The following is a 62,333-nucleotide window of genomic DNA, read 5'->3' as shown; positions in this document are numbered from 1 at the left end:
AGATAGAAGAGACTAAATGGGCAGCTTCTGTCCGGAGGTGAGATGAGAAGGCAGAGAGGGTCAGGAAATGGTTGAATGGACATGGGGAATCAGGGGTGGAAAGGAGGAGTGTGCTGTCACAGTATGGGGAGAGCAAATAGAGTCACATAACAATGTATGTATAAATTTTTGAATGGGAAGAAATAAAAAAAAAGAAGTATCCACAAAAGAAATGGAGAAGGAACATCCAGTGAAATAGGTCATAAAGGTATACAAAAACCAAGACCAAACATGTTGTTTTCGAGCCGATTCCACCTCATGGTGACCCTATGTGTTACAGAGTAGACTGCTTTATAGTGTTTTCTTGGCTGTAATCTGTATCGAAGCAGATCACCAGTTTCTTTTGCAGTGTCACTGGGCAGGTTTGAACTACCAACGTTTAGGTAAGCATTCGAGCACAAACCATTTGCACCATGCAGAGAGCTCCATAGAGATTTAAGAGGCAGTTAATGAGTTAAAATATATTGTGATTTCTTTCCCCTAAGAGCACAGCTATAGCCTAAGCAGATCTGCCCCACCTAACTTGCAAACTTGTGAGCATACAAAATAAACGCTTGTTTTTACAAGCCACTGAGTTTTGGGGTGGCTTGTTATACAACATCATGGCAGCAATAGTTAATCATTATAACCACGTAAGAGCTCCAAGGATCACTTGTCCAACCCAAAGAGAAGGAGAGCCCCTCTACCTTGGCCAGAGCTGTCCTCATTTGATTTAGCTAAATTGTGTGACGTTTCTTGCATCTATATGATGTGCTACAAATTTGTTCCTGCCTCACTGTGTGTGTGTGTGTGTGTGTGTGTGTGTGTGTATTTAAGTACTTTCCAGCCGACACTCACAGCCAGGCTTGGGAATCACTGGATTAGATGACCTCTAAGGTTTCTTCCAGATCTAAAATTTCATGATTCTATATGATCCAGCTCACACCATTTGTTCACTGCTTCACATGAAGCTTCTTCATTCTAGCAGCATCTGCTTCAAGCCAAATGGAGGTCATTTTCTGCCCTGTGCTTGAGTATCATTACTTCTGAGGTCTTTTGCAACTAGCAAATGCAAGAGGCCTCCACCTTTCCAGAGAATTATATCACAGCCTTAAGATAAGGGGTAGGAGATGGAGACAGAGCAGGATGTGTTGTGAGTTATTGCATGGTGCAGGGAAAGGCAGTGAAGACAGTTGGTGCTGGAGGATACTTCCAGATCCCTAGATGTCCACATCAAATCACTGCTTGCAATTAATTGGGTGAGGGTCTGGAAAAAGGCCAAATCCAGTTAACAGTGCAAATTTGGAAATAAAAATGCCACAATCAAAATATCGGATAGATATTCATACTTAATAGGTACTAAATAGATTTGTCACTTGAATAGGAAACCTATGATAGAGGAAAAATAGAACAGGAATATTTGAAAGTGTCATCATCAAGGATGTCCCACTAACATCCTAGAAATTCTTAGACAGGGTCTGACCTTTAATATAGGTGGATATTAGGAAAATAATTGGGTGTTATCTCTTTTATGTTTTTAACAAGCTCCCTGTGACTTCTGGGGAGCACACAAAGCTAATGGGATATAAATTCCATCTTTTGGGGAAGTACTGAGTACTTTTAGAGTTGTAATTCATCATAATAAAGTGTCTACATAGAAAGCAAACCAGCATTCACATCAGTCCTGAAATAATTCTTTCAACCAAAAGAATTTAAAGATCACCTGATTAGAAAGGAATTTCTCTCTTTATCTTTAGATACTTTGGAATTCCTTCTTCTGTTACTATTTCCTCCTCTTTCTCTCCTGGAAGGCTGACCTGTTCCTACCTTATTCTTGTGAAATCATCTCGTCCTAAACCAAAACCACACCCATTGCCATCAAGTCTGTTTTGACCAATAGTGACTCTATAGGACAGAGTAGAACGGCCCCATAAGTTTTCCAAGGCTGTAATCTTTACAGAAGCAGACTGCCACATCTTTCTTCTGCAGAGCAGCTGGTGGTTTCGCACTTCCAATCTTTCAGTGAGCAGGAGCACTTGAACACTGCACCACCAGGGCTCCTTTTATCTCATCGTACTCCTAGGAAAAGAGAGTCGAGGTTTAAACCGCACATTCTGTTTCAATGTCCAACTACTGTGAAAGAAATATAATGATCCTTTTGTTGTTGTTGTTAGGTGCCATCTAGACCGTTCCGACTCATAGCGACCCTGTGTACAATAGAATGAAACACTGCCCTGTCCTGTGCCATCCTCACAATTGTTGTTATGCTTGAGCCCGTTGTTGCAGCCACTGTGTCAATCCATCTCGTTGAGTGTCTTCCTCTTTTTCACTGACCCTCTACTTTACCAGACATGATGTCTGTCATGGATTGAATATGTGTCAACTTGGCTAGGCCATGATTCCCAGTATTGTGTGATTGTCCATCATTTTGTCATCTGATGTGATTTTCTATGTGTTGTAAATCCTACCTCTATGATGTCAATGAGGCAGGATTAGAGGCAGTTGTTTTAATGAGGCTGGACTCAATCTACAAGAGTAGGTTGTGTCTTAAGTCAATCTCTTTTGAGATATAAAAGAGAGAAGCAAGCAGAGAGATAGCAGGACCTCCTACCACCAAGGATGAAACACCAGGAGGGGAGCACGTCCTTTGGACTTGGGGTCCCTGCTCTGAGAAGCTTCTAGACCATGGGAAGACTGATGACAAGGACCTTCCCCCAGAGACAACAGGGAGAAAAAGCCTTGCCCTGGAGCTGGCACCCTGAATTCGGACTTCTAGCTTCCTAGACTGTGACAGAATAAATTTCTCTTTGTTAAAGTCATCCACTTGTGGTATTTCTGTTATAGCAGCACTAGATAACTAACACAATGTCCTTCTCCAGGGACTTGTTCCTCCTAATAACATGTCCAAGTATGTGAGGAGCATCCTGACTGTACTTCTTCTAAGACAGATTCATTCCTTCTTCTGGCAATCCATGGTATATTCAATATTCTTCACCAACACCGTAATTCAAAGGCATCAGTTCTTCTTCGGTCTTCCTTATTTGTTGTCCAGCTTTCGCATGCATATGAGGCGATTGAAAATACCATGGCTTGGGTCAGGGGCACCTTAGCCTTCAAAGTGACATCTTGCTTTTTAAAACTTTAAAGACGTCTGTTGCAGTAGATTCACCCAATGCAATATGTTCCTCGACTTCTTGACTGCTTCTTCCATGGGCATTGATCGTAGATCCAAGTAAAATGAAATCCTTGAAAACTTCAATATTTTCTCAGCTGCTAACCAAAAGGTCAACAGTTCGAATCCACCAGCCACTCCTTGTAAACACTATGAGGCTGTTCTACTCTGTCCTATAGAGTTGCTATGGGTCGGAATCGACTTGACAGCAATGAGTTTGGTTTTGGTTTTATCATGGTGTTGCTTATTGGTCCAGTTGTGAGGACTTTTGTTTTCTTTATTTGAGGTGTAATCCATACTGAAGGCTGTAGTCTTTGATCTTCACCAAGTCCTCTTCACTTTCAGCAAGCAAGGTTGTATCTTCTGCATATTGCAAGTTGTTAATGAATTTTCCTTAAATGCTGATGCTGCGTTCTTCTTCATATAATCCATCTTATTGGATTATTTGCTCAGCATAAGATTGAATAAGTATGGTGAAAAGATACAACCCTGATTGAGCACACCTTTCCTGATTTTAAACCATGCAGTATACCTTTGTTCTGTTCAAACAACTGCCTCTAGGTCTACGTACATTTTCTGCATGAGCACATTTAAGTGTTCTGGAATTCCCATTCTTCGCAATGCTATCCATAATTTGCTATGATCCACACAGTCCAATGCCTTTGCATAGTAAGTAAAACACAGGTAAACATCTTCCTGGTATTCTCTGCTTTTAGGCAAGATCCATCTGACATCAGCAATGATATCCCTCATCCACATCCTCTTCGGAATCTAGCTTGAATTTCTAGCAGTTCCCTGTTGAAGTACTGCTGCAACCAATTTTGAATTATGTTCAGCAAAATTTTACTTGCATGTGACTTAATGATATTGTTTGATAATTTCTGCATTCTGTTAAATCACCTGTCCTTGGAATAGGCACAAATATGGATCTCTTCCAGTCAGTTGACCAGGTAGCTGTCTTCCAAATTTCTTGGCATATAAGAGTGAGCACCTCCAACACTGCATTCGTTTGTTGAAACATCTCAATTGGTATTCCATCAATTCCTGGAGTCTTGTTTTTCGCCAATGCCTTCAGTGAAGCTTGGACGTCTTCCTTCAGTACCATCAGTTCTTGATCATAAGCTGCCCCCTGAAATGGCTGAATGTCGACCAATTCTTTTTGGCACAGTGACTCTGTGTATTCCTTCCATCTTCTTTTGATGCTTCCCGCGTCGTTCAATATTTTGCCCGTAGAATCCTTCAATATTGCAACTTGAGGCTTGAATTTTCTCTTCAGTTCTTTCAGCTTGAGAAATGCCAAGGGTGTTATTCTCTTTTGGTTTTCTAACTCCTGATCTTTGCACATTTTATTATAATACTTTACTTTGTCTTCTTGAGCTGCCCTTTGAAATCTTCCATTCAGCTCTTTTACTTCATCATTTCCTCAATTTGATTTAGATACTCGACGTTCAAGAGCAAGTTTCAGAGTCTCTTCTCATATCCATTTTTGTTTTTCTTCCTTTCCTGACTTTTTAATGACTTTCTGCTTTCTTCATATATGATGTCCCTGATGTCATCCCACAATTTGTCTGGTCTTTGGTCATTAATGCTCAATTCTTCAAATCTGTTCTTGAGATGGTCCCTAAATTCAGGTGGGATATACTCAAGGTCACACTTTGGCTCTTGTGGACTTATTCTAATTTTCTTCAGCTTCAACTTGAACTTGCATATGAGCAATTGACGGTATGTTCCACGGTCGGCCCCTAGCCTTGTTCTGACGGTATTGAACTTCTCCATCATCTCTTTCCACAGGTAGAGTCAATTTGATTCCTGTGTATGCCATCTGGTGAAGTCTACGTGTAAAGTCGCTATTTATATTGTTGAAAAAAGATATTTGCAATGAATAAGTCACTGGTCTTGCAAAATTCTATCATGTGATCTCTGGAATCATTTCTATCACCAAGGCCATATTTTCCAACTACCGATCCTTCTTCTCTGTTTCCGATTTTTGTATTCCAATCACCAGTAATTATCAATGCATCTTGATTGCATATTTGATCAATTTCAGACTGCAGAAGTTGGTAAAAAACATTCAATTTCTTCGTCTTTAGCTTTAGTGGTTGGTGCCTAAATTTGAATAATAGCCGTATTAACTCATCTTCCTTGTAGGCATATGGCTATGATCCTATCACTGATAGCATCGTAGTTAAGGATAGATCTTGAAATATTCTTTCTGACATTGAATGTAATGCTATTCCTCTTCAATGTGTCATTCCCAGCATAGTAGACCATATGGTTGTCTGATTCAGAATGGCCAATAACAGTCCATTTCCGCTCACTAATGCCTAGGATATGGATCTTTATGCATTCCATTTCATTTTTGACAATTTCCAATTTTCCTAGATTCATACTTCATACATTCCACATTCCAGTTACTAATGGATCTTTGCAGCTGTCTCTTCTCATTTTGAGTCGTGCCACATCAGCAGATGAAGGTCCCAAAAGCTTAACTCCATCCACTTCATTAAGGTTGACTTTACTTTGAGGAGGCAGCTCTTCCCCAGTCATATTTTGAGTGCCTTCCAACCTGAGGGGTTCATCTTCTGGCACTATGTCAGACATTGTTCTACTGCTATTCATAAGGTTTTCACTGACCGATTTATTTTTTAGAAGTAGTTCACCAGGTCCTTCTTCCTAGTCTGTCTTAGTCCGGAAGTTCCGCTGAAACCTGTCCATCATGGTGACCCTGCTGGTACTTGAAATACCGGTGACATAGCTTCCAGCATCACAGCAACACGCAAGCCACCACAGTACAACAAACTGACCAACAAGTGGTGGTTGAAAAATATACCTGAACTTAAGTCTTTCTGGGAGACCATACGCTTACCCCAGTCTTGTGACATTTATTCATCAAAAATTTTTTAATGATTGCCTATGATTAGGTCCCTGGATGGCACAAATGGTTCTGCTGGAAACCAAAAGACTGGCAGTTCAAACCCACCCAGTGGCACCTCAGAAGAAACAGGCCTGGTGATCTGCTTCCATAAAAATTACAACCAAGAAAAACCCTATGGAGCAGTCCTACTCTTTAACACATGAGGTCTCCTAAGTCACAAATCAGCAACAGAAATAGAATCAACTACAAAGATTAGCTGCAGTGACAGGACTATAGTCATTTGACAATTAAACCTTTGTAAGGTTCACCAATCTCAGTTAAATAAATATATCAGTTAAATATATCAATTTCTATTAAATAAAATTATGGTAGATACAGACAATGGAAAGTATTTCCAACTCTGCAGCTACTAAAAAAATTATTTAGCTCACCTCCAAGATATATTGTTAAGTGAAAAATGATGCAATAGCATACTTAGTCTGCTACTATTTATGTGAAGGGAAAAAAGAAATATATGTTTCTGTTTATAAAAGCACAAAATAATTCTGAAAGAATTCACAGGAAATTATAACTGTGATTGCCTCAGAAGTGTGGCCAGGGGACAAGGCATGGATGGAGAGAAGCTTTTTTGTGACTGTACTTGAATTTATCATGTATATGCAATACCTATTCAACAAAAAAAGGAAAATAATAAGAAAGAAATGTAGCTGAGTCTCATTTTTAGTAGTCATCATAGTAGAGCACTGTGCTCTATGAGGTTAAGCTCAGGGTGTCAGACAGGTTAAGATTTGGATCCATGTGCTAACTGGGAGCCTTCATGTGGGTCCTTAACTTCACTGAACATCCATTCCCTTCTCTGTCAAATGGGGACAATGATAACTACCTTAAAGGATTGTCTCAAGGGTTAATAACAACAATGAATAGAAAAAAAACTAGGAGTAAGGCCTCTTTAAAGTTTTTAAAAGCAAAAATATCACTTTGATGAGTAAGGTGTGCCTGACCCAAGCCATGGTCTTTTCAATTCCCTCATATACAGGTGAAAGCTGGATAATGAAAAGGGAAGACAGAGAATTGACACATTTGAATTGTACTGTTGTTGAAGAATATGGAATATACCATGGACAACCAGAACAAACAAATCTGTCTTGGAACAAGTACAGCCACAATGCTCCTAAGAAGAGAGGATGGCAAGACTTCGTCTTGCTTACTTTGGATATGTCATCTGGAAAACCAATCACTAGAAAAGGATGTCACGTTTGGTAAAATGGAGAGTCAGCAAAAAAAGAAGGGAACCCTCCATGAGATGGATTGACACAATGGCTGCAACAACAGGCTCAAACATAGCAACGACTGAGAGGAGGATGGCACAGGACTGGGCAGTGTTTTGTTTTATTGTATATAAGTTTGCCATGAGTTGGAGCCAACTCGATAGCAACAACAACAAAGACACTCAGAAAATCATAGCCCTGGTCTCCTCCCTGCATGTAGGAAGGGGCCTGCTTTGGTTATATGACATCCTTCATAATTTATAAAGAGTTAACTGGTTACAACCTGTTCTTTTCCATCTTCAGTCACATCCACAGGCTGTAAAAAACCTTGGATAAGAAGCACCTCACTATACCGCAGGAGGGAGATCCAGGCTCCCCGTGCCTCAAAACCAAGATCCTGACTGAGTCATGCATTGCCTTGGAGGGGAAGGTGGGTTTGAAGAAAAAAACAAAAGAAAACAATCTTTTACTACTTGTCTTGGTACCTAAAATTTCACCATTAAATTTCTCTCCTTAATATTTTAGTGGCTAGTAAATCTCTACCAGCCTTAGTACAGATGATATTTAAGCCTCATCTGCTAACACTCTGTGAGGAATCAGTTTAAGCAATTAAAATATACCCAGCTCTGGTTGTTAACCAATGTCATAAAACAATATGTGTAAAACTGTTTAATGAGAAACTATTTGTTCTGTAAACCTTCACCTGAAGTACAATAAAAAAAAAAAAAAAAAAAATCCCCAGCTCCCCAAACACTACCACCCATAAAAGAGAGGACTGTGAACCAGCTTCTGTTGTTGTTTTGGTTGTTAGATGCTGTCCAGTTGGTTCCAACTCATAGCGACCCTATGTACAACAGAATGAAACGCTGCCCAGTCCTGAGCCATCTTCACAATTGTGGCTATGTTTGAGCCCATTGTTGCAGTCACTGTGTCAATTCTTCTCATTGAGAGTCTTCCTTTAGTCTAATCCAAACTACAACTTGACAGGATTTTAGAAAAAGTAACTTCTTTCTCAAGCCCTTTACTGCCATCTGCTGAAAAATTGTAGGTATTAACTATGCAGACTTCCCCTTCACTACAAGACAATGGCACCCCCAAGGAACTGGGCAACATACAGCTCTTACAACTGTGAGCAACTTCCCAAAACAAACTTCCCAGTGTTGCCCAGGGTTGGCACTACTTCTACAGTACAAGCACCATTAGTAAGTAGCTGTCATTTTCAGGCATGTGCTCCCGCACGGAATTCTTCCCTGCAAGGACAGTTTCTCTTGGGGACTCTTGCCCATTCATGGTTCTAGGCTGAATGTTGTTCCGTTTCCCCCAGAATCACTAGAATGGAATATCTGCTGGGCCTTGCAGACCATTTCAAAGACTCCTTCAGAGGTCCATGACCTCGCCAGGTGAAAGAGGTTTTAAGGAGTGTGAATTCATCTCTCCATCATTGCTAGAGCCAGCATCATAAGTTGTGACACTCAGGGGAGGCGGAATGGAATGTAGCATCACATGCGAGCTCTGTCGATAGGACACAGATCTGACTAGGTGCCATCAACGCAACTGGCCATTGGAAACTCTGTGGAGGTCTCAGATGCTGGGGAGTGGGGTGAGGGGAGGAGGGGGGAAAAGTCCTGTGGGGCTCACATAGCAGGCCAGCGCCTCGTCTCAGAAACAGAAATGAGGTTTGGCTTCATTCTTTTCAACCCACTGATTGCTTTATTTCAAATTACTCTAACTACTTAGCATGGTAAATTAAGTTGAAACCCCCAAAAGTTTGCGGAGGATGTCATCTAATCTGATTAAAAGGAATATTCCTGTCACAAGCTGGGGAGGAAATGGAAATTACTCTGAGTGCACTGCTATTAAATAATTTGCATAGACTTGCATATGCTGTACATCAGAAAAGCATATGCTCTTTAGATTTAATGAAATAATTTTCCCTCTCTAAAGACTGTTAGACTCTCTGTCCTTCCCTATCTGTCTTTTTCTCTTTCCATCTGTCTCTTTTTGAATATTAAGATTGTTTAATGGAAAGGGTACATAGCTATGCACAAATTACATGAAATATGCTAATAATCTTCCTGCTGGCAGGGCTAGGAGGTCCTGAAACTGCATTGACAAACCTCCCTCATGCCCTCCCCCTTTTCAACCTCCCCTAATTAAAGGCTCCTTTTATAGCCCTTAAAAGGTTCAACTTGATTCAGTTGGGGCCGCCATTGATGGAGGACAGTGCTTAAAACCAGTCCTTTGGCTCTACTTCCCAAATGGTGTTTTCCTAACCCTAAGGAACAGCATCTAAATCAAAATGAAAGGAAAAATCTCCATCAAACTCATGTCATCCATATCTTTTGAGGCTATGACACTGCATTTGTGTACACATGTACAATGATCATCCTTGAAAGATTTCTGTGCCTGCTCTGCTTTTTAAAGTTCCAAACCCTTGACAAATGTTGGCTGCTGTTTAAACGTCACCCCTATTTTATCAATGGAGACAAAGGAGCCTAGCTAGAAGAACATGATGAGTTAGTGGCAGGCGTGAGGCGGGATGAGGGGGAGTGGATGAAATCTATTTTGTATTCTCTATGGATATTCACTAGGGGTTTTTTTTTTTTGGTAATATTTTAGCAGATCTCATGTTTAGTTGTAATGTAGCCAACAGAGGAATTCTAGTGAATTCCCCAACAAAATTACATTAGTATCAAATGTGATCGTTATAAACACTATCCAGATGTTGGGGATGGACTGGATATAACTCTTTAAGCCCCAAATTACAGTATAATAAATGCAAGCATGGGGATCTGCCAATACATCTGAACTTCAAGTCGGAAACCAGGTCTGACCTTAATTTAACTCTATGAGAAAATAAGAGTTTCCCTCACTTGTATAGTTAGGATGCATCCAAAGACATCCAAGTGCTATATCGTCACAAGCTTTATCACTTACCTGAAGCTTGATCATAACACAACCTGAAGTCAAGCCAATCTTAATGCAAGCATTTTATTAACACATTTAGAAAGGAAATGGAATTGCAACGAGAAATCACTACTGAGGTGATGAAACAAATCTGTGAAACGCAATTCAATATAATATTAAAATCATATTTGTCCTTGGTAAATCTCAGGGAGTTAAGATACTATAATAAATAGTAAAACATTTTACTATGTAAGTCAGGGATGCAAAGTAGCATAGGCCTGTAGAGAAAGATAAAATTTAGTTAAGAAAATACTTGGTCCTCTGCCCCTGAAGATTTTTGGTTTTTTTCTATTATAAGCTAGGTATAAACTTAAAACTCAAAATCAGTATTGAATATATCCCAACTAGAATGTCTGTGGTAAAAAGGGAGGATAAACATTAATAGTGAATATAGCTTTTATATATTCTAGTGTCCCAAAAATAAAAACTCCCCAGCACTTTTAGAAAGCTGGAATCAATAGACTAAGCAATTTGTTAAGTAGTAAACCATTGATTTACTGTTTGAAAATTACCTAGGGCAATAGGTAAAAATCTGCATGATATTACTATTGTGTGTTGCTGGAAGAAACAGAAAGTAAAACGAAACTCTTTAAGGAGTGCCAAATATGCATCAGGTCCTTTAAGAAATATTTGTTCTTTATCTGATTTTAATGTCGAATGTACCAAACCATAGAATGGCTTCCTCCCTTGATAAATTTAAAACATAGTGCCAAAGAAATGAGATATACGAGCCAAAAAATCCAGATGTTAAATAGGCAAGCAAAATAATAGATGTCACAAATCAGTACAAGTAAGCATTGAGGGGCTCTGTATACCTCCCACTACCAATTTTCTGAACAAAAAAGCTATTTTTCGTCATCGAAAGCATTGCAAAACACATGAAATCCATTAACCAAAAAATGTGAAACCTATGTCATGATTATAATTATTTACCAAGAGTATTTTTAAAGTCACATAGTGTCTTAGTTATCTAGTGCTGCTATAACAGAAATACCAAAAGTGGGTGGCTTTAACAAACAGAAATTTATTTTCTTAGAGTTAGGAGGTTAGAAGTCCGAATTCAGAGCACTGGCTCTAGGGGAAGGCTTTCTCTCTCTGTCGGCTCTGGAGGAAGGTCTTTGTCTCTTTGATTTTCTGCTCCTGGGCGATCTTCATGTGGCTTGGCATCTATCTTCCTCTGTGTCTGCTTCTCTCACTTGCTTGTTTCATCTCTTTTACAAAGGGATTGACTTAAAACACACCCTACACTAATCCTATTCATTAACATAACAAAGACAACCCATTCCCAGACGGGATTATAACCACAGACATAAAACCTGATGCCGTCAAATGGATTCTGACTCATAGCAACCCTACAGGACAGAGTAGAAACTGCCCCATAGAGTTTCCAAGCAGCGGCTGGTGGATTCAAACTGCCAACCTTTTGGTTAGCAGCCAAGTTCTTAACCACTGTGCCGCCAGGGCTCCATTCACAGGCATAGAGGTTAGAATTTACAACACATATTTTGGGGGGACACAACTCAATCCACAACACACAATTTTTTTGCAAATAGAAATAAAAATCTATCATTGTCACATCCATATAGCCTGTGAGCCTTCCTTCCGCTCCTTTCCAACCACCTCCTCTAGTATTTTCATCACTCACTATATGACCTTGATTTCTGTCATATACCAGACAAGGGGTACAGACTAAAAAGGAGTTTGGAGAAGGGAGGTTTTCTGATAATGGGGAACTTGGATGAACTTGCACCTTGGGTCTTAAGTTATTCTCAGGGGAAAAGGCAGTGGTGGCCAAAGTGCCCAGCAGTGGTAGACCTGGAGTGTGCAGGGAGAAGAGAATAAATACTGAGTGTGGCTAGCGCAGGTTCAGAGGCCTATCGACAATAACAAGTGCCCAGGGGCAATCTCTCAGTTTGTGCCTCTCCCCCCGTCCTCCGCAGGCCTCGTGAATGGGCTGGGGGGGTGATTCATTGGCCTCATCTGGCATCTCCTTGGACTTGTGCCCAGAGGTAAATGCCCCGCTCTAACCCCCTGGCGACGCCTCTTCTCAGTTTTGCCAGAGGCAGCTCTTCTCCCAGGGCTAAGTAACTGTGTATAGACCACAGGGAGTGTCTGCCCCACCTCAAGGCAATAATTCAATATAAGACAAAACAAACACTGTACAGACAAAATATCTTCAGGGCGAGGGTACCAATTTTTCACTACTGGTATAAGACATCAATGTGTAGTTAGATCTACAACAAGTATTTATTATGGGGCATCTACTTCTAAGCAAATCTTATCAGCAGCTGGAGGCAGAACTTGGAGAGGGAGAAAAGAAGACATGTAACCACCACCACCACCACCATTTACAGTAAGCTTATCGTGGGCTAGACACAGAAAGTGTTTTACATGTACAGTCATGCATCGCTTAACGTCCACGATATGGTCTGTGAAATAGGATCTTACATGATTTGGAGATTGTGTGAACACCATATCATAGTCTGGTCCTGCTTTTTCTTTAATTATCTCGAACAGGCTTTGTGCCTTAGCTGCAACGGTCAATGCGCGGTGAGGGATTCACTTTTGTATTTCGTTCTCAAGCCACATTAGCAATTTCTCAGTATCTGATATAGGTCCCTCTCACATTTTCATTAGCCTTGTAGCTTTCAGCGGAGCCGATCCTTTAACAGCTTGAAGAATTTTTTCTTTGTTTTTGAGGATCGTCGTGATTGTTGAACGCGACATGCCTAAATCGCGAGCAATATGGCATTCACTGACTTTCCACCTTCATGTTGTTTAATAACTTTTTGTTTCGCTTCCAGATTGGTACTCCTCCTTTACCTCTTGCTGCCACTATCACTAGCACAAGTTTTGCTGCATTTGTGAGCATGATGCACATCACAGTAATATTTTTGAAAGAAAATTAAACAGAGAGGTAATGCAACAACACTCAAAAGAGATGTGCAATCCATGAGACTGGATGCTGCTGCCTACGTACGAGCCTAAGCATACACTGTTATACGGTAAACTTCTTAGACAGAAAGTAAAGCACATACATATACTGGTAACACAGGCATTTATTATGACTATCAAGACCCTCAATGAGATGGATTGACACAGTGGCTGCAACAATCTGCTTAAGCAAAACAACGATTGTGAGCATGGCGCGGACCGGGCAGTGTTTCGTTCATAGGGTCGCTATGAGTCGAACCAATTCAACAGCGCCTAACAACAACAGCAGCAAGACATATGTATTATAGGTTATATATATACTGTACCATTGTACATCTGGCCGCCCAATAGCTTTGCATACAAGCACATGCTGTGTGCGAGAAGCTTTTGCATTCGCTACATCCCTTTCTCCGATCGGATTTCTGGACTCTATTATAACCTTATGGGACCACGGATGTATGTGCAGTCAGACGTTGCCCAAAAGGACGTTAAGCGGCACATGATTGTATTTGCTTATTTAATTCTCATAACGATCTCAGAGGTAGGAACTACAACTATCCCCATGCTATAGATGTGGAAACTAAGGCACAGAGAGGCTGACTCTTTCACAGCTAGTTAAGCAGAAGAACCAACTGGCTGACTGGCTCCAATGTAGAGACCCCGAGCCCTAAAGGACAGACCAGTGAGCCTCAAACTGGAAACCTGTTTCAAATATACAGGGTTAAAGAGACATAACAGTTAAAGCTCCGAGAGTAAACAAGGTTGGCAAAAATAAGCATATACCAAAAGGAGATGATGAGGTTGGAAACTCAATTAATATTCATATGTAAGTGGAAAGTGAAGGAAGAGAATGCAATGGAGACTGAGGAGTCACTGGAGATGTAGGAGGAGAACCAAGGGTGTTAATGAGACAAAGTCAAAGGAGAAGAGGGTTTGAAGAATTTCAATGTCAAATGCTACAGATAAAGAAGGTTTGAGACTAGCCTCTTAGTACTAGGTTGGAGTGCAATAATAAACAACCCCAAAGCCTCAGGGCTTAAAGAGTCAAGGTCTAACTCATGCTCATCACTAGTTGGCTGGGGATTTCTCTCCACATTGAGCTTCTTTTTCCAGGACCCAGGCTCATGGAGAAACTACCATCTGAAGCATTGCCCTTTGCCATGGCAGAGGGAGCAGGAGACTGGCCAATTAAGGTCTAGCTCTTAAAAGCTTCTGCCCGAAAATGACACATCACTTCCGCTCATACCGCACTGGCCAATGTAAATCACACGGCCACATCCAAATGAAAGGGGTGGGGAAATAAAACTCCACCATAGACCTAAAAGGAACTAGAAATACTTGGTGGACAACACCAATAATCACCACACTATCCCCAAGAATGGTCTCAATATCAATATATACCCTAACATTTACATAGTGTTCCACACTTTAAAAACATTTCTTACGTACATTATCTCACTGGAGCCTCACAAATCAAGGTCTGCGTTAGTATTTCCATTTTAAAGCTGAGGAAACAAGCTCAGAGAAATTAAGTTACTTGCGCAAGGTCACGTACTAGCAAGTGACAGAGCTGGGACTTGAACCCTAATTTCCTGACAGTGCAGTGCTGTTTCCTCAATGCCTCCAGGCAGACATATGAGGACAGATGCAAGGCTACCGGTGCTGAGAAATCAATTGGAAGTGAAGAGACAGAAGGGTGTATACTAAGAAGTTTAGACCTGATCCTGCAGCCATGGGAAGTTTCCTAGCAAGACAGTGACCTATTGAAAGGAATATTTTAAAAGGCTTAATTTACAACCTTCAAGTGTGCCCAGACATGCCCTCTCACCCGTTCCTGGAAGGATTAATTGCTTCAACCATTCGGGAAGGCAGCTTGGCAATACAGACGGGAGGCTTTTTGAGAAAAAGTTTATACTCTTCAAGAACTCTTCCAGGGGGATATAATCAGATTAGGATTAGATTTATATCTGAGGCCATTAATATTGCAGAGAGGTATTTTAATAGTAAAAAAAAAATTGGAAACAATTTTAATGTCCAAAAAATTACTCTTATCCAGAAGATAGAATATGACAGAAATTTACAAACAATGCTTCTGAAAAATTTTCTAAGATGTGGGAAAAATCCTCATGATATAAAGTTAAGAAAGCAGAATATCAAACTATAGAGTGTTAAGACAATTATGAAAATTTGTACATACATATTCTCTGGGTGGTTGAATTATGAATGATTTTATTTCATTTAGACGTTTCTTGGTTTTCCCATTTTCTACATACATGTTACTTTTGTGAGAAAAAGATAATAAACATTATTTCCACTGTGGATGAATTAGAAGGAAAAAGGTAGAAACCAAAAATAAATAATAATAATCTAGACTTTTCTGGAGGGAAAGAAGGAAGGTTGGTTGTAAATGGTTTTTTTTACCTGGAAAAAAAAAAATGTTGTAGTGCCTGTGAGGCAAAATGGAAAAAGCCACTAATGGAAAATATTTGGTTATTAACTACAATAGAAATAAACCTACAGCAAAGTCCACTAGTCATACACCATAGTTTCACTTAGTAGCGCTTCTCTTTATGTTGTTATGTGATTGTTAGGTGCCATTGAGTCGCTTCCGACTCATAGCGACACTATGCGCAACAAAACAAACACTGCCAGGTCCTGTGCCATACTCACAGTCTTGCTATGTTTGAACCCATTGTTGCAGCCACTGTGTCAATCCATCTCCTTGAGGGTCTTCCTCTTTGCTGCTGATCCTCTACTTTACCAAGCATGATGTCCTTCTCTGGGGACTGGTCCCTCCTGATGACATGTCCAAAGTACGTGAAACGAAATCTCACCATCCTTGCTTCTAAGGAGCATTCTGGTTGTACTTCTTCCAAGACAGACTTGATCCTTCTTCTGGCAGTCCGTGGTATATTCAATATTCTTCGCCAACACCATAATTCAAAGGCATCAATTCTTCTTCGGTCTTCCTTATTCATTGTCCAGCTTTCATGTGCATGTGAGGCTATTGAAAACACCATGGCTTGGGTCAGGCGCACCTTAGTCCTTACAGTGACATCTTTGCTTTTTAACACTTTAAAGAGGTCTTTTGCAGCAGATTCGCCTAACGCAGTACGATGTTTGATTTCTTGACTGCTGCTTCCATGGGCGATGATTGTGGATCCAAGTAAAATGAAATCCTTAACAACTTCAATCTTTTCTCCATTTATCATGATCCAGTTGTGCAGTTATCATGGTCCAGTTGTGAGGATTTTTGTTTTATTTATGTTGAGGTGTAATCCATACTGAAGGCTGTAGTCTTTGATTTCACCGGTAAGTGCTTCGAGTCCTCTTCACTTTCAGCAAGCAAGGTTGTGTCATCTGCATATTGCAGGTTGTTAATGATTCCTCCCTCAAACGTTGATGCTGCCTTCTTCTTCATATAATCCAGCTTCTTGGATTATTTGCTCAGCATACAGATTGAATAAGTATGGTGAAAGGATACAGCCTTGACACACACTTTTCCTGATTTTTAACCATGCAGTATAAGTATCCGCTTGTTCTGTTTGAATGATTGACTCTTGGTCTGTCTACAGGTTCCTCATGAGCACAATTAAGTGTTCTGGAATTTGCATTCTTTGCAATGTTACCTATAATTTGTTATGATCTGCACAGTCAAATGCCTTTGCATAGTCAATAAAACAAAGGTAAACATTTTCTGGTATTCTCTGCTTTCAGCCAGGATCCATCTGACCTCAGCAATGACATCCTTCATTCCACGTCCTCTTCTGAGTCTGGCTTAAATTTCTGGCAGTTTCCTGTCCATGTACTGCTGCAACAGTTTTTTAACTGTCTTCAGCAAAATTTTACTTGCATGTGATATTAATGATATTGTTTGATAATTTCCGCTTTCTGTTGGATCACCTTTCTTTGGAATGGGCACAGATATGGATCTCTTCTAGTCGGTTGGCCAGGTAGCTGCCTTCCAAATATCTTGGCAAAGATGAGTGAGTGCTTCCAGCATTACATTCATTTGTTGAAGCATCTCAATTGGCATTCTGTCAATTCCTGGAGCTTTGGTTTTTGCCAATGTCTTCAGTACCGCTTGAATTTCTTCCTTCACTACCATGGGTTCTTGATCATATGCTACCTTCTGAAACGGATGAATTTGACCAATTCTTTTTGGTAAGTGACTCTGTGTTCTTTCCATCTTCTTTTGATGCTTTCTGCATCACTCAGTATTTTGCCCATAGAATCCAATGTTGCAACTTGAGGCTTGAGTTTTTTCTTCAGTTCTTTCAGCTTGAGAAATGCCAAGCGTATTCTTCCCTTTTGGTTTTCTAACTTTAGATCTTTGCACATTTCATAATACTTTACTTTGACTTCTCGAGCCCCCCTGTGAAATTTTCTGTTCAGCTCTTTTACTTTATTATTTCTTCCATTTACTTTACTCTGCATTCAAGAGCAAGTTTCAGAGACTCTTTTCACATCCATTTTGGTTTTTTCTTTCTTTCCTGTCTTTTTAATGACTTTTTGCTTTCTTCATGTATGATGTCCCTGATGCCATCCCACAACTCATCTGGTGTTCAGTCATTAATGCTGAGTGTGTCAGATCTACTCTTGAGATGGTCTCTAAACTCAGGTGGGATATGCTCAAGGTCATACTTTGACTCTTGTGGACTTGTTCTAATTTTCTTCAGCTTCAGCTTGAACTTGCATATGAGCAATTGATGGTCTGTCCCACAGTCGGCCCCTGACCTTGTTGTGACTGATGATATTGAGCCTCTCCATCGTCTCTTTCCACAGATGTAGTCTATTTGATTCCTGTTTATACCATCCAGTGAGGCCCACATGTATAGTCACTGTTTATGTTCTTGAAAAAAGGTATTTGCAATGAATAAGTCATCAGTCTTGCAAAATTCTATCATATGATCTCTGGCATCATTTCTATCACCAAGGCTGTATTTTCCAACTACCAGTACTTTTTCGCTTCCAACCTTCACATTCCAATCACCAGTAATTATCAATGCATCTTAAGTGCATGTTTGATTAATTTCAGACTACGGAAGTTGGTAAAAATCTTCAAATTTCTTCATCTTTGGCCTTAGTGGTTGGTGTGTAAATTTGAGTAATAGTTGTATTAACTGGTCTTCCTTGTAGGTATGTGAATAATGTCTCTATAGAAAGGAAAAATAATAGAATGAATTTTCATATTTGTGTGGCTAGTTGTCACCACATTATGGTTAGAAAAAGTGGGTCTGAGAGTAAGGAGATTTTGGCTTCTGGACTCTGACACAAACTTCTAGCACCTTGGGAAAGTCAGGACCTCAGTTTCCTCATCTGTTAAAAGTACCGGGTTAACATAGGTGATCTCTAAAATATTTTCCAGACTTAAATTCTATTATTTTAGTCCATATTAATTTTATGGTAACAAAACCAACCTGTTAACTGTTTTTGAATAAAACATTTTCAGCTAGATCACTCACCAAATCAAGCTAATTTTTTATGTGCCAGTATTCTAGGTGCCGTATTAAATTAAAAGAGTCCTTTCTTCAGCATCTAACATTTCCCAAAATGTTAGCAGATTTAAAGGAAAAGTTAGCTAAGGATTTGTGAAAAGTTTTACAATGGAATCACCCTTTTTTTGTCCAAAGGCTAAAAGGAGACTCTGGGTGGTACAAATGGTTAACACACTCAGCTGGTAACCAAAATATTGGAGGTTCGAGTCCACCCAGAGGGCCCTCGAAAGAAAGCCCAGGTGATCTACTTCCAAAAAATCAGCCAATGAAATCCCCATGGAGCACAGTTCTACTATGATACACATGGGGTCACCATGAGTCAGAGATAACTTGACATCTACTGGCTAGGAGATGGGAAGTGGGGAACACACCTAAATACACACACATACATATCACACACGACAAATCTTTCATGCCATCCCCCTTGCTTTGATACTCAGTCGGGGTGAGCTTGATTGTCTTTTTTCTTTTGGATACTACTGCTTTCAAGTAAGAAATATGGGGGGAATTCACAAATATAAAATGCAATTTAATTGCATGAATAGGGATGAGACATAAAACAGATCCAATGACCTGAATTTCCAAATAAAGTGCAAAAGATTTCATTTAATAAATACAGAAAATATTTTAAAGTAGGAGCCAGCAAACTTTTTCTTAAAAATCCAGACAGTAAATATCTTAGGCTTTTCAGACCATAGGAGTGTCTCTGTCACAACTACTCAACTCTGCAGGTAGCATGAACAGATAGGTTTCACTGTGTGCCAATAAAACTTTATTTACAAAAACAGCCAGCAAGCTCCTTTACTGACCCTTTTTAAAGCATGTATTTATTCATATTGCATCCAGTTAAGGTTAGGAAGGGAAGGCAAAAAGGAGAAGAAAACATAGTTATTAGAAAGACTGAGAGGAAAGGAGAATAGCAAGTGGGGAGGTAGAGACAGAATAGGAAAGGGTAGTGATTTGAGCCCAAGAAAGAAATTAAAAACTCACACAGAAAAAAAGGTCCATGTAAAAGGAAAATGCAGATGGTAAGAGAGAAAGACACAGATATGAACAGAAACAGCACAGAGGCAGAAAACCTATTTCTACAATGGTCACTGGGCCACAAGGAAAAACACTAGGGGTCATCTATAGACAAAAAGCACTTATAACTAAATTGGTGAATTTTTTTTTCCCCTAAGAAATAAATATATATTTGACTTACAGCTTTTATTAAAAAAAAAAAAAGTCGCAATGAAAAGCAACATGCAAGAAAAACAGAGTGAAGGAGAAAGACTGAAAGTAAAGGGATGCAAAGAAAGAAAAGACTGGTGCCAAGAGGAGTACAAAATAGGACAGAGTGGTGATAGCAAGGAAGGAGGAAAAAGGAAAGGGTTAGTTTTTCCTGTCCACTCAGTCCCTGCTCCTGGGAATTCCAAGTGCAAAATTTGATCTGCAACCCTTTGGTCAAACTACTCAGCTAGCACATGCCCACTAATGGCATGGCAGCCAAGCTCATTCCCCAGCCCTCCACTCATCCCAAGCTCAAATGGCCTCAGCCTGCCAACCACTCTTTACAGAATGGCTCACTGTCAAATTCCTACCTGGCACAGTGAGCTCAGCATGGATAGTGCATATATCATCAGCACTGGTCTTCAATGTCAAGGATGGAAAATTAACCATGGGTGTAACCACTGGTCACAAATTAAACACTTCGTTTAATTAAGAATTATACCAAAAAGATCTACAGACCTAGGGGGGTCCTGTGGCACTTTGGTTCGAATGACTAAGTACACTCTTCAGGACTGACCTTTTAAACCTCATAACCTGAGAAGCGAGGTAAGAAAAGGCAATGAAGGACTTGGAACTATCGGACAGAATTACATTTAAGCCATCTCAAGTAAGTGGAGAACTCTCTCTCTTCTGTCCCCTCTACTCCCTTCACCTCCACCTCCAGAAACAATTCAACAGCCTCTTTTCAATCCATATCTGGCTTTAAATAACCCTCACATTCAGGAAGTTCTTTACATTTACCCCAAATTCCTCTCGGTACAGTTAAAACTGTTTCCTCAGTGGAGATTTGGAGCAGCTGATTCCCATTCTCTTTATGGCAACTCTTCTTAAACATTCATAGGCTTATAAAGGACCTCCATACCAATTTCACCTCAGGAAGATAGCTCCCTTCTCTTAAGCATTTTCCAAGAATGTTTTCCTATATATTCATCAATAACCATTTTCCAAGTCTATGGAGATCTGACTCACTGAGCAAATTTCTACAGATGAAGAAAGACGATAGTCCCTATCCAATGAGTCAAGGGGAAAATGGGCATAAGGGCATTGGTTTTTACCTCAATTATTGAATACTTGCTTTTGAGAAGCCACTGTTAATTTGAAGTTTGGGACAGAACAAAGACTAAAACCAGAGCAGAGTGTTTATGTCTAAGTAGAGTAGCATGTGGGGAAGACCAATCTTTGGCCAACCGCCTACAGCTCTGCTTAAGAACATTACCTCTCTGTGTGAGCACGGTGAGGTATTTTAGAATTCTGACAAATAGCACCCAATGTTGGTCTCTCAAATAAATGTTGTAGCTCTGTCTTCCCCCATATATCAAATTGTTTCTTCTCTAAAGCGTTACCAAAAAAAAAAAAAAAAAAAATCCAGAGCAATACAAAAGGTCCTCAGCTGACTTTTAGGAGCAAAGAACATATGTTCTTGAACATCTGTGCTTTTCCCAAGCTATGTTTTTCCATTATCGTCAAGAGAAAAGAAGTTTAGTGGAATGTTTCTCCACAGAGGCACAAGACTATAATACTCCCTTGTTGATTACATATAAAAGACACAAAATATTAGTTTATTAAAAGCAGCTTCAACCACTGCTGTACAAAGCCGTTCTCTGATGGAACAGATTTATGAAGTAACAGCTGAAGGGTATGCAGATCACAAGATACATGACAAATGTAGTTTATTACACAGATCAGAAATAGCATATGTACTAGAGGTTACTGTACAATGATACCCAGCACCCAAGTAAGACCATTGAAAGGTTTGGCCGATATTGAAAACTAGAAAGACACAATGTAAGAGTGAGAAAGCGTCTCATAAGATAGCATAACGCCAGACAATTCATTGCTGTAGGAAATTAAATACATTCTGCATATTATACAATTAATGTGTTATAAAACTATGCCATTCTTTAAATTAAAATTAGAAAGACTTTACCCCATTCATTATTTAAAGCAGATGTTTATAACATTTTTCCATACTTTAAAGTGGAACTTAGTAGAACGAATACCAGACCTAACAACAGTAACAAATTTAAGATTTCAGATTCTGTGATTTCCACCAAGAAGATACTTAAGTTGGCAATCATGTAGTGCCAAAAGACATGTAAGAGCAAAACAGACATCATACATTTCAGATGTGATAACTTCCCGTAAGGCATTGCTTGGCTGGAAAGGACTTTCACTGCTTTCAACCCAAATTCCAAGTACAATGTCTGAATCCATTCAGCTACATCCCAGCCAAGTGGCTGTCTGGCCTTCACTTGACAGGGTAGTACTCCCAAGGCTGTCCATTTCATCTTCCAACATTTTGGTTAGGAAGTTCTTCCTTAGATGGAATCAAAGTCTGTCTCTGTAGTCTCCCATCAGGGGTATTCATTCTACTCTCTGGGACAGTGCTGCTCCACAACTCAACAGTTGCATGTCTTTGGACAAGTTTACCTACCTTTTCAAAGTTGTTTCCTCATCAGATAAGTGATAATGAGTGTTCTGATCCCGTAGGGTTGTTTTAAAGATTAAATGAAGTATACACGTAAAGTATTTAGCATAGTGCCTGGCATACAGTTAAACATTCTCTAAAAATGTTGGCTATTGTGTTATCATTACTATCATTCTACAAAATAAGTTTCATTTAACATCACATTATATTTTTTCCCCCTATTCTAAAAAGTGCAAAAAACCCTTGGCATTCAACTATGTAAAATTTGGACTTCTGTTTGCAAACAGGCCCAGCCAAACCTGGCCCTAGCCCCTGTGACTACCTGACAGGCCCCTTGTGACAGGAGAATGGGCTCTGACCTGTTGTGAGTACTTAACTGCCCCTATCCTACCCCTGATAATGGATCCACAATCAAGGCCAGGCCCATAGAAGCAGTGGTCAAGAAATCAGACGACATATTGCACTGGGCAAACTGGCTGCTGAAGACTTCTTTAAAGTGTTAAAAAGCAAAGATGTCATTTGGAAGACTAAGGTGCGCTTGACTCAAGCCATGGTATTTTCAATATTTTCATATGCATGTGAAAGATGGACAATAAATAAGGAAGACTGAAGAACAACAGATGCCTTTGAATTATGGTGTTGGAAAAGAATATTGTATATACCATGGACTGCTAGAAGAACGAACAAATCTGTCTTGGAAGAAGCACAGCCAGAATGCTTCTTAGAAGCGAGGATGGTGAGACTTCGCCATCTCACTTACTTTGAACGTGTTATTAGGAGGGACCAGTCCCTGGAGAAGGACATCATGCTTGGTAGAGAGTCAGCGAAAAAGAGGTGGACTGACACAGTGGCTGCAACAATGGGCTAAGCACGATTGTGAGGATGGCACAGGACCAGGCAGTGTTTTGTTCTGTTGTACACAGGGTCACTATGAATTGGAACCGACTCAGCAGCACCTAACAACAACAACCTCACCCCCTATTTTCTTGTATAGGTGGTGTCTGCTGCAATGGTGTTTTTATGTGCTAGCAAATACAGGGGAAAATCATTATATTTTGTGTCTAGCACAAATTTGCATAACTCTGCCAGGTGGCATCAGAAGTGACTACTTAGCTAGCAAGCTTTGCCAACAGCCCAATATCTGCATCTCAATTGTAGTATTTATAATAAGTATGGTTATTCCTTGAGGTCTCTTTAGACTCCTCTCAATTTTTTGTTTTATTCTATGGTTACATTTCACTAAACTACGTACTACCATCCCTCACCACCAGTCCATTGAAGATATAAATCAAGTCGTTTATAGCATTGTTTTTTTCTTTTCCAACTCCTAAAAATCATATCCCAGCTATACAGATTCCAATTATGAAGATATCCAAATTTCCTTGCAAGCACAAATATACTACAGCATACTTATTTCAGGTAGCACGTGAACCAATGGGAAAAAAATCTACATCAATCTGTCAGTAGAAAAAAAGATGTGATCAAAACCATTACTGGATTCCACCGTAGAGCTTCACCTGAGTTTGCATTTCTTCTCTATTAGTAGCTTGGGTTTCACCGGTCATGGGTTATAAATTCGCCTTTAGGATTGGGGCAGGCCATTCATTAGGGAGTGCTATATACAGAACTCCAGTCTAGTTTAGGACTAGAGACTAGAGGAGAGTTCTAGAAATCATTTGTCTACTGAAACCTGCTCTTTATCGGATCCTGAGGCTGCATCATCCCAATCGATCATGGACTGACCCCAAAATAGGCATTCTACCTTAAAATTACCTTTCTATCTTAGCAAAAGTTTGCTCATTCTTGAGAGGTAGAATAGCATTGTAAGAGTATAGGCTCTGGAGCCAGACTCCCTGAATTTGAATTCCAGCTCTCTCAGTTTTAGCTAAATGACCTGTGTGTCTCAGTTTCCCCATGTATAAATATTAGCACCTAACTCATAGGATTCCTGAGTGGATTGAATGAATGAATTCTTAAAATAGTTTAGAATTAAATCATTAAACCAAAGCCTGACATACAGTAAGAAACCAATAAATGAGAGCAATTTTGATTGTCCTTAAACTTCTTTAAAAACAAAAATAAAATGTTACATTCAATTGCTAATGTGATTTAGCCATTCAATCTAATTTCAAGAATGGTTTTGTGCTTGACTTGAGCTCCATCTGGTGGTTTTACAGCAATTCTCTGGAAAACATTAGTGAAATAAAAAGATGACAAATTTTAAAAGGGTAAACTATCATCTAAAAGATTAAAGGTCTACACTATATGTATCAATTTATAATCTTCAGGAATAAAACAAAGAAGTGGTTATCTTTTAAACATACCCCTCCAGTAATTTGGAATACCAGTCTAAATTTCCTGCCAAAATTTAGGGATAGAAGGAACCTTGCTGGCAGTGCAATTCAGAACTTAGTACCTTAGAGAACCTACTCACGACATGGTACAAGGCAACTTCTCTCCAGGAGCCACCTTTTCAGAGGTCATATGACACTTGGGAACGTTTCCCAAATGACTTTTTTGATAGTAGCCGTTTTTTCATTTTAACTTTCACATTAAATCATGACTGGACAAACTTAAGTAAACATCCTAACATCATCAAGAGGCCCTGGATGAAACTGCTCAAAACTACTATCATTTGGAGTCAGTTAGAGGTTATCAGCCAGAGAACATGTGAACACATCCCTGGCATTGGTCTCTCACTTCACCTTAATGAAAATACAAGGAGAAGATACCTGAGAATGCTGCCCAAATTTAACTAAGTGCCAAGACTGTAATATCACTGACGTAGACAACTCCTACAATGAAAAACAAAAGGCAAAGAATTTAGCTAGTATATTTAGGTTAATATTGTCAATGGTTTAATTGGATAATGTTACCAACTTTTTATTTCATGAGTAAATATTTGTGTCTTCAGTTTTCCCCACACTCTATTTGCCGTTTATAACTATACCAAAAGGCAAAAAAAAGCTATGAATGACATTTATTTTTTTACTTACATCTTCTTAGCTTCTTTTGAGAAAATTTAAGTGTTTCTAAATTATCTACAACTTTTCAGTAAACTAGCCATTGAGTAAATTCGGAAAAGTCTATTACATTAAAATAATTTCAAGATTTCATGGCATTAAATTTTATAGATTCCAATCTCCTAAATGATCTAGGTCATGTCGTCTTTATCTCTACATTGTGCCCCAGCCTAGCAGTGTGCATGGCACAAAGTGTGTGAACTGATGACTCAATGACCTCATTCTAGTGAATCTCACTTTTAACTTGGCTGTTCTCTAAAGTTAACACCCTCTTCTGAGCAGATGTACAGCTCCGTCGGCCCTATAGGACAGACACTTTGTCTTGCTCCCTGTGTCCCCAGTACCCAGAAAAGTCCCTAGCACACAGTAGGTGCTCAGTATTGTCCCAGTGAACAAACTGGATTATGGTGAAATTTCAGGGGTAATGCCAAATTTAGATTGCTTAACTAAAAATAAATTTAAATTGAATGTAATTAGAAAACTATAGCAAGACAGACTTAATTAACAATCACTTCATTAGATCAGCATTTCCAACAGTATATTTTAGTTCTCAGAATACCAGTTTCCAAGAGTCAAAGTTAAACAGGTTGCTTTATTGCTAGACCTCTATAAGACTACTGCTAATACTTATAGTGATTCCTCAAGCATGTAGCATTTCCCAAACTGATGTGACCACAGAATTCTCTTTTCCACCAACCAACAGAAGAACTGATTCTGAGGAATTTACTCTAGGAAATGTTGCATTATACTGTATTAGGCTACGTAATATAAAAGTCAAATAACATTAAACTACACGCACTCCTCACTTATTGACACTGTTAGGTTCCAAAGACCAGGTTGTTATGTGAAAATGGAGGATGACCACATCAGATCACAAAAATGGAGGATGACTACATTATTACATAACTGCCAAATTACATCATTACATAACTGCCAGACCACTGAGAATCATGGCCCAGCCAAGCTGACACATAACCTTAACCATCACAGCCAGCATCACTCTTGCCTTGCACCTCAGCATTTGTTACTGCCAGGCATGTCATTAATGCACAAAATAGTCAGACGCTGGATTTTTTTTTTACTATTGTCATAAATGCAAAATGTCGGATAATGAGATAGTCAATAAGACAGTAGGTACAGTTCCCAGATAAAATCTGAGATGTTTTAATCTCTTAAAATCACAGAGCATACTAATTTGTACATGTTAACATTCTACTTAAAAATTAAGACTTTAAAAAAAAAATTTAACTGAAGAAGCTAGTCTTCTCTACCACTAGAAAACTATTTTCTCAAGGATTTAGTAAAGAAAAAATCAAACTTCAAGATCTACACACGAAATATCTTTTATTGTGAATTATACAAAATCCAAACTCCAAACAAGCACCGTTTAAAAGATCCAATGACATAATGTTTTAAAATTGTTTGCGTAACAGCTTTCTGTAAATCTGAGTTAACTTAAATTAGTCAGTATAACATTATTTGTTTTATATTTACTGACTATAATTATCAAGTTGTAAGAGCAACCAATAATTACAATCAGATTAATACCTGACAGAATTTTGATGTCTGAGAACACCTGGATACTGGAGAACATCCATTTAACCTATCAGTATAGCTTTCCTTCACCACAGAAAATATTTTATTCAAGTTCCTAAAACAATCTTGAGTTGCGTTCAGTTTGAATCAAAGAAAAAGGCCAAGTTAGCATACAGAAATACACAGTTTTCATCTGGTGGAAACTGAAATCAATGTATACATTTTAATCAAATATCTGCCCTATGGCATGTTTCCAAGTTTTTAAGAGTCTACCAGGCTAAACCTTTTGCTGCCTTCACTGCTTTTCCTCTGTTTTTTCCCTTTCCTTTCTCTCGCTTTGCCTTCAGCTTTTTTCTTTGCCTCTGGTTCATCCATACGGGGTACTGTCCATGCTGGTCTAGAAGACTCTTTTTGTTTCTCTTAGTATCAGTCTCCATTTTCATGTCATCTGAATAAAGAATGGAAAAACTATTAACACTCGTGTATGAAAAATCAATCCTGTGAGAATATATTAATGTGCTGAGAATGTCAGAACTGAAGAGTCTGACACTACAAAAGATTTTTAAAAATCCTTTATTTGTGGAATGGTCTTTGGGTAACACTCTGAAAACTCCTTATAGCACATTCAGTGGAATCACATACATGCTGCCACATGTTCCTGCAGCCATGAAAAACATAAAGTGTTTGTGAGGAACTAAGGACATCACCTAGTCAGTCACTGAGAAACGTTTTAAAAAATATTATCGTGATCGTCCTTCTTTGGAATAGTAAAGGTTAAATAGGAAGCAGATACCGGTATATGGCTTTGAGCTTTAGAGATAAGTTTATAGCTCTGAGCACATGCGCATTATAAGAACATTTCTCAGATTACTTGAGCTAAATAAGATTAAACTGAGCCAATAAGAAGGGTGCCCCACACTTTTAATGGATAGGCCTTAGAAGTAAACGGATCGATTAGGAATGACTGTCCACTTATAATGAAGGGAGCTTGGAAGAGGTGGAGTAGTAAGGAGCAGGCTTGTGATGAGAGATGGGCCAGAGAGGAAAGATACAGATATATCCTGAGGCTGCCACACTTTTTCTATCAGACAGCACCCAGAGAGCCAGCTCTACTGATAAGAAGCTTGTGAGGAAGCTCAGCACAGCCATGCTGTGGTCATATCCATCATCAACCTTACCTATTATGAACTACTGTGTCCTTCTGCAGGACCTCACCACAGTATACAAGGCCTCACATGATTCCTCCTACCTGGCATTCTATTAATTTATTTATCTGGTTTATTTTCTGTCTCCTCCAGTGTAAATTTCATTAGGATGAATGCTATTTCTCTGATATTCATCACTGTTTTCACAGTGCTTAGAATACAGCCTGGTGTATATAGCCACGCAATAAACTGCTGAATCAGTACTTCAGGTACTATCCCAGGGACTAGAGATATAGTGGTCCTTATAAGCTCCTTGCCCTCATGGAGTTTACAATGTTCTTTTGAAGGAAGAATAACAAAGGAAACAAAATCTCAGCCCGTAGTAAGTGGTTTGTAAGAGAGGAAAAGGAGCCTAATCATAAACATGGTAGGCTCTGGGAAGCACATGGGAAGGCAATGAGGGGTTTAAAAAAACACAGAAGTGACAAAATCTGGTTTATGCACTGAAAAAAAAAAAAAAACAACTGGCTGCTATGTAGAAGGTAAATCAGAAGGGAACAAGAGCTGAAGCAGAAAGAAGCAAAAAAGTTATTATCATGGTACAGGCAAGAGTTGACAGTGGTTTGGATACAGGTGACAACATGAAAGCTGGAGAAAAATGGATAGACTCCTGACGTATTTTTGGGATAATCCTTAAGACTTGCTAATGGTTTAGATGTGCGGGATAAAGGAAAGAGGGATCAAGAATGACCACTAGGTCTGTGGCTTAAGAAACTGTTGAGTAGTGGGGGAGGGGCAGTTGAAAAAACAGAAATAAGGAGAAACGTGAGGTCAGTTGAAGCAGAAATGAGGAATCATACTTATACAGGTAGATTACTAAATGGGGAGACACCCCTGCCCTGAGTCTCATCCCCCATTTAGCTCCTTTAATACGCCAGGAATTAGGGCAGCCAGACGTTCCCTCAGGCAGGAGACGAGAGGATTCCTCTCTAGAGATGATGATCAACCCGAAAGACCTACAGACACTGCTATAGGAGATCTCCCAATAAAACCACCTGGGGCCTGTTCAATCATTCTACAGTGAAGACGACCAGTTAATAAACATTCCCTCATGACAGTCCCGCAGCTTCGAATCATCATTTTAGTCCCTCACTTTTGAATACAGACAGACATTCATTAGGTATTTGAGAAAAATCTCTAATATGAAAGACAGACAAAAAAATAAAGGAATGGAAAGGCGGGGACCTGACAGGAAAGACAGACTATGCACAGAGTAGATAAAAACTTCAAAAGCAAACAAACTGTAATTAACATCCTCAGAGTGATCAGAGACGATAATATATTAAGAATAGGAGACTATTTTAAAAAAAGAAAGAAAGAAACAGTAAAAGAACAAAAAAGAACTTTGGAAAGTGAAAATATTATAGCAAAAATAGACAACGTAAAACTAAAGTTGAGGAAATCAGAAAGCACATAACAAAAGGAAAATAAAAACAGGAGAGAAAAAAAAATTAGAGGATTGAGCCAAGAAATTCAAGAATGCTTGGGCATCTAATATTCAGACCATATAAAGAACAAAAAGACAAACCCAATTTAAAAAGACAGGCAAAGGACTTGAGTAGACATTTCTCCAAAGAAGATACACAATGGTAAATAAATTGCTCAACAGCCATTAGTCGGTACTGTTGTTAGTTGGTGTTGAGTAGGCTCCAACTCATGGCAACCTTATGTATAACAGAATGGTTCTGCACCATCTTCATAATCACTGGTATGTTTGAGTCCATTGTTGTGGCTATTCATTAGTTATTGAGGAAATGAAAATCAAAACCACACTGAGACACCACTTTATACCTACTAAGCTGACTACAGTAAAAACAGTAAGAACAAAAACTAAAAACAACAAGTGTTGGCAAGGATATGGAGAAAGTGGAACGCTGGTACACTGCCAGTGGAAACGTAAAATAGTGCAGCAATGTGGAAAATAGTTCAGCAGTTCCACAAAAAGTTAAACATAGAATTACAATCTGACCCACGAATTCCACTTCCAAGTATATGCCCAAAAAAAGTGAAAATAGGTATTCAAACAAAAACTTGTACACAAATGTTCATAGCAGCACTATTTACAATAGCCAAAAAATGGAAACAACTCAAAAGTCCATCAACAGATGAACTGGATAAACAAAATGTGGTTTACATATACAAGGAAATATTATTCGGCCATAAAAAGGGATGAAGAATCCATACACACCACAACGTGGATGTCCCTCAAAAACATGCTGAGTTAAAGAAGAAAGACACAAAAGGCCACATACTGTATGATTCCACTTATGTGAAATATCCAGAATAAATAAACCCATAGAGACAAAAAAGCAGATTAAAAGTTGCAAGGGGCTGGGAGGAGGTGGGAAAGGTAAGAGATTGCTTAATGGGTATGGGGTTTCTTTTTGGGATTTATAAAAATGTTTTAGAACTAGACAGATGTGATAGTTGCACAACATTGTGAAAGTAGTAAATGCCACAGAACTGTACACTTTAAAATGGTTAATTTTGAATTAGGTGCATTTTACCTCAATTTAAAAAAAAGAGTGAACAGGCAGGGGTGGTGTCTGCGTGAGAAAATGGAGACAGCAAACAATAGGAAGTGTTTCAAGAAGTGTGGATGAAATACAGCAGCAGATTAAGAAAAATGTTGTATCAAGGGAAGGTTCATTCTCTCTTTCTTTCTTCGGTAAGATGGGAGACCCCAGAGCACGTTTATGCTATTGGGAATAACCCAGCAGAGAAGTAGAGATTTATAACGGGGACAGCTGCATGAGTACAGTCTTTGAGGAGGCAAAGGGGAGAGGATTCAGAACACAAGTGGAGAAAGCCACCTTTGAGAGAAGCATTAATAAAAGAAGGAAAACAGAAACTATACATTCAGAGGCTTATACGTTTAGGTAGTGGGGAGGTGAGGGTATTTCTCTTGACTGCTGCTATTTTTCAAACAGGGTAAGGTAAAAAGCTTTTTATGGTTTTTATTAGTGTGGGGTGGCAGAGGGATAGAATGGGAAAAGAAAATAAGAAATAGACATTCTGAAGAAGAGGAAAGGAAACTTTTAGGAGTGGAAGGCTGAAGAATGCCACTTTCTTCCTTGATCACAGCACACCAAATAAATATGCTTTAAAAGCCTGGGTGTTAAGAATGCTTAATTCAGTGTGCTGCCCAACTGGTGCATTAGAATGTGAAAACCACTGAAACTTTTCTGCTGAAATTAGCATTGCATACAGCTTCAAACTTTCTAAGTATGACTAAGACACAGTGGTCCCTAGAATCTGTCAAAATCAATTACAGCAAAAGCTTGTCATTCTAAAAACGACGTATAAGCACGTAGGACTCAGAACAGAAACTAGATCTTGTGAAAGGTAACATAAAGAAAGACCTCCTATTCTGCCTAGACCCTGACTGAACTGTGAACCCTTCCACCCAGGGTGTGTCTGTTTGTCTATTCCTATAGTATACCTATTCCTGAGACACTGAGGCAAACACGTCCCACCCTGAACAATCCAAAACATGCCTATTCACATGAACTGGCTTTAGAGTCACAGAAAGGAAAATGATAGAAAAAAACATGAACTCACCTTTTTCATCATTCATCTCACATTGCATTTTCTCTGGACAATGTTTGGGTACCACAACAGTTGCTATGTCTTGAACGTCTTTCATTAAAACATCACCGTCTACTCTGAGAATATTTTTAAGTCTGTCGAGTTCCTTTGGGGCATTCTTTTTTCGCTTTTCAGCACGCATCTTCCTTTTCCACTTACTCCGTAAGCTTTTAGCCATGTTTTAACTGGAAAGTTAACAAAAATACATATACGAAAACAAAAATTTACTATCTGTGATGGTTAAGATTGTATGTCAACTTGGCTAGACCATTATTCTCAGTGTTTTAGCAGTTGTATAATGTTGTGATCACCCCCATGATGGAATCTGCTGAGTGGTACTGGCAGAGGCAGGGCCTGTGGCAGCTCACCGCCCTCAGTTTCATCTCTCTGCCTTCTGTAGGTTACTTTCTGCCTGCTCGCCTTGCCAAGGTTTTTGGCTTGTTCCAGACTCAGCATCTGCCCCTTGCTGTCTTACCTCCGGTTTGTGGGACTTGAGCTAGCAGCTTACCTGCTGATCTTGGAATTCGTCGAACTTCTCAGCCTGCGAGCAAGAGTCTGGTTCCCCAACCTGCCGACCTTGGGTTCGCCAGCTTCTGCGGCTACGTGAACTCGGAGAGGCCTCTACCCTGATCTGTGGACTTGGGACGTTTTAGCCTCTACAATTGCATGAACTATTTCCTTGATATCAATCTCTCTCTCTATATATATTTATACGCTTTACTGATTTTGCTTCTCTAGAGAACCCAGCCTAAGACACTATCAAAAAAAAAAAACACAAAGGCAAATCCTTGGAAAACCAGGTCAACAAATACCTCTACAAAACACAAAAAACCCGTGGCCACTGAGTCGATTCCAACCCACAGCGACCCTAGAGCACACAGTAGAAATGCCCCAAAAGGTTTCCAAGGAGCACCTGGTGGATTTGAACTGCGAACTTTTTAGTTAGCACCCATATCACTTAACAAAACACAAAGGCAAGGTAAAATGCTTCACTCTGTTCGTGATTTATGATGATTTAACATGCAATTTGTGTGAGGATCAACATGGCATGTACAGTCATTAAATAACAAAACAAAACAAAACCCATTGCCGTCAATTCCGACTCATAGAGACCCTATAGGACAGAGTAGAACTGCCCCCATAGGGTTTCCAAGGAGCAGCAGGTGGATTCAAACTGCCGACCTTTTTGGTTAGCAGCCCTAGTACACTGTAGCTCTTAACCACACCAAATCAAACATTCTTGTGTCCACTGGCAAACTAAAAATCAAGCCAATTCTGAAAGCTCTTTGAGTTTCCTTACAAGATGCAGAAATTTAATTTCTCCAGAAATGCAAAGAGCATCATCACCTTACATGTATACAAGAGCTTACAAATTATACAATGTTTTTATAAACATCTTCTTGTAACTGAATGATTTGTCCCCAAACCTACCCTTCCCGCGCCCCAGTCTTCCTCATTATTCACTCCCTCAAGCCAACCTATTTTAAACTGGTCTATTTCTACTCTTCCTTTCTCTTCAACCCTGAGTCCCAGCCCCAACTCCTCCATAAGGTGGTTAGTGTGGGCTTTTAAAAGCTTGAAGCATGCCACTACCTTTCCACCTGGCCCCTGCCTCCTTTATCTCATCTCACTCTCCACCACCAACCTCAAGCTCCAATTACATATGAAAAAAGTTCAAATTATGTCCATCTCAGTACCATTACAGTTGTTGCTCCTTTGCCTGGGAACTGCTCTTCCCAAGGCTGGAGCATTCCTCATGCCAGTGTAAACTTCACTTCTTCAGAGAGGGCTTCTCTGACCCCGGTAATCTACCCTCCCTTTATTCACTATCACATCATCTGTTTATTTCCTTTATAATTCGTGCTACAATCTGAAATTATCTAGTTTTTCTGTTTCCTACTGTATCCACGAAGGCAGGGGCTAAGTAGGTCTTGACTAAGTAGATCTTGTTCACAGTTGGATCCCCCTATGCATAGCGCTTTGCACATAGTATAAATATTTGCTGAGTGACTAACTAAAAACCACACTCCTTGAGTGACAATGTTTGGACACCAGCAGCCACAAATTCACTCTGCCCTTTGTCTACAACAACCCAAATCCCGTGAAGGGGCTAAGACAGAGGGCTGCGAAGGAAGCCGAAGGAGGCGCAAAAAAAAAAAAACGGTTAAGCGCTGGACTACCAGCTGAACGGTTGGCATCTGGAACCCAGCCAGAAGCGCCTCAGAAGACTGGTCTGGTGGTCTGCTCCGAAAGGTCACACCCTGAAAACCCTATGCAGTAGTTCTACTCTGCACACATGGGGTCGCCATGACTCGGCATCAATTTGACAACGACAAACAACCTTGAGGTTGGGATTAACCTGAATACGGGGAAGACAGATGGCTGCCACTAAGATCACGGGAATCCCTCGCCCTTAAGGGAGATCTGCGTCTCAGAACAAAGCCTGGCCCAGAGAGGGACGAAGCTTGAGACAAGAGTCTTTATATGCGGCGGAAATGAATTCCAAGTCCCAAGCCCCACTAGACCCGGGAAGCTCTGAACTCACCGGACAACACTCACAAACTCACACGCAGCAAGACCATGACACCGACCGGAAACCTTCGCACTTCCGCCTTCCGGACAGGCCCCTCCTTCGGCGGGCGCGTTGCACGCCGGGAGCCACAGCGGCCCAGAAACGCCTCGAGAGGCGGGGTCTTCGGGAGCCTGGCGGTGACGCAATTTCTGCTTTGGGTGTTAGTTCCGGACTGTCTCTTAGCTCTTTTCAGACTGGTGTAGTACCCGGGCTTTGGGAATGCGGAAGAGAATCCTGCTCGCACTTTTGCTACGCCCGCTTCCCAGATCCCGGACGTGGGTTGGGTGACCCTGAGACCCAAACCAGAGAAGTGAACCGAGTCTGGTCCCTGCTAGTCAGGTAGGGAGGTCGGAGCCGACCTTTTGATCTCACACCCGTCACTTGATACTCCCGGTTCTCCTTAGACGGAATCATCTAGGGCATGTGTTCTTCTAGCTGCCAGGTTGGGATAATTAATTTGGAGCCCTTAAATTTTCCTAACCCGGATGATGGTTTCACGTATTTCAAAAACTTATCAATTGTTCACTTTAAATATGTGCAATTTGTTGTATGTTAGTTATACTTCAATAAAGCTGTTACAAAAAAAAAAAAAAAACTTTCCCATCCCAAAGAAGGGTACAAATGGTAAAATGATCAAACTAATTCAGTTCAATGTTTACCTGGCTGATTACTTAAAACTATGTACTAGATAGTGCTAAGCCTAGGACAGTTATCTTACGTGATGGTCACATTGGTCACGACCACCACCAGTTCTTGTATTATTTTACATATGCGCCTAATAGCATAGACCTTGGAACCAGACAGGTCTGTGATGTATTTTTGGCTCCAGAACTTACTTGTGAGCGATGTGGATGAGTAATTAACATCTCAGAGCCTGGATTTCCTCGTCCGTAAAGTGAAGATATTACAGTCCCCTTCTAACACAGATCCTCGGTAGGTGACCTCAACAAATGGTAGCTCTTATCATTTTTACATCTTTGTTGTAAGCACATAGCCAGATAGTACTATTTCTTAGTATTTTCTAGAGATTTACAGTGTACACCAAAAAGCAAGAAATTGTCTTTAATGATGGCCTAGTTAATCCTTAAGGAGCCCCGGCAACACAGGATTAAGCCCTAGGCTGCTACCTAAGAAAGACTGGCAGTCTACTCCCATAAAGATTACAGCCTAGAAAACCCTCTGGAGCAGTTTTACTCTTGTCACTATGAATGGAAAATCCACTTGTTGGCACCTAATGATAGTTAAGTCCTGTCTAGCTGATAGCTTTTTTCCTTTAAATTTGTGTCTTTTAAGAAACCATGCATAGTATGGAAATTACTCAATTCAGAATGTTTTTGTTTTTTTAAAGAGCTTCCCCCACCAAAAAAAAAAATCACATAATATTACAAAAAAAACAAGTATACTTGGGAAACTGGATTCTTTAAATTCTTTGAGAGGAAATGCATTTCTATTTTACATGTTAACCATATATCTAAGTGTTTCAAATTAGAATTTAGCCACCTCTCCCAAAAGTATATACACACATTGCATTTGAAATTAAAGCTGTTTTCAGGTAGTCCAAATTGACTGTATCTTGCTACAGATACCAGAGCAAGACTTTGAATAGATAATTCAGAAAATTACTATTATGAAAATGTCATGGTGTTAAAATATATGCCATAATTTAGCATTACTAATGCTTTACAAAGCTGAATCATGGTCTGCACTATTGAAATTTTTGTGATGTTCCTCACCAGTTTGTATAAAAGCAGTTCTAACAGAATAGTTAAATGGTCTTAGTGTATTTGTTGTTAGCTGCCATCGAGTCAGCCCGACTCCTGGTAATCCCAGACACAGGGGGAACAAAAATGTCATCCTCATGATTGGTAGTAGACACGACTGTGATCCACAGATTTTCATTGGATGATTTTTTTCAGAAGTGGATCACCAGGCATTTCTTCCTAGTCCATCCGAGTCTGGAAGTTCCACTGAAACCAGTTCAGCCTCGTAGCAACACGTAAGCCTCCACTGACAGATGGGTGGTGACTGTGCATGAGGTTCATTGACTGAAATCAAATCCAGGTCTCCTGTATAGAAGGTGAGAATTGTACCACTGAACCACCACTGCCCTTAGTGTATTTAAAATTCCTTAATTCATTCCCTCATTCAAATATGTGAATATGTACTGTTTGATAGGCAGTATACTAGATATGGGGCCCTGGTGGCACAGTGGTTAAAAGCTATAGCAACTATGGCTGCTAACCAAAAGGTTGGCAGTTCAAATCCACCAGCCACTCCTTGGAAAGCCTGTGGGACAGTTCTATTCTGTAGAGTCGCTATGAGTCAGAATCCACTCGACGGCAATGGGTAGATATACAAAGATGAAGGAAACTGAACTACGTCTTCAAGAAACTTTATCCCCTGATGGAGGGACAAGGTCTAAGGATCAAACTGGATATTGCTTTGGCTTCTTGCAGAGTTGGAAAGTTTATGGAACTGGAGGTACAGTGGTAGTACTGAATACCTGGCAGAAGGTTGCCTGGTTCCCCATCTCAAAGGCATGCTATGGGCTCCTGCAGACAGGCCTATCCCATGGAACCTGTGATCTGCATCATGACAAGGACCAGGAAGGATTCTGGGATTCCAGATGGTGACCCTACCTTGCCTGATGCTAGATAATGGGGATGTTTCAAGACAAAGCTCTACAAAGGTGAAAGAAACAAGCAAGAAGTTCCCAGTTGCTCCAAAAAGTCCTGTGGTTGGTGCTGACACCAGCTAATCTCCAGAACTGCATTAAGTGGGTCAAAGCCAGGTCTGGGGCCTGCAGAAGAAAAACAAAAGCAGATGACAGAGCCTAGTGCACCTCTTTACCCAAATCATATTCAATAAATACAGAAGTACTGAGATACTGCTCTTTCCTCACTTTCCTCCTACCTCTCTGGCTCTTCTTCCTTTGTTCCTCACACAATGAGTTACCTGTGTGGCTCTGTCCAAGTCCTGATAGTTCCACTTAATATTTCTGGAGTCTGCACCAGACTTTACTTGATGTAAAAAACTGAAATTGCATATGCCCTTATCCAGAAATTCTGCTTATTCCTCAGCCTAGGCAAACTCACACCTACGTACAGTGAGCCATATACAGGGACATCCATAGTAGCACTGACTGTGACAGTGGAGAAAACATACAAAATTCATTGACAGAAGAATGTAAAAATAACTATGGTTCATTTATAAAATACTCTACACCAGAGGTTTTTAAACTTCTTGTTCTTGAGATCCCTTTATATTCTTAAAAATTATATTAATCATATTAGAAATTAAAAGTTTTAATTAAAAAATGATAAATTCATCGCATGTTAACTTTTATGAAAAATGACTATTTTCCAAACCAAAAAATAATTTAGTGACAAGAACAGCACTGTTTTATATTTTTAAAATATCAAATCTACTTTTGCTTAGTCTTTAATTAACAGTTCAGTCCATTCTGCCTTTTGATTAAAAATATTAATAATATAAATAAAACCGGCATTAATTAAGCACTGTTAATATATATATCTAATTTAATCCTCACAACCACCTAATATATAAGGCATTATTATTATTTTTCCTATCATGAAGATAAAGGAGCCCTGGTGGCAAAGTGATTAAATCATAAATATGAGGCAAAAGACCTAAGCAAGGATGGGTAAGTAACTCACCCAAGATCACAGTCAGTTGCCTGGATAGCAAGCTCTAACCTACATGCTCTTACCCACTGTGCGGGGTTAAACTTGAATACACAGCCACGAACATTTGAGTATTCAACAATTAAATGATAATGAGGAGGGGGCCAAATTTACATCTAAAAATCTCTGGAAGCTAAATCTGTAGTACTAATTTATTTCCATTTCCTATCTGGGAAATGGTGCTTAGTGAGGGAACTTCCCAAAGCTTTGCTGGCAGCTGGCAACCTAACATTTTGTGTGGCCCAACACAAATGAAATCAATCACAAAACACTATTTTCCAAACACTTTTATTTTGAAGTATATATATATATATTTAATGACATATGAACCGCTCAGCCCCTAATAAATAACTACTAATGATAAATGAGTATTTTTGGGGTCCTCTAACTACATGAGAAGGTTATGATTTTAAAAGTGAAACCTGTACTTAAAAAAAAATTAAAATCAAATTTTATGTCATAATATCTGACTTTAAAGCAGACCTTTAATTTTTAATACATTATTTTATAATGAAATGCCATTAACATTTTACTACAATTTTAATACTGTGCTGAATAATTATCTAGGAATTTTTTTTTCCAAATAAGATTAAAAAATCTAGTAAAAGGAGATTTACATTTTATAATAGTAAAGACACTAGTATTTTAGAATCATAATAAAAATCTATCATTAAGGAAAAATTTATTAGACAAAGATAAACAGATATTCTTAATCTAATCTACTCATGAAATTATTTTGGAATTGCAAATGCGCAATCTACGTATGGCAAATTTAGATTGAAGAAAATAACAGAATTTTGATATTTAACCTCCAAAGTAGAGTACAGATTATTTAATATTTAATTATATCTCGAATTTTAATACTGAATAAAACAGTTTCTATACATTGCTTTCAATCACTTTTTATTAACTGCTTCCAATAAACGCAACAGGTGCAGGAACAGATTGATGATATCCAAGTAAAGGCTGATGGTAGCCAATATATACTCTTCAGGTGATAGCCTATGCATCAGTGAGTGAGTGTCATAGATGATGAATCCACAGAAAAGAAGGGCTCCCCCAGCAGCCAAAACCAGCTCCACTGTCTCACTATAAAAAAATAACTATAGGCAACAGTAATAAGTTTATATTTGAGAACAGTAATAAGAGTACTTAAATTACTTGCTGCACTGATCTACTACTACGTATGTATTTAATATTGGTGTGCAACTTTGAATACAAATGTTAAAAGCAGAAAAAGCCAAGGTAGGTCCATCCTTGCTTCTGTTGGATGGGAAGATGGCTAGGTGAATGAATGGATGGATAGTTTCCTTTCCATTAAACTACCCACTTTACTTTGAACAGTAGCATTCAAATATAAATTATTTAGAAATATATTTCTTTTCCAAATTAAATCTGCCTCGTGGAGGCTGATAATTACAAGGGCCTCTTTTAATATGGTTTAACTCATTTGTTCACCTTTCTTTCAATCAATAATACTGATCAACATAAGACCTTGATTTTATAAAGAGATTATTCTATAATCATTTATATATAAATGCTCCAGACAAATTATAACTATTATGACAATACCTATTACAGCTTTTTTGAGATTATTATACAGGTAGTCCCCGACTTACGACATATTCAAGTTACGACGCACTGCACTTATGACTATTTCTTTATTTGTACATCTTATCGTTAGTAATATGTATTACATATAGTGTTGCAGCATGTAATTTGCTGATGTTATCATTCTCAGATGTTCGCTCGCAGATGTTCAACGTTATGGTTTACTGTTCAAAACACTGCTGTAGAGCAGGCTATGGCCTGGTCTACAATGAAGTCAGTGTCAGTGTTGGTGTAGGGAGTCATAACAGATAGAAAGTTGGGCAATATTCAACTCTTAGCAACATATGACAATTGAACTGCTCACATGCCTTCATTGTTAAGACACACACCAACTTCACTATATATCAGGCCTATAAAAAACCTGTTGCTGTCAAGTTGATTCCGACTCACAGTGACCCTACAGGACAGAGCAGAACTGCCCCATCTTTCTCCCGAGGAGCAGCTGGTGGGTTCGAACTACGGACCTTTTGGTTGGCAGCCAAGCACTTTAACCACTGTGCCACCAGGGCCTATAGCATGATCTTATTCAGCATTTTGTGCCGTCAGAAGCATCAGTTGTTAATTTCATCACTGGAGTAAATTTTTATGATTTTATAATCTGTATTTTTTATGTGTGAATGTATTAAATATATCTGCAAGTTTACATGTAATATTTCCAACCCCCAAAGACAAAGATCAGATTTATAAAGACACAGATAATAAAAGGCATAAGAATGAAAACTAAAAAAAAAAAGCAAGTATTCAACTTATGTCAGAACCAACTTATGAAGGAGTCATCGAAACAGAACCCTGTCATAAGTTAAGGACTAACTGTATTGACATAGAATTATTTTTTAAGTTACCTTCAAGAATCCTGATAAGCACAAAATCCACAAAACAGCAAATAGTCTATAAAAACAAAATATTAATAATTTAGAATATTATTCACTACAAAAAACTTTGTAAGCCCACTCAAATTTTTCTGAGAAAACAAAGAGCCTTGCAAGAAGAAATCCATCCATATTTTTGCCAAAGAATAATTAAAACGTAAGAACTCATACATTGAATGCTATGCAATACCCATTTTGGATGAGTTTTTTATTTTAGGAAATTGAAAGCACAGCTGTCTATTCAACACTTGTTTTTATGGTTTACAAAACTAGTTTAGAGTATCATTTTAAAAGTTTTTAATTGAAACAAAGAAAATACTGATATAAGCAGAAATATCATTGGATGCATTTTAATTCAGTAAACTATAAAACCTAGAAAATATATACATGAACAAATGAAATGTAATTGTACTTTAAATCAAATAATAATAGCAAGCTATTCTAAGAATGTGCATATCAAAGTTCTTCTGCGTACTCTATTCCATTCTTATTATAGAACTTAATTTATGTATGTAAATTTGCCACTGCTATAATTTTGAGTTACCACTCAACTGTTAGAGAGAAAGTATAATTATATGACAAAGGATATCTAAGAAGTCAGTCCTTTGTTATCAAATATGAAACTTGGGAGCCCAAATACACCTATCTGCTGCTTCAGGTCACAAGGGAGTAACAAAGGCCAAATTTACCCTCCCTTCTTAACTAAAAACCAAACAAAATATATGAAACAGCAGCTACAGGACAGTGTTCTCACGGAGGAGAAGGAAAAGGAAAATATATTATGAAGAGGCTGAAATAGAGAGATTGTTTAGCAGGAGTTCCAGAGAGTACACTAGAATGGATGGGAGAGAACAGAACAGGAGGAAACTGGGTTGGGAAGAGCAAACCTTTCATCATATACATCACAAAAATATGTATGAAATAGCTCCCCAAAAGAAAATGTTGCCTCTCCCTAAATCAAACTCTATTCTAATAAAACTATTTAAGCAGGTTGCACAATGAATGGTCAGTACTGGCTGACTAACTGTATTTTATCCTGATAGAGAATTCTGGTAATTTGGGTTACCAGAAACATAAGGGGGAAAAAGGAAGTTTGGCAAGAGCAGACTTTTGTAAATTTTTAGTGTTGTAACAGGAAAAAACAACAGAAAATGACTGGGTGATTGATTATGTGCCAGTAGGAAGCCATTGGGAGCTTAGAAAAGAGTCTATGCATTCCTACCAGGTGAGGGCAACAGAGTACCATTATCCTAATATGAAAAGATCATTCCACTGATTTGTTTGAAGATGCATGCATACATCTCCAACACCTGGGAGAATTAATTACCTTGCTTTTTTGCCACAAAGATGTGGATGGTCTTGATAGCATTTATATTAAGATAAAGGCCTAAATACTTTAAGTAAATTGCACACTTTTCATATAAAGCATCCAAGTCTAGCCTCTCAAAAGCTGGTATTTTTGATACTCACTTCCTTTTCACTATAGAGAAGAATCAAATGACTCAAAGTCACTATCTCCTTGTGTGCTCTGGGAAAGAGCAGACCTGGCCCTAGTATTCAAAGAGATGATCTCCTATTGCCCACTATTAAAAGTTAGTACTGAAAGATAAGAGCATGGCATTTCTCTCAAAACTATAATATTAAAGACATCTATCATTATAGCCAAGAATATATAACTTACCCTGCTCCAAATTTGCTAAAATCTCTCTTAGATTGTAGAGTATATGCAGTTAAACCAAGAAATACTGCAGTAGTCAGTATAAAAGCTTGTAGAATAATGTATACATCATAGAAAGTGACTGTAAAATTAAAACACTGATTAAGAATGCATATAAACATGCTCAATAAAAAACAACTCTATTTGGCATTTAACAGAAATACTTTATATCTCCTTCTGTACTACTTGCCAATAAAAACAATTATGGAAAGATTCCTTATTCAGCCTTGAATACTGGTATATGCCCATAATGCAATAGAGGCTCCAAAAAATTCAATCATACAAAACAAGGGCTCATATTATTATGAAATTAATGAAATGAGTGGCAAGATAATGCACAGCTAGCCAATCAGGAGTTCCAGCAATAATGACGGAATAATTCTCAACTATTCCTGTCTCAGCTACAGTTGGTGGTAGTTGTCCCTCATGGTTTAAATATTAGTAGTGATGATTCTGTGTCCTGTGGCTTGCTGGGAATTCTTGGATAGTAGCATCCATTCTAGCAATCACTTGTTAGTTGCCACTTAGTTCATCAGTCCCATTCAAGGAAATTGGGCAAGAAAACTTACTGATGCTGTCTGGGCTTGACTGTCATTCCCCTACCCTGCAGAGGATAGAAACCAACCACTAATTGCTTTGTATCCAAATCTGAATTCCCTTGGAATGCGTTATCGTAGGTTTGGTATCTGGTACTGAATACATACCAAATTCTCTTCTGTAATTTTAGAATGACCATCTGGATTGACTATGGCTATGATAATACAACTGCTTAACATTTTAACAGAAAGATAACTTATAACATTTTAAGAGGAGGTCAAGTGCTTTGAACTCAAAACTAAGTAACTTTTAATTTTTCAGAGATTAATTATCCAAGTTATTTCTATTCCTAAATGATACATTATTGGAATTTCTCTGTTTATGTCATTATAGGGGTAGGAAGGTAAAAACACACACACAAAAATAAAACATGAAGTCAGTTTTCACACTTGTCATTAATTTCAGTTTACAATTAGGGAGAAAAAGATGTTATAATTAATGAGAAAAATGATTTTTCAGATTATCCCATCTATGTATTCCTACTCCCAATTCCAGTAATACTGAAACAAATCTCTCTCCTACATCCCTTATACATGTTGAGGGAAGGAGGAGGCAGAAGATGGATTTGATAATAAAATTAATAGTAAGTAAACAATAATACTCTGTTTTAAGTTGAGAAATTTCAATTTTATTTATTTTAGTATTTATTACTATTTATACATACCGACTCTCTTAAAAAAGGAAGAAGTGGGTTACCAAAATATATAGATTCAATAAAATTGGAAGAGAACAGTAAAAACCGTAATGACAAAATAGGAGGAGATACATAATAATAACCGTTAAGGATTAACAATTTACTGTTACTGAATATAAGAGCTGACTCTGACCTTTTTTGGCAGACAAGGTTAACCATTTCATCGAGACAATCAGAATAAATAATGAAGTTTTTACTTGAGGCATTACATAGGGTACATCAAGTAATGATGAAAGACATTTGCCTTCAAACACATGCTTATCACCAAACATAGAAACAGAAATTACCACTGTTTCTTATGGTGCCAGTTGATAAAATATGAGGATATAAACGTAAAAGCACAGTTCAATGCAGGCAGCACTTCAACGGGCTAAACTCAAGTGATCAAAGTATATGCCTCAAAAAACAAGTTATCAGTTCCCGTAAGATCCCCTTCAATTATGGAAAAGACTAGCTATAGTTGTCTTAATTTTATAAATGGAGAAATGCAGATGAAATATGTCCTCTAGGCCTCTTGTTTTCCTTATTTTCCACTACCTCCAAGCTAAACTGAACTATGTAAAGTATAAACATTTGACTTTTGCTTGTATTCTAAGAATTTCTTCCTCCTATGCCTATTTTTGGAATATGACATTCCATGATGCTAAGCTTTAGTCCCAAACACCTTTTTACCCTCAAGATTTGTTCACATTAAAAACATACTCTAACATACAGCAGCACAATTACAGCTTACCAACAATGGCCACAGTCAGAGCTTCCAGCAGTGTCTAAGAAAAAGAAACTAAAATTATATAAATGCATGTAAAATTTAGACTATCTCACATTTTTTTAATTTCTAGGAGTTCAGTGTAGTTCCGTATGCATGATCCCATTTTAGTTTCAGAGCAGCCTTGTAAAGATGTGGGAAAGATACTATGCCCACTATAAAGAAAATGGGACCTCAGTATACAGGGTAAGTACATGTAGATTCTAGTTGTGATTCTGTCACTCTTTAAACCCTAATCAGATTGTTCATATCTGTAACAGGAAGTTTATTATTTACAAATAATATAGGAAATTCTATTTTTCACACTCTCTGTAATGCAAATAAAAGTGAAAACTGCAAATTACATGTAGTTTATAAAAAAATCTCAGTATCTCACACAATATAAGAAAAACAAAATATTTAGGCAGTACTATTTAGGTGTGGCAGAATCTTGAAGCTGTCCCCCAATATTCTCTCTCCCCTTCTTCCCTTATAACAGAATTTTTGGCTGGACACACTGCTGCTCAGATTATAAACATTACATTTTCAGCCTCTCTTGTAGCTAGGTCTGGCCATGTATTCTAACCAATGAGATGTGAGTAGGGAGATATACAGCTTCCAAACTGTGCTCTAAAAGCAAAAAGTCTTGTTCTCCCCTTTCTATTCTCTTTTTTTTGTGTGTGTGTGTGTGACTGGATGGACCGTGGATGTGGTGGTGAGCTATCTTATACCATGCAACACTCTAGAAATGCCTAACAATAGGAGGAGGCTGGGCCCTGACAACTTCAATGAACAGAAAACTCATTCAGATTTGTACATGAAAGAGAAATAAAGTATCTTATTTAAGTCATTGTTATTTTGAGTCTCTGTCACAAGTAGATGAACCCACATCGTAAATAAAATATTAGGGGATATTGAGCTTTGCCTGCTAACCTCTGTTTCCCCTTAGTTACATATTATTGTTTTGTTTTACATGCTTACTCTAGTCCGATTTTGTCAACCATTAAATAGACCATATCACAAAATGCAAAGCCAAAAGTATCAGTAAACCAAAAACCCGTTGCCATCGAGTCGCTTTCAACTCACAGAGACCATACAGGACAGAGTAGATCTGCCCCATAGGGTTTCCAAGGCTGTAATCTTTATGGAAGCATACTGCCACATCTTTCTCCCATGGAGCAGCTGGTGCGTTCAAACCACCAACCCTTCAGTTAGCAACCAAGCACTTAACCACTGCACTACCAGGGCTCCTTTAAAGTATCAGTACTGGCTGTATAATCATACTCCTGGTAGAAGCACTCCCTGCACCCCACCCCTACCCAAAATCAAGAAATCATCAGAACAGAACAAAAATGCTGTTAGAAACTGTACATAGGTGTAGAGGCAACCAAGTTGCTCCCAGGTTTTGTTATAATGTTGTTGGTAGTTCCAGGGGAAGTGGTAACAAAAGATAAAAGAAATCTTTTTATCTGGGCAACAGAAAATTTGATATTTGCGACATGATTTTAAGGAAGAAATACCCTCATACTCAAGCCTCTGAAGGAAACAGGACAGTACAAATAGGAATAAAGATAAAAGACTATGAAAACATGATAAAAACAACTACAAAATAATTCCCTCTTTTTAAATATATGTATACACATGCCTCTCAAGGCAAGGTAAGGCTCACCTCCTTTCTTATTTTGGTGGAGGACAAAGCCCTCTGAGAAATGTGATGAAATGTATTTTACATGCTTCCTTATTTGCGAAACCATCTTTAGCTATAAGCATGATCAACAGTTATTATTTATCACAGCAATAAGTGACTGTCTTTCTCACAAACACTTCGCTAATGCTTTTCTAATGGGGCCTCTCCCCGCTGGCCAAAAGTTGGCCCATACCCTTTCTCATATAGAAGTCAAGCATAGTCTTTCTAGAAGAGGCTGTATGTACCACAGTCCATATTGAAAAGGAACTCCACATGACTCCCGTTTTCTTTTTGTACCTTCTCCCTCTCTACTGGGTCATAGTTGACAGGGCAAGGAATAAGCATCTGATCTCTGATCCATGGACTGCCAACCCATATACTGGCTAACAATCTATTGTGTGACCTGTGTCAATAATAAGCTCTGCCAATCAGATTCATACTTGATCAGGAATCTAAACTAAGAAAATGAAACAACTGGCAGTGGGGGCTAAAGCTAAAAGGTGAATGAAGTAGATGGGGCCCACAATGGGCCACATAAAAACTAAAACAGTAAGGAGGAAAAACTATGTATAAGGACAGCCTGAGGTAAAGAAGAGATGGAAGGGAGAGAAGATACCACCAACTCTTGCTGCTGAATTTCCTAAACTACCATTATTTCTAGAACCTTCTTCCAGTTCCTATTCTTGAGGCCTGGTGGGTTAGGGTTGGTGAGTTTCCAAGCTCTTACATCCTTAAAATAAACTCCTCATTACTTGAGACAACTTGAGTTAGGGTTGATACCTTGCAAACGAAAGAACCTAAGATTTAAATAACTTTTTTTATAATTGAAACTTCCAAAATCATGAGCTCTTCTTTCATCGTATTAACATAAACTCATTATCAGAATTCACAAACTTTCTTTAGTTTAAAGCACTTTAACACTAATTAGAATTTTGACTCTTATTTGACTACAGATATTCTTAAAATAAGTTTGGAATGTTTTAACTAATTTTTTAGGCCAGAACTCATTGATATGAAAAGAGGAAAAATAACTGAAAATATATATATATAACCTTGACTCCCAGCAACTCATTCTGGTCATATTTTAAGAATGAGCTTTTATAGGTAGGTTTTATTTTTTACAAATCACCCAACAAATATGAATTAATATTGGTTTCTCCCAACTGTGATTTTAAAAGAAGTTAGAAAGCAAAGCATTTGAGCAAAGTGGTCCTTTGAAAGAACACAGCAATAAGATAAAAATAACAGTGAGGAGTTAAATCATAAAAAGATTTCAATTTAACTTCTATGAAATTAAGGCCACAATATAATTTTTTCCCAAGGTGGAAGCAGAAAGTATCACAAGGATAATCTAATATTTTCATTTTACGTATGAGAAAACTTAGGTAAAAAAGCTAATGAGTGCCTTACCAAATGTCATGTAACCAGATAGTAGCAAAACCAGGTCATCTAATTCTAATTCAGTATTTTTCTACTGTATCCTAATATTGACCAAAAAAACCTTTGAAACTGAGAGTTAAAAATAATAGAAAGCCACAAAATTACAAGTAATTTCCTAAAATACCCTAATTTAAAAAGAAATTAAATTTGTTCTGGTATTGTTATGTATGTATGTGTATACAATTAAATAAATATACGTAAAACTCAGGAATGAACATTAAAGGAATAGACACTGTCAAAGTACTCACAAATCCAAAAAGCAGGTACAGGTTAAGGGGATGCTTATGTCTGTTCAGAGTCAATGCTAAAATCAAACCCAAACTTCCAAGGGCAAACACCAAAATTAAGGCAGGACTGAAAGACAAAATATTAAAAGCGTTTTCAAGTTTAAAATAGCATAAGTGGCATTATCGAACTTAGTAAGACATGTCTTTTATGTGTTTATGAAAATACAGAAAAATGTCTGGAAAGATCCATACCAAACTGTCAGAACAAATTATTTTTACATCTGGAAAACCTAAGGAGTGTGGAGAGGAGGGTCAGGACAAAGAAAAGAGTCTACAATGAATGGGGGAGAGTTTTCCTGTTTTACTTCATGAGCTTCTACCACATTTGAAATTTTTTTACAATTAGCATACAACCTTTTTAACTAAAACGCAATAAATGAAACTATTAAATAATAAACAAATTTTGTACATAACTTCTTTTTTAGGGTCTTTACCAAATAGCTATAATTTAAATTAAAGAATTTATCCTGAATAACAAACTAATAGCTTAATACTCCCCTTTTTTGGGGGGAGAAAGTATAGAAATTTCTACTTCTAAGAAAATATTCATTCTTTATTTTTGCTTTCCTTTAATAAAAAGAACCTGTATTACTTTTAGCCATGGAAATAATTATTTTGGAGGTCAGATCTTAAATGAATTAGGGATGAATCAAATGTAGCTCTTTTTGGAAAACTTCTCCATAAAATTATCCTAGTCATGAACTTAATTAATTAATTAACTTTAATTAATTAAAAATAAGTATTTTCCAAGTACTATCTTAGACTTTGGGGATATAAAGATGAATGAGGCAATAGGGCATATAATCTAATAAAGCAGAAAAATTAAGACTTAAAAAAGATAAGCTTCATGCAGTAAAAATTCTTAGTACTATCTCAGGAGATAAAGGTTTAAGCCTAAAATAATGTAAGCTAAAAAAAAAAAATGCAGAGGTAAACAACTAAGTTGTGGAGCATTTTAGTTATGAAAACAAATCTTTCAAGCGTTAGATAATGAACTTTTCTTACATTCCTATCTCAAAAGCTAACAGAAAAAAATAATGAACTTTGCTTTTAATATGTCCTCTTGATCGTATGCAATGTGATTTTGAAATGGTTCAAAATTGCCTCATTAGCTTACCTTTCATGTATAAATGTCCGTATAGACTCAAAGTATAAAGAAACTGTGCATGTCATTGTAGTTAAGAAAACTTGCAGAGAAAGGATGCTATAGACTTTTCTTAGAAAGTCTGAAAGAGAAAAAAAATTACATGACTGTTTTCTTAAGAAGCTATCATATTTCTAAGATCAAGTATCTTCTTAGAAAACTAAGCTTTTATTACATGCATTCTTGCTTAAGTCTTAATCCAAACTAAGCTTTTACTACATGCATTCTTTCTTAAGTCTTAATCCAAATAATGTATTCTGTAACTAAAACTAGAAAAAAGAAAAATCTTCCAAAGTGATTCAGAAATTGTGTTATCTAATTCTCCAAAAATCATTAGCTTAAAAAATTAACATTAAGTCAATGGACCAGAATATAAACATTTTCATCAAAATCAAAAGAAAGCATTAAATGCCTATTTGTACACAGCAGCATACAACAAAAAAGATTAAAGACAGGACATTTTAAAAGACAGATTCTGTCTTAAAACTGAAAACGAGTAATAGAAAACAAATGGTTACAAAAATTTTTTTTAAATCTTAATTTCCACAGCAGTAAAAAGTTTCCCTAAAATAAAATTTATCCTTCAAAGGTAAATATGTAAGCTTATCTTATGTATTATCTTCACTCATGTATTTTTCTCACATATAGTACTGCTGCCCCTATTTTCTATAAAATAGCAAATTCCTACCCTGCAGGATATTTTATTACCAACCTAAATAAATGAATGCCAAGTCCTAATGATTAAAAAAATACTTATTACAAAAGTCTTCTGATATACAGATGGTATAAATAATACTACGAACACCCAAGAACCTATCACTCCATCTTCAGAAATGGAAGAGTAACAGCACTTCCCACATACTCCCTATATACACATACTGATAATATCCCTCTCCCTTCATCCTCAATTAACTGCTAACCATCTTCCAAGATGCAGCCCCCACAATGAGTTTATGTTAAATAATTTGGAAAGGGATATCGAGAATGATGGCACAATTTGAAGAATGCAACCACTGTCACTGAACTATACTTGTAGGAAGTGTTGAACTGGTGTATGTTTTGCTGTGTATACTGTCACCAAAAAAAAAAAAAAAATTCAGCCCCCACTCTGAATTAGATAGTCTTCTTTCATGCTCCCGTGGGATCCTAAACATATTTTTCATCACTTTATAATTGATAAGTCTACTTGTCCTTCACATCCATTAAACTCAAAAGACTGAAAGTTCCCTAATAACATGTCTTACTCATTTCCATACCCCTAGCAGCATTTGGCTGCTAACCAAAAGGTTGGCAGTTCAAACCTACTCAGTGGCTCTGTGGGAGAAAGACCTGGCAATCTGCTCCCATAAAGATTACAGCCTACAAAACCCTTTGGGGCAGTTCTACTCTGTCACACTGTATCACTATGAGTCAGAATTGACTCCACAGCACCTAACAATAACAATAGCACCTAGCACAGTAGATAGCACAGAAAATTTTATTTTTTCAAATAAATTTACATTGAACGAATGGTGACTTTTGCTAGTCATGGAAGAGAAAAAATATTCTGATGAAGAATAATGAAGCCACATAACCTACTTAGAACACTGTGCTTAGACAGGCAATAAAAACCTTGTTAAATGACTATTACCCAACAAAAGAAGATATGCTGTTGTCTCTTGCCTGTCATGACTGTGCTCATGTGGTAGATGTTATGAAATTCCTCTTTTAAAAAATTCCTACTAAAGACTTGCCTTCCCAACAAAGGGTGTATTGATCTGATAGTATGTCAACAAATTATCAAGTAATAAAATAAATCTTTTATAAGAATAAAGGAATTTTCATGAGTTATTAAAGATTTAATCCTCAAAAGCCAAACATTCCATCTTAACAATTTTTCCCTCTGGAACACTTTTCAAAATATATAGCTCCTAACAAGGGCAGTGTGTTGTTATGACGCTGAACAGATTTCAGCAGAGCTTCTAAAGGAGGACTAGGAAGAAAGGCCTGGCAATCTACTTCTGAAAAAATCAGCTAATGAAAACCCAATGGATCACAATGATGCAATCCAAAACTGATCACGGGGATGGCTCAGGACCAGGCAGTATTTCGTTCTGTTGTAGACGGGGTCGCCATGAGTTGAGAGCCAACTTAACAGCAGCTAACAACGTCTTAAACAGGTTTTACTGAACATATAATTTAACCATTGATTCACAGTATCAGTTGTACTTTGGCCTAGGTGTAGGTATATATCTTGAACCAAAAAAAGGTAAATAGTGCTCATCTCCAAAACACATCTACAATTTACTTTCCTAAAAACGCCCTGATGTCTGACAGTTATATACCTACACCTAGGCCAAAGTACAACTGATACTGTGAATCAATGATTAAATTATATGTTCAGTAAAACATAAAAGCAGAAAGAAAAAAATATATACTACTACCATGCAATGTTATTTGGGCTATCTTTCTGCAAATTTAATTATTAAACCAAAGATCAAACCATTATTCCCCCAAGGGATTTTCTGGGCTGCCAAAAAAAAAAACATATTCGTTACTTTTGATACCCCATTATGTAACTCAGATCTACTCCATATGATACATACTCTTGACTAAGAAGCAAAAGTTAATGTTAAGTCTTATCATTTTATGGAATGTTTTTACAATTCAAAACAGTGTACACAGAAGGATCTAATGTTTGTCTATGTGTATGTGTACACATGTGCATCTGTAATAAAAAACGGGAAGAATGTACACCAAGGTGTTAATAGTGGGTTTCTCTGGGCAGTATGACCAAGGATGATTTTCATGTTCAGTTCTTTGCTAATCTGTTTTTAAGATATCATCAATATTTATTAGCTTTTCTAATAGAAAAATATTTTAAAGAAATTTATGCTAAGCCTATAAATCCATCATAGGAAATTATCCTTATGCAAATATTCCAGACTACAAACTTTTTCTGTACACTTTAAAAATGGGACCTTAAACTGGATCTCAGGGAAAAGCAACATTTGACAACCATTTTCAATAACTAATATAAACGTGGCAAAGAACATGCACACACAGTTCACAAGGGGGAGAAAAAGATTCAGAATGAAAAGAACACCAGCTAAACAACATCTTCCAAATTTTTATTTAGAGTCCTGATTTCTCTTCTACCTGACATCTCAAACTTAACACGGCTGAAACAGGAACTCTTAATTTCCACCCCAAATCTGTCTTTCTCCCAGCCTTCTCATCAGTAACCAGCACCACCGTCCTCCACATAGGACATCTTTGATTCCCCTCCTTTTCCTTGTCCCCATATCTAATCCACCAGCAAGTGCTATAGCTACTAAAAATAAATAAATAAATAAATAAAACAACCCACTGCCAACCAGTCTATTCTGACTCACAGCGACCCTATAGGACATAGTAGAACTGCCCCATAGGGTTTTCAAAGGGCATTTGGTAGAGTCGAACAGCTGACCTTTTGGTTAGCAGCCATAGCTCTTAACCATAGCTACTACTACTTTCAAAAGTAGAACAGGTCCACCTCTTTCAGTCTCCTCTGCTAGTACCCTCACCAGAAACTGCATGATCTCTCACCTGGACCAGGGGCAGATTATCCAATATGCAAGGTAAGCACAGTAAGCTGAAACCCATGTGAAATTGTTCACTACAGTTTAGTAATTAAGCACAAGTAAGATCGTGATTACCTTGCTTACTGGGTCATCCGCCCCATCAGGGACTGTAAATTTGAAAAGCAGCTTTGATTCTGTAGGACAGTGCTGTGGGGTTGGGAGAGAGAGATGCCAGCCATACCTAGAAGCAGAATCTTTGACGTAGTGAAAAAATGTGAAATCATTCACTACAGATTAGTAAGTAAACTGGATAATCCGCCCCTGCTAGTAGCCATCCTAACTGAAATGCCTTGATGACAGGGACTGTGACTTTCAAAATTTTTGTTTACCCCACTGCCTTTAGATGAAGTATGAAGGGGTTGCTCAATAAATGTGGTTTGTTTCTTAAAATTATGTTAGTAATTCAAATGTTTCCTTATACTGGTAGTACCTTGACTGAACAAGGCCTCTCTAAGGAATGCCTTCTGTTCACACTCCTGACACCATGTCCACAGATACTCCATTTCCTGCAATGGCTGCCATTTTCTATTCCTGTCCTTCTCTGAAGTGACCTAGTCCCTCCCTCATTTTCTGGGACCAGCAGGAACCCTCAATCTCCCTTTGGTATCTATGAGTTAGCCAGGTGTTGGAATCCACTCCCGAGTACCTCCAGTGTTGTTGTTAGTTGCCTTCAGTGGATTCTGACTTCAGTATCAGTTAATTATTCCATTGTATCACACTGTCATTATCCATTTTACAAATGAAATTTCAGAATGCCTTCTTAGTTTAAAAGACACACACTAAAAAGCTGTGCTCATGTGCCAAAATATTTTAAAATTCAGTTCCAGAAATAAAGATGCTGAACACCAAGATTCTTAGTGCGTGAGAACTATCTTCACAATCCCCTTTCAAGAGCAATTCCAGCTGCTAAAATAGGATGAAAATCTGGGGCAATTTATGTGATCAAATGGTGAACTAGAGCCGACAATTATTCCACTTACACGAAGCTGAGCGTTTTCAATTCAAATTAACTTCTGTCCACTGAATACTACATCATAAAACTAATACCATGCAAAGTAAAAACTAATGGTATTTTTACTGATTTAGGAAGCTTCAGTAGAGGACCAACGAAAAAGAGGAAGACAGTCAACAAGATGGACTGACACTGTGGCTGTAACAATGGGCTCAAGCATAATAAGGATCGTGAGGATGGCGCAGGACCCGGCAGTGTTCCGTTCTGTTGTACATAGGGTCGCTGTAAGTCGGAACCGACTCCCGGGCACCAAACAACAACAGGAAGCTTCCATTTTAAGGAACTGTCTCAAAGGTAATACTCAAAACATGTTAAGTTCTAGATCCTGTGGAGAGAAAACAGCGAACACGATAGACAGGATCCCTGCTCCTGTGGAGTTTAGGAGAGTCTCACAGTAGAGAGGGACAAGTAAATGGAAACTTATGAGGCAGTTCATGCCCCCTAAAGCTGAAACATTCAAACAGATAACTTCCTTCAGCTGCACGTTACAAAGATGATACAATAAACCTATTTTCACCAAAAAAAGAAATCTTTTAAGTTTCTTTTAATATAAAGAATGCCAGTTAAGGCTGCTGAGGTTTTCATCAAGCCCTCTCGCACCGAAAAAGAGACGAGATTAAAGCAGAATAGGCTCCAGGTTAAGTTCCGGAGCTCAGAGCTAGAAGACCATCTTGCCTCACTGGGCGCTCTTCCTTCCTGAGCCTCTGGGGAGGGGAAGGAGCTCTTCCTCCGAATTTTTAGGCGAGGGCGCTGCCTCTCATCCCCGGGGACAGGGGAAAGGCGCCGTGGGCGCTCTCCCCTTGAAGCCGCGGCGGCCGACCACGCTGAAAATCCGCCTTCAGAGGCCGACCGCACCGCAAGACCGACGACGGGCCGTCAGGAAAGACTAAAGGAGTGAATGCCATACCCATTCGGATGTGCACGCTGGCAGAGGCCACGCAGCTGCCATAGTTGAAGTCATCCTCGATGGAGAAGGAGGAGTACCGAGGGTCTGGGCTGGCCATGGTGGCGACAAAACCGCCAGCCACCCCGGTCGAGCAGAGACGACACTCACAACAACGGACACCAACCTAGTTCCGGGATGAAGTGATCCAGACCGAACTAGCAGAGTCGCCTCGGCGGAGCGAGCCCCGAGCTAATCGACCGTCTGGCTTCGAACTTTCAGGTAATCAGAGAAAGAGATTGCTTCAGGTTACAATGGGAGAAAGAAAAGTTATCCCAGCGTCATCTGAGGTGAAACGTTTTTCAGATTTCCCTTCAAAAGCTTTTTTAAGTACTTTCACCTGGAGAGTTGCTAAAAGTGATTGTAGTGATGGCCCATTCAATCATCAAATACCTGTCTCATTCACCCACTACTTCAATAATCACACAGGGAATACACTTTTGATTCTTTTATTTTACATAATCATCATCTTCATCTTTTTATTGACTAAAAACAGCATTAGCCAATCTTCATCTCTCACCAATTACAAAAAAATAAATTCCAGATGGATTATGGATCTAAATGTAAAAAGCAAAACAATAAAACTTCAGAATGATACAGGAAGAATATCTTCATGATTAGGGGGAAGGCCAAAGCATTCTGAAACCGGATATAAAATAGTGTTTAACCACAAAGGAAAAGACTGATATATTAAACTATATTAAAAGTAGGAATTTCTGCCAATCAAAATACACTATAAGAGAGCAAAAAAGCAGCCATAGAGTGGGAGAAGATATTTGCTAGGTACATAATTTACAAAGAGCTTGTATCCAGAATATAAAAACAACTGTTACAAATTAAGAAAAAAAGACAACCAAGAGAAAAATCAATAAGACTTAAACAGGCACATCACAAAAAAGAATAGCCAAATGGCCAGTAAAAGTATGAAAAGATGCTTACTCTCATTAATAATCAGATAAATGTAAGTAAATGCCACAATGAGATATCTACACACTTGCTGTGATGGTTAATGTTATGTGTCAACTTGGCTACGCTATGATTCTCAGTGGTTTGGCAGACACTATGTAATCACCTCCCATTTTGTGATCTGATGTGGGCAGCCAATCAGTTGGAAGAGGAGTTTCCAGGGGCGGGGGCGGGGGCGGGTGGGTGTCCTGCATCCATGACAAAAACAGATGTTCTAGCAAAGCTTGTAGCTCCCTTTCTTTCTCTATCTCTCAATCCTGCATTCAGTTTATTAGTCTCTGACCTCGGGTTCTTGGGACCTGAGAAGCCTTTAGCCTGCTGCCTGACCTGCAGTTTTTGGATTCACCAGCTCCCACAACCCCATGAACCAGCAACCTGCCACCTTACCTGCAGGTTTGGGGCTCATCAGCCCCTGCAACCATGCAAGTCAGGAGAAGCCTCCAGCCTGACCCACAGATTTGGGACTTGCCAGCCTCCACTATTATATGAGCCACTTCCTTAAAATAAATCTCTCTATATATATTTAAATATACACTTCACTGGTTTTGCTCCTCTGGAGAACCCAACCTAAGACACCTACCAAATGGCTAAAATTAAGAGATTGACAAGAGAAAGTGTTGGCAAAATTGTGGATTAACTGGAACTCTTAAACCAGAGATGACTTCACAGATGTGTAACCTGTGCAGTTGCACAGGACCCTGCAATCAGAAGAATCCTGTGCTTGGTTTAATGTTCAGCTGTTGCCATCTTGAAATTCTTAAAATTTTATCTTTGAATGTGGGTTTTATAAGTGAAGTCTGAAGGGACAATGGAGCATGAACGTGAGCAGAAGAGATGCACACAATGTGAGTGTCCACCAGACCTAACCAATCTGTTTGCATATAACATTCAAGGTGCCCCATGAGCACAGAATTCTGATGGATCTACAATGAGTGGCAGTTTAGATAGACTTAAAGCCAGTACAAGAGAAGCATGTTTTATCTACCACTGAGTAAGCTGTGGGAAGGGAGAGTGATAGCCCCAAGAGGCCAAGATTTCCTTATGAACCAGAACTTACTTTGCAGGAAGGCAACAGTGTTCTAAGAAACACAAATGACCAGGGAATCCTGTCATATCCTTTCTTACTTGTGTTATTTCCTTGAATTAGCCACTTACACTGAAAACAATGGCCTAGCAAAAAGGTGAAAGATAAGGCAACCACAGGGCCTTTTCCTTTCAATCCATCGTTATCAACAAGCTGAAGGTAAAGAGTGTGGGTAGAATGTGTGTATGTCAAGAAAAGAAATGAAAATAGTTGAGTTCATTTTGTTCAGCCTTTTTATTGTTCTGATGAGAATGGAGTACATATGTATGTACAAGCTACAAAATACAAATTGTGTAATTTTGATAATTTCATATACAAGTTAAATGCTTCTTTAAATTTGCTTTTTAAACTGGAAATTTGGAATATAAGATCAATGGTAAAATTTGTGCTAATAATTTAAAATAATATTTTTTCTTACTTAGAATGATACTACATAGTAAATAAAGAGGACATGGCAAGTTAAGAGATTGTGGAAGGAAGAAAAAAGCTTTATATTTTAGTACTTTTTGATGGGACATTTTACCTACTTTTTGAACAACAGCTCCACATTTTTATTTCTCAGTATACCCCACAAATTATGTAGCCAGCCCTGCTAGTGGGAGTGTAAAATGGAGAAATACCCTTAGAAAATTGTTTGGCACTATCTTGTTGTTATTGTTATATGCCATCGAGTTGATTCTGACTCATAGAGACCCTATAGGACAGAATAGAACCGTCCCATAGCGTTTCTACAATCAACACCCATGGAAGCAGCAGTCAAAAAATCAAATGACGCATTGCATTGGGCAAATCTGCTACAAAAGACCTCTTTAAAGTATTAAAAAGCAAAGATGTCACTTTGAGGACTGAGATGTGCCTGACCCAAGCCATGGTGTTTTCAATTGCCTCATATGCATGTGAACACTGGACAATGAATAAAGAAGACTGAAGAAGAATTGGTACCTTTGAATTATGGTTTGACGAAGAATATTGAATATACTACCACGGACTGCCAAAAGAACGAAAAAGATCTGTCTCGGAAGAGGTACAGCCAGAATGCTCCTTAGAAGCGAGGATGATGAGACTTCATCTCTCAGGCTTTGGACATGTTATCAGGAGGGATCAGTCCCTGGAGAAGGACATCATGCTTGGTAAAGTAGAAGGTCAGGGAAAAAGAGGAAGACCCTCAACAAGATGGATTGACACAGTGGCTGCAACCATGAACTCAAGCAAGCAATGATCAAGCGGATGGCGCAGGACTGGGCAGTGTTTCGTTCTGTTGTACATAGGGTCACTGTGAGTCAGAATCAACCTCATGGCACCTAACAACAACAACAGCAATCTTTACAGGGGAGCCCTGATGGCACAGTGGTTAAGAGCTTGGCTGTCAACCAAAAGATCGGCAGTTTGAATCCACCAGCTGCTCCCTGGAAACCCTATGGGGAAGTTCTACTCTGTGCTATAGGGTAACTATGAGTCAGAATCAACACGACGGCAGTGGGTTTGGTTTTTTGGAATCTTTATAGGAGCAGATTCCCAGGTACTTTCTCTCATGGAGCCGCTGGTGAGTTCGAACCACTGACCTTTCATTTAGCAGTTGAGTACTTAACCATTGTGCCACCAGGGCTCCTTAAATATACACAAGTTCTATGACCCAGCAATTCTGCTCCTAGATAATGCATATACCCAATAGAAATGCATGCATATGTTCATGAAAGACATGTACAAGAACGCACATAGCAGCATTATTCATAATAGCCAAAACCTAGAAACAACCCAGATGTCCACCAATGGAAGAATAAATTATGATATATTCATATAATTGCATACTTTATACAATGAAAATAAACAGATTACTACTACATGCAACATGGGTGAATCTCACAAACATAATGCTGAGCAAATGAAACCAGATACAAAGAATATAGATTGTATGACTCCATGTAAAATTCAAAAGCAAGCAAAACTAATCTGTCTTAGATGTCACAAAAGTATTTATCTTTGGGGAGGTGAGAAGGGTAAAAACTGGGTGTAGGCACTTAGGAGGGCTTCTGGGATCCTGATAATGTTCTCTTTCCTGGCTGATTGCATGTTTTTACTTTGTGATAATATGACAAGCTGTATATATAGGATGTATGTACCATTTTATATGTTATTCTTAAATTTTAAAAATTGTTTTAAAAGAGTGAAAAAAAATTATTTGTTCCCTCCCGGTTTAGATAAGAAAGTCATCTCATGACACTAAAAAAAGCATTTTCTTACAGACATGGAATCCAGTAACTCAGTATCTGATTGTTCCTCTATTTCTTTTAAAGCAGCAATTTCAAGGAAAGTGCTTTGTAAATAAAATCACTAATCTAAAACAAATATTAGTGGTTTTAATGACCTTCCTCTTCCTCCTAACATTTTCTTCCTCTTTCTCCCCTCTTGTTTCATCTAATACGTTTGTTCTATAAACCCAGGCTAAAATCTCTTCTAGGCTATTCTCAGTCTATAATAATTCTGTCCCTGTTCCTTGGCTGATTAGAAAACACTTTTTTTTTTTTTTTCTTGCCTTTGAGATCATAACCTACATTCAGCATTGCAGGCAGTGGAGATTTAAGCTTCAATGATCTTTTTTCAATTTTTCATTTATAGAGTTTTAGTTATCATGGAACTTTAGGGGCCAGACCAGTGGAGGTTTATAAGTCCTGTGGGTTACTGAAAAAGAGCATAGGATTTCAAGCCAAATAAAATTAAGTCTGAGTTTTAGCTCAGTCACTCACTAACGTTTAAGCGCCTAAAGTAATCTCTTTAGGCCTAACTTTTCTTTACTGTAAAATAGGAATTAGAATACCTAACCTATGGAATAGTTGGAGAATTAAATGAGATAATATATGTCAAACACATAGCTCTGTGATAGTAGGTGCTTGATACATGTTACTTCTCTCCCTCACTGAAACCTAGGATTTGTTAGCCTTTGAGGAATGAACACATCAACCGTGAAATGGGCTTAGGGAGCCTTGAATGGTAAGGCTTTATCACGTAATGGAGAGCCACAAAAGACTGAAGAAGCAATGTGATGAAAACTATGTTTTCTGAAGATTAAAATGGAGGTAAAAAGAAAGATTTACCACCCATCTGTCAGTTCATCATACTATGGTGGCTTATGTGTTGGTCTGATGCTGGAAGCTATGTCACCGTTATTTTAAATATCAGCAGGATCATCCATGGGGACAGGTTTCAGCAGAGCTTCCAGACTAAAACAGACTAGGAGGAAAAGCCTGGCCATCTACTTATGAAAATTAACCACTGAAAACCCTATGGATCACAACAGAATATTTTCTGATATAGTGCTGGAAGATGAGCCTCCTAGGTTGGAGACAGTACACAATAGCTGCAATATACCAACAATCGTGAAGATGGCTCCAGACAACATTTCATCTGTTGTATATAAGGTCTCCATGAGTTGGAGCCAACTGAATGGCAACTAACAACAACAAAAAGGATGAATTAGGAGAGAGCAGGGTTAGAGAGACAAGATGTTTGGTAGTCAGGCCTCAGTTCCTTTGTCTGTAAAGTACAGATACCAATGAGACCTGCTTCAAGGAGTCCTCGTGTGATAACATATGTAAAGTGCTAATACAGTGAATGCTCAATAAATGGTAACTACAGCTATTATGGAGCCCTTGTGGCACAGTGTTTAAGAGCTAGGCTGCTAACCAAAAGGTTGGCAGTTTGAATCCACCAGCTGCTCTTTGGAAACCCTATGGGGCAGTTCTACTCTGTCCTATGAGGTTGCTCTGAGTCGGAATCGACTCGATGGCAACAGGTTTGGTTTTTTTGGTTTTTATAGCTATTATGGGTGCAGTGGTTAAGTGACAAGCAGCTTGGCTGCTAACTGAAAGCTAGGTAGTTTGAACCCACCAGCTGCTCCACAGAAAGAAGATGTGGCAGTCTGCTTCCATGAAGATTACAACCTTGGAAACCCTCTGTGGAAGTTCTACTCTGTTCTATAAAGTCACTATCAGTTGGAATCTACTTGACGACAATGGGTTTTGGATGGTACAGCGGCAGAATTCTTGCCTTCCATGCAATTCCCAGGCAATGCTCCTCATGCGCAGTCACCTCCCATCTGTCAGTGGAGGCTTGTGTGTTGCTATGATGCTGAATATGTTTCCGTGGAGCTTCCAGACTAACATGGAGTAGGAATAAAGCCTTGGCATTCTACTTCCAAAAATCAGCCACTGAAAACTCTGTGGATTACAACATCTGATCCACAACTGATCATGGCTATTGCACAGGACAGGCGGCATTTTGTTCTGTGTATGGGGTTGCTATGAGTCAGGGGCGTCTCCTCAGCAGCTAACAACATAATTATTATTGGCTAGAGCAAAGTATCACTTCTTTCATTTACTAGATGTTTATTGAGTAGTTTCTCTGTGCAAGCAGTATGCAAGGTACACAAAGATAAATATGACTGCCCTGCTACACACCTACCAACAGGAAAAATGTGAACAAATGATAACAAAAAAGTAAGAGTTGTAATAGAAATAAGGACTGAGTGTTGTGGAACCAAGAAAGAAATGATTAACTTTGGGGAGATTATAAATAGCTTTACAGAGGTTGTGACTTTTCAATTGGGTCTTAAAGGATAAACAGGGATTCACCAGGCAGGAGATACGGCAATAAAGGAGTTACTCCAAATGTGAAATTTCACAAATTGGAAAAGAGCCAGATGGTAAGAGAGACATTACCGAAGAAAAACAAGATCGAGTGACTTCATGGATATAAGGATCTAGCACAATGCCTGACACAGTAGATATTTACTAATTCCTTTTAAATATATCAATCAGTCACAATTACTCAGAGTTCTCTTGGCCCATGTGACCAGAAACAAGGAAGTTGGCTTTCTAGGAGATAATCAGTCCTGGGTGTGCCAGTCTGAGTTGAAAGCAAGAACTCTAAATGGAATTGTTCAATAAATACTGGAGACAGGAGTTGAGAAGGGAATTTTCTGGCCAGTAGGTGGAACTGGGCACACAATTGTGCAAGTGTTCCTCTTAGAGATAACTGATAAAGAATGAGATCAGATGAGATGTTCAAGACCTAGAATGAAAAGGTCAAAGAATTCAGCCTTTGGGTGCATAGTACAGGCCAGAGTGTGGAGGGGGAGCCAGTCAAGAAAACAGAAGCAACAGTCAGGAATATAGGAAGAAAATATTGCATAGCATCGTGGAAGTGAAAAAAGGCAGAATGTGAAGAAGGAAGGTGTGATGAGGGACACATACTGTGGAACTGGCAGAATAAGGCCTAAGGAAAGGCCATTGGATCTGAAAAGTGACTGTTATTTTTAACCTAAATATGCTAAATATCTTCTTATACAAACTTACCATGGTTGTTTTCATTATTAAGAAACCAAATTAAAATCTAATCTTTTATTTTTCTTTCAAGAGCTCAAAACAATGTAAATTCTGTAAAAGAAGAACAAGAAGAACTATGACCACTATCAAAGGCTAAAAGATGTGGATAACTAATTGCACATTGTTGTTAATATGTGTACTCTGAAACCTAGTGATGTAACATTATTTCTCAAACTTTGTCCAGTGGGTTTATTTGGGGGATTTACCCCATAGCCAGGAAAAGAGAGCCAAATCCTTGAGAAGGATGATACACAAGATTTATGCCTGTAATATGGCAAAGGATTTCTGGAAATCTTGAATGAGTTTTTTTGTAAGCATTTTTCCAAAAAATATTGCATCAAGAATTCTTCTAGCCAGTGACAGGTTTTTTTTTATTTTATTGTACTTCAGGTGAGGGCTTACAGAACAAATAGTTTCTCATGAAACAGTGGTACACATGTTGTTTTATGACATTGGTTAACAACCCCACAACATATTAACCCTCTAAATTCTCA

General features: G+C 38.4%; 2 protein-coding genes across 4 annotated transcripts; both read right to left on the bottom strand.

Moving 5' to 3' along the window:
- Positions 1 to 26,744: 26,744 nt before the first annotated feature.
- LLPH (LLP homolog, long-term synaptic facilitation factor) lies at positions 26,745 to 34,466 on the bottom strand. Of its 2 annotated transcripts, none has more exons than XM_023736099.1 (3): positions 32,293 to 32,355; positions 31,758 to 31,969; positions 26,745 to 27,439 (listed from the first exon to the last, which is right to left on the bottom strand). In XM_023736099.1, the coding sequence occupies exons 2-3, from the start codon at positions 31,960 to 31,962 to the stop codon at positions 27,261 to 27,263; spliced, it is 384 nt and encodes a 127-aa protein (XP_023591867.1). In that variant the 5' UTR covers positions 31,963 to 31,969; positions 32,293 to 32,355; the 3' UTR covers positions 26,745 to 27,260. The 2 variants fall into 2 exon arrangements, with proteins under 2 accessions (XP_023591867.1, XP_004381599.1); XM_004381542.2 differs by lacking the exon at positions 32,293 to 32,355 and adding an exon at positions 34,330 to 34,466 and having other exon boundaries at positions 26,753 to 27,439.
- On the bottom strand, positions 31,838 to 54,554 carry TMBIM4 (transmembrane BAX inhibitor motif containing 4). Of its 2 annotated transcripts, none has more exons than XM_023736098.1 (7): positions 54,373 to 54,554; positions 48,825 to 48,933; positions 47,669 to 47,774; positions 44,282 to 44,315; positions 42,222 to 42,339; positions 40,514 to 40,559; positions 31,838 to 31,969 (listed from the first exon to the last, which is right to left on the bottom strand). In XM_023736098.1, exons 1-7 carry the CDS (start codon positions 54,467 to 54,469, stop codon positions 31,955 to 31,957), a joined length of 525 nt encoding a protein of 174 aa, XP_023591866.1. In that variant the 5' UTR covers positions 54,470 to 54,554; the 3' UTR covers positions 31,838 to 31,954. The 2 variants fall into 2 exon arrangements, with proteins under 2 accessions (XP_023591866.1, XP_004381598.1); XM_004381541.2 differs by lacking the exon at positions 31,838 to 31,969 and adding an exon at positions 38,333 to 39,163.
- Between the last annotated feature and the right edge of the window lie 7,779 nt (positions 54,555 to 62,333).

This window comes from Trichechus manatus, unplaced genomic scaffold (assembly GCF_000243295.1).
Source record: "Trichechus manatus latirostris isolate Lorelei unplaced genomic scaffold, TriManLat1.0 scaffold00086, whole genome shotgun sequence".
NCBI lineage: Eukaryota > Metazoa > Chordata > Mammalia > Sirenia > Trichechidae > Trichechus > Trichechus manatus.
Note: the sequence above shows the minus strand (reverse complement) of the source record. Positions and strands in the feature narration are given on the sequence as shown.

Excerpts from the sequence above, each read along its gene's own strand:
- LLPH (XM_004381542.2), bottom strand. The coding sequence starts at position 31,962 with ATGGCTAAAAGCTTACGGAGTAAGTGGAAAAGGAAGATGCGTGCTGAA. Across the intron at positions 27,440-31,757 it reads TGAGATGAATGATGAAAAAG|ATGACATGAAAATGGAGACT; the intron begins GTGAGTTCATGT and ends TTCTTTATTCAG.
- TMBIM4 (XM_004381541.2), bottom strand. The coding sequence starts at position 54,469 with ATGGCCAGCCCAGACCCTCGGTACTCCTCCTTCTCCATCGAGGATGAC. Across the intron at positions 47,775-48,824 it reads CGGACATTTATACATGAAAG|TCCTGCCTTAATTTTGGTGT; the intron begins GTAAGCTAATGA and ends TTTGTCTTTCAG. Across the intron at positions 44,316-47,668 it reads TGTACCTGCTTTTTGGATTT|ACACTGCTGGAAGCTCTGAC; the intron begins GTGAGTACTTTG and ends TCTTTTTCTTAG.